The sequence below is a fragment of the Habropoda laboriosa genome, unplaced genomic scaffold (genome assembly GCF_001263275.1).
Source record: "Habropoda laboriosa isolate 0110345459 unplaced genomic scaffold, ASM126327v1 scaffold243, whole genome shotgun sequence".
Classification (NCBI taxonomy): Eukaryota; Metazoa; Arthropoda; class Insecta; order Hymenoptera; family Apidae; genus Habropoda; species Habropoda laboriosa.
The window spans coordinates 656,730-720,589 of NW_017100433.1; the positions used below are offsets into that span (position 1 = coordinate 656,730).

The 63,860-nt window shown below is 42.3% G+C and overlaps 1 protein-coding gene across 1 annotated transcript; it reads left to right on the forward strand.

Moving 5' to 3' along the window:
* The first annotated feature begins 8,665 nt into the window (after nucleotides 1-8,665).
* LOC108575893 (disco-interacting protein 2 homolog A) lies at nucleotides 8,666-31,324 on the forward strand. The gene is made up of 17 exons (XM_017938825.1): nucleotides 8,666-9,492; nucleotides 9,823-10,694; nucleotides 13,353-13,424; nucleotides 16,932-17,144; nucleotides 21,527-21,664; nucleotides 24,245-24,439; nucleotides 24,976-25,468; nucleotides 25,552-25,888; nucleotides 25,963-26,776; nucleotides 26,863-27,293; nucleotides 27,376-27,607; nucleotides 28,666-28,796; nucleotides 28,891-29,277; nucleotides 29,510-29,845; nucleotides 29,914-30,210; nucleotides 30,328-30,878; nucleotides 30,980-31,324. Exons 1-17 carry the CDS (start codon nucleotides 8,666-8,668, stop codon nucleotides 31,230-31,232), a joined length of 6,579 nt encoding a protein of 2,192 aa, XP_017794314.1. The 3' UTR covers nucleotides 31,233-31,324.
* Nucleotides 31,325-63,860: the final 32,536 nt, after the last annotated feature.

The window sequence follows — 63,860 nt, forward strand, 5'->3', positions numbered from 1 at the left end:
TCATTCTCCACTCGACTCGGCTTCGAAAGCCTAATGGGATTTATCACTGGAATACCAGAGAAATTCGGAGGGTTCTAGATCGATGACTAAGTTACGAAAGTATTCGAGTGTCCTTTTACCAACAGACGAGTTCACTGACCTATAATCCTAGTCCTACAACTCCACGTTGCTCGAGCCGAGAGTTGGACTATTGGTTCTACGCATTGGCGTAACTTTCGTGTAATTATCTTCAGATGAAATATATCGTGCGAACTTATCTCTACGCGACCCCTTAGTTTCGTTTGCGTATCGTACGTGTGTTTGTACAATCTAATCGAAATGGTTTTCCCACGTTATTATCAGCTGTTCGCTGTTTCACACTCGGTAGATAATGCATTTTAGGTAACGTCCGATCAAACACGCGTAAAACAGACTCTCCCTGTTTTTTTTCTACCCTATATTTACGCTTAACCCCTTCAGAGACACACTGACACAATGTGTGTACGTTTAGTTTTCCGGAAAATTTCAATATTTCCGATAGAGAAAATACGAAGAACCCAATTTCCCAACAGGTAAAGCAGTTTAATTGTTATCGCTTTGACACTAGAATTACCAGCCGAGTCAAAATGGCCCATTAGCGATTTTCCAAAAATGAATTTTTCTGTAAGTAAACCGTGATTGGAAAATTCGATTCGTATCGATACAAATAGAAGCGTACACGTAGAAAATAAATTTGGAAAGTTACAAACGATAATGGCAGTATTGAACGTTCACGTTTTTTCGAAAGGTGCTAATGGGTCATTTTGACCCGGTCGGTAAGTGTTAATGTGAATATAAATGTAACTACATGAAAAATTAGATAATTTGAAAAGAATCGTCCCTGAAGGGAGGCAAAGTTAGTTAATTGACGGCGAAAAATGATTCAGAGGCGTTGTTCGATTTCTTCGAACTTTGACCTTGGATGACCTTGAACGAAAGGGTATTGAACCTGCGCGGCGCCGCGAAGGGCCGCGGTCATAGGTGCTTGAAAAGCTGTAGTTCCACTTACGAAAGCGAAGGTGAGGCCTAAAATCTCGAACGGTCTTTCTCTCTACTACCTGTGGAGAAAAGTTGTTTGAAATGCGTATCACACAGGCGCGTTATTCCCTGTTCAGAAACAAGAGCAAACCTGCTGGGTAAAAGGAATTCTCTGTGTGTTTGGCGGAAGTGAAACAGAGAGCGGATCATCTCTACACGGTCCGGGGTTGAACTTTGACGATTATCTTACCCGTTCTACTGCATAACATCGATATTGGCAAATTAATTGCTCGTAGAGGAAGTGGTTTTTCTCGAGGTCGTTGGAACGTGTCCGCCGTAATTGAACACCATATGAGATCGATAGACGGTTTGCGGGGAACGCGTACAAGAATCGAGGTATCGGTCGAGGCCAATTTCTCGTCAGATTCGTCTCTAAGAGTCCGGGGACTGGTTCTCGATTACAACTAGTCGACACATTATCGGGATGGAATTCATCGAAGCGACAAGGTGCGCGGAAATCAGCTCACCCTACACGTACAGATCGTTCTGCTGACGTCAGTTCTCGATTACGCTGTTGTTACGACGATTTCACGTCCAACCTGACTTCGCGTTTCACCGCCATTTCTGCGACCTCTGTTCGCGATTCTTCGAGGTCACCGCATTTCCGGTTAACCTTTCACACCTGGACTTCCTTTTAAACACTTGTCGCGTAGTTTTTAATTTAAATTTCAATTTTCGATTTCATTTGTAAAACTGAAGATTGGGAAATTTCGGACCCGCTTTAAGGTGTAACATGTGAACTAGCGGATTAAGCTCCTGGCCCGCCTAAATGCGTTTTTACATGTTTGTGCAGAAAAAAATATGATATCCCTCGAACACGATATTTATATCGTTAGAAATCGTCGCTGTGCCTGTAATAAGCACTATGTCAAATTTTTCAAGAGTTATTTTATTTTATTTTCTAAAAGTGCATGTTTCTACAAAACTCGTAAATACTGCGGTGCTTTAAGTGTTAACCCTCTATGGGCCGAATATTTTTCTTGACTGTAAAAGAATTTATGTAACGTAAAATTAGTAAATGTCGACCTATAAATGCAGAATAACAGTGAATTCAGCAATTTCGACAATTTTATCACAACGAATACATATTGTAACTTTGAAGTAACAACGGTTATCAAGAAAGTTACTGGTTAATAAGGAGACATTGCACAACAAGACGTTTATGCCATTTTGTGGAAGAAAGTTCAATTATTTAATAAAATATCGATATATTAGTATGTGACTTGAAAGTTACACGGGCCCATAGAGGGTTAAGATGTGATAAAAACAGTTGTATCGGTAAGAAGAATGAATTTTACTTTTAAGAAGATTGATAAATTTAATTAATCTACGATACGTCAGATTTTGTTACTTAATATAGTCAGTAAATGGCTGACGCTTAGATGTATAGTCGGGAAAAGAAATTATTCGTCAAAGGGTTAATCCTAGTATTTTGCTAATATTTCGTTCGCACATTTGCATCCAAAGATGTGAGAAATATGTAAAAAGAGGTATTGTTGCGCGTAATAAGAACGTTACGACCGTCGGATGGTAATGAGAATTTTTTTAGCGCACTGTTCGGTAAAGTGTGTGCGCGCGGATGAAAAGTGAATGCGATCAAAGGTTAAGTATGATACAATAAGAAACGTCTTTCTATCAAGGCTGTTAGGATTATGTTGCAGTTGTACGAAGAAGAATATAGCGAACGAGATTAGCCCGACGCGTATTTACATTAATAGTATTCCAGATTGTCGTATAGTCAAAATAAATCGGATGACTGCGCGTCTTTTAATCAACTTCACGTCTGTACTTTTTTATCAATCAACTACGTAATAGTGTGTTACATATTGTAACGGTTATGCAACAAGCTGGAACGTATCGGTACAAGTTGAAGAAATCTCAGAACGAAGCTGCGAGGAAAATTGAAAAGATTTTCTCCGCGAGATGGATAGAATCTTTTTGCGGAGATAAGAAGATTCTTTCCGTCGGGAGTACGTGAAGAATTTGCATAGGGAAGATACGAGTGAAGAGAAGGATGATCGACGATAACTTAATCTCGAGGCTAATTAAGCTGTAAAACGCGATTGGTGGGTGTATCGATAGGGGTCCTAAAAAGAGGCGAAGAAATCAGGGAAATTGGTCTCTCTAAAGTGCAGAATCTTTACAAAGACAAGAAGTTTCGTTCTGTCGAGAGCACGTGAAGAATTGACATAGGTGTATGAACGATTGGCGATAACTTAATCCCGAGACTAATGAAATCCTAAAACAGGATTGGTGGGTGTATCGATTGGGGTCGAGAAAAGAGGCGGAGAGATCAGCGAAATCTCTCTAAAGGGCAGAATCTTTTTGTCCAGAGGACGTGAAGAATTTACTGGCGATAATTGGCGATTTCTTAATCCCGAGACTAATCAAGTCATGAATTTGGTGGGTATATTGTCGAAAAAAGAGGCGAAGAGGTCAGCGAAATCGGTTTCTCCAAAGAACAGAATCTTTGGAAAGACAAGAAGAGAGCACGTGAAGAATTTACATAAGAAAAGTATGGATGGAGAGACACATTGAAACGAGCAAGTGTACGTCGTGAACCAAGATCGGTCGTTGAATCGTCCTAAAAAGAGGCGGATAGGTGAGCGAAATCGGTCTCTCGAAGGAATTATCCGGCACCGAGATGATGGTTAGGTGGCGCAGGTGCAGTTGCACTCCGGCGGAATGCATCCATCGGTGTTGGTGCAGCTGCTGTCGCAGCTCGTTCGTGGACCGTTTGTAAGATCAAGGTCGTCGGTTTCGTGGGTAAACGTCCTCGAGTCGCCTTGAGTGGCTTGCTTGCACGTTGCATACGCGCCACGGCGAGATCGCGCTGCTTATCGGCTATTATATCCCTCCTCCGCACCTTTCCACGATACCGATGCACGATAGAACGCTTCGTGTCCGACGTGTCGTTCTTATCGATCGCCCGAACCTCTCCTAGGATCATCGGTTATCGATTCTGCTCGACTTTCCGTTTCTTTCCTCCTCGTACACGCCAAACGTCTCTGGCCGCTCTTCTCCAAAGCATCTCCACTCGGTTAAAGACGACTTCTGAGAGTCTTTTCAATTTTATGACCTCACTTCGAAAGGTTAAACGATAATTCCACCCTCTGTCCTTCGTCCACTGTTAATAAATAAATCGTGACGCGTAGAGTTTCAATCAATTACCGCGCGATAACCGGAAAGGCTTGTTGTAATATCCCGAAAAATTGGTTTCTAACGGCGATATTACGTTATCTGTCGCGATAAGCGTGCGGTAGCTCGTCGAGATAAAAATATCGGTGTAATTTCGTGGTCTGTTTGGCCACAGCCTTATGTCACGTCGATTTATCATTGTTCCTCGAGGTCTCGATCGAGAATCCGTGGTTCGAACGTCGCAGACGGTCCGTGAATTCCAGAAATTCAAATCGCCGGAGGACTCGACAAAGTTTTATTTAAGGATTTCTATGCTTTCTACGAGAGGAGGCTCCGTTGTCGATTTCGTGCTACTTGCACGGGACGATCGAGCGTGGGCGTTCTCGAGTTGTATTCGTGGAAAGTACGAACGCACGGCGATGCTCTTGGATCTCTGGTAGTTAAGGGCCGCTGCTAGGCGGCGGGGAGCGAGAGGTCGGAGAGCACGGAGCAATCAACCCGTCAATTTGAAGCTTTTTTCGTCGTAAAACGAACATCGATGTTACGCCCGTTGCTTGCGTTCTCTCCGTAAGGACCGCGCTTCGATTCCGATCGAATGCTTTTACGGTTATCGCCTCTTTTTCCCCTCGAAATCTTACTTCTTCTTTCACGATTTTCGCATTCAGTCTCGTTTCTTCCAAGTGGAAATTCTGGTAGAAATAATTGGATCCTTCGTTTGCCTACAATTATTCCCTCGTGAAGGTTAAGGTACTCGTAAAGAAGTCTGTTAAAGAACGTACAGGGTTTACGACGTCAGATGTACTTGAAATATAGCGGCGAGCAACGGCTTCTTACTCCTCGACGATCTTCACGACGACGTAAGAACGTAATGATCGTGTCTAAACGTTGGGCCTCAACTTCACCGTACTTTCTCACCTGCCGTGCAGACGCGTTAGATGCTGTATTGAATATCGTGCATCAGCTTGTACAATGTTCCAACTCTAGTTACCGCGGAAAATTTCACTTGTGAACGAACGGATTTTCGAGTAATCGAGTATAATTGCAGGAAGATTTTTCCACTAGAGAAACGTATCCGATGTGTCGGCCACGAATCGAACGCATTCGATCCGGACACGTTCCTACGCTCGACAACGAACGTGTACGTACATACTCCTCGTATAGGTGGTATCGAGAAAAATCCGTGATACCGCTTGCGAGGGCATCATTCGCATCGCTAGAGGATTCTCTATCCGATTCACGATCTTTGCGAGTCCGCCTTAAGAAAAGGCGCGCGCATGGGTGGAGGTAGAAAAGAGAGAGACAGCCGGATCAGCGTGTAACATGAAAATGAGAAAGAAAAGCATCGAGTCTCGGAACACGCGAGCCGAGCGTACGCGAGAGAAGGGAAAGGGCTGAGAAAACGAGAAAGATTGTCTTGAGGAGAGTGCGGCGGTGCAGGGCGAGGAGGGATATAAAGAGAAAGAAAGAGGGAGAGGCGAAGGGAGAAATGCGAGAAAAGGCTGGAGCATGAGAGTGGGATGCTGCGAGAGAAGCAAAAGCAAGAGAGCAGGCGAGAGTGGACGGACGGCATACCACCACTACCGCTCTCTGCCCCTCTCTCGGTTCTTTCCCTCGATCACTCCGTCTCGCTCTACCGGCGTGACTTTTATTCACGGGGGCCCGCTTCCCAGTCCTCTCGTCTCTCTTTCTCTTTCTTCCTCCCTCTCCCGCACTCGCCTCCCTTCGCCGCTCTCTCGATCCCTCTCTCTTTCTCTTTCTCCGGGTCCGTGTGGCGGTTCTCGTCGTGAGTCAGGGAGAGGTGCAGCGTCGAGAGCTCGCGAAATGCCAGTGATTCGACGCGACTTCGACTACGCGCACTACGAGAGTTTTTCTCCTCGCGAGACGAGGGGACCACCGGTGCTTCTCTCCGATGCTCGTTCCTCTGCCCTCCGCGATAAGGGTGGACCCGCGTCGCGACGCCCCGCGCCTCGAGTACGTCCCGACACCCTACACACACACACACACAGACCCACACGGCTGCTATCGTCGCTGCTACTTGTGCCATGCTGATACTACCCTTGCTTGTACTACTGCTCTGCCGCTATTACTATTCTTGCTCCACTTTTTTTCTTCTTCTATTCACTTCTACTTTTCCCACTCTCCTTTCACCGATGTTACCGGTGCTGTTTCATTCTTAGCTATCATTTTTTTCTTTTTTTCTCATTGTTGTTAGTTAGTACTTTTGGTAGCATTGCGATATCGTTTGTTATTATCGTAACAAGGTTTCGTAACGGATTTCTTCGTCGCCTTCCATATTTCATTCGAGCCTCGCGGTGTTTACGTCCGTCTTAGACACGTAGTAAATTAGTAGAATCGGTGGCGTGTGTTTCGAGGACGTTCGAAAAGCACGTACATACTCGTAAACGCTGGTTACGTTACCTCGAGGACCGATTCTTTATTGCTTTCCCAATGCTCGAGTCTCGGACTCGCACGATCCAGGCAATCGGTGTATAGAACGAATTCCGCAACTATCTCGTTTCTTATCGCTGTCGGCGAAGTGTCGTAAAAAAAAGCCGGTCGAGGGAAGGAAAACTTGTGAAATAGCCTGTGTGGTGGGCGAGAGAGAGAGAGAGAGAGAGAGTGGAGGGGAGAGAGAAAGAGGCGACTTGGTTTTCCGTGGTTCCGTAGGGCTGACCTTACTCCCTTAACCGGCGAGCTGTCCTGCCGAAGAAAAAGCCAGCGAGCTCTAAACCGAGAGAGAAACTGGTACTGTCGCGGAGCGTAAATTTCTTATACGGTCGAGGTCTCCCTTTTATTCAAAACTCGTCCAACACACGAGACTGTTGTACGGCTCCGCGACTCTGGTAGGTCTCTATCGGGATCTAACGCGTTGGCGTATCCAAGTTTCAATTCGAAATCGTCTTTCACCTCTGTTGCGCGATATTCTTTCGAATTTTTCGCGTCACGTTGAAAAAAGAATGGAATCGCGACGTCTCCAGTAGCTAGTAGTCCTTGGCGTCTTTGCTGGAAAAAAGAGACTAGGAGGAACACCGTGGTCTTGGTTCTCTTTTTATCAGAAACGATAGCAGCCTGTTCGTCCGAGTGACGTGTCTCGAAACCGATGTGTGAACGTGATCGAACGTTTCAGCGGAAATCGCGTACCGCGAAATTCGTGATATAATCGTTGACACGGCCTGCTAACTAATCGAAATTGAAGAACCACATGTGCTAACGTAGACGTGATACTTTTGTGCTGGAATTGTCGTTACCATCCTGGTGAATGTTGAAAAGAGAAGAGTGAGAGAAGTTTGAATTTCCATGAAATTCGAATCCAGTGGATAAAGGATCGGTGATGATTATCGGAGCCAAGTTTCTCTTGTACGAGAAATAATAAATATATACGTTGCCGTGTGTAGAGGAGAAAAGGGTGAAATCAGTGGTGTCGTAATCGTTGGAGGGCGGAGAAAGTATCGTCGAGCATCTTTTCAACGATTCTAGATGCTTTCGGATGAGGCGCGTATATGGAGAACGGTATCAGTGTTGTCGACGGTGAAAAGAAGGCGAAGGACGTCGAAATAGAGGAATCTTTTTCTTCTTCTTTCTTCCGAGCGAGTTCCTGTTTGATTCGCGATATTAATCGCAGCTGTGCCGCGGTTACCGCTATCGGAGCATAATTTCCTCGAGGCAGAACGCGGCAGGAAAATGGTTGGGCTGTAAACCGGCGCGTTGCCAACGAATTAATCCGTGGTTCGAGTATTATTTTCCATGCCGGCCGCGAGTGCCGAATCGGTTTTTGCCGAGGGATCCTGGCCGCGCGGAGGGTAAACTGCGAAAAGGGAGACAGCGGGGAAGGGTGATGAAGAGGAAGGAGGAACGAGGAGGCACATCGAAAAAGGAAAGCCACGCTGATTCGCGACTGGAAGACCTCGGAGTTGCACCTTAAGATCAGCAGAAACGCGCAAGCGTGCACGTTCGCCGGAGCAAGCAACGGAGAGACGAACGAGGAGAGCCGATACAGATGCGAGAGAGAGAGAGAGAGAGAAAGAGAGACGCTTGTGGAACCAGTGAAGCCCTCTTACTCTCTCTCTGTCTACCTGTCTCTCTCTGGTTGGTTGTGGCTGGAAGGACTCGAGGAGGACGCGTGGTTGTTGGCTGAGAAGGACCAAAACGAGCCCTTCGTTTCGCGCGAGGAATATTCGCCTACGAGAGAGAGAGAGAGAGAGAGAGAGAGAGAGAGAGAGAACTTGAGGAGATACTTTTTTGCTTAGATTTTCTTTTCTACGCTGGAACGGTGAAATTGTTCGGCGAGAGAGTGTATACTCTAGCGGGGAGGGAAGGTGTAAAATAAAATCCTGGAGGCTAGTAGGTACACATGAGATCGCGGTACTCGAAGAAAAAGTCTCGAAGACGGCGAAAGGCGAAAGGAGAAGTCTGACAATGAAACGCAGGATGATCGTTTGAGCGTCGAGTCGTCCGTCGAAGGGCCGAACTGATGAGGCCGCTGTCCTTCGAGAACCTGAGGAGGCTCGTCGGTCGCAAGAAGGACCGTAACGAGCCGTCCTTCAAGCGCAGCGAGTCCTTCAAAAGGATATCGATAAGAAAAAGTTACCTGGACCGGGGCAAACGACGTAACAAGCTTCAGAAGAACTTGGAGCCTGGCAACGCGACGCCTACCATCGACTCCAACTTGAACGAAAAGCCTCTCGAAAAGCAGAGTATATCGAAAGAACAGCAACAGCAAAAATGGAAAAAACTTGAGGACGATACGTTGAGTCGGGAATCGATCAGCTACGACGAATGGTTGCAAGGTGTTAGCTCCTCGTCTCGCGAGAAACTGGACGAGGTGCATCGAGAACAGCAACAAAATAAACAGAACAAACAGCAGACTCCTGGAAAGAACAAGATTTGCAAGTTTCCGAAGCAAAACGAGCCTGACCACGTGGCTGAAGACTTGAAGGTGCTCGAGTTGGATGCCTCGCCTGTTTTACCGTCGAAACCATTTAGAGCTTCGAGCGAGACGATTCAAGAGAAGAACAATCAGCAGGATATTCTTCAGGTTCAGGAACCTTTCGTAGAGGGACCTCCCAGCGTTAGCATCAGCCTTGGTAGAATATGGAGGGACGCGGTACCCATGCCTTTTCCTTCGTCCTCAGGACCATCCGTTCATCATTCTTTGGACAGTGCTCTAAAGGAGAGGAAACCTCAACCAACGGTGGCGAGGACGGTATCGGCGCCGGAGAAGAGCATCGCAGGGAAGGACGGATCGTCCGCGTTCGGATTCTCTCTGCGAATCGGCAAGCTTGCCGATTTTCGTGCAGGGTTACTATCACTCGTTTAGTTAATTGGCTCTCGTCGACGATGAAATTGCGGGACGTGAAAGTAGTAAATTTCCATGAAAATCCTATGTTAGAAAGTTTGGAAAAAAATGCTCGAGTAAGTTTCACGAATAGTAGAAGACAGCTTTCGAATAAAGTATGGTAATTCTTTTATTGAAATTATCTCCGGCTTTCGCGTATTTATTCAGATATTAAAATGTACGCACGCACACGATATACCGCTGTAATGTTTTTCATTAAACAAGTTTCGTCAATTTCATCGATCGAAGGAAGTTTGAAAAGAGCATAGACGTGAATTAGATAATGACTTCAGGGGTACCAGGAACGGTTTCTTTAACCGGCGATCGAACAAACCGTCGCCCAGCGTGAGCGCCGAGGGCTACTTCAAGCGAACGAACGCCTCGAGGCGGTCCAGTTCGAGACGTCGTGGACGGCGAACATCTCAAAGGACGAAGAAACCTCAGCCGGTGCGATCGAACAGTCCCGTGTGGTTCGTACCGCCGGAGAGACGCCGTTCGAGACGTCAGAGGCGAGTGTGGCGCGAGATTAGATACTTTCCCGAGAGCGAGATCCCGATGATAGAGAGGATCGACGATTGGTCGTCGAATCTGTCCGACGACCAATTCGACGACTTGAAGCTGTTGCTCTCCGGCGATTTCAACGACAGACGAGAAGGTGGATTGAACTCGTTGGTCTCTTCGTCGCTGGGCTCGTTCTCAGCCACGTCCTCTTCGTCGTCAGCTTGCAGGGCTCCGAAGATCAGCGACTTCAACGAAGACAAGTTGTTCTCGGAGGAGCTACGGAGCAGCGGCGTTCTAGCACGGAGAACCACATGGAGACCGATCACTTCCAACTACTTCGCTAGCAACCAGTTCCTCAGCTTTCTGTCCAAGGGATCGAGCAACTTAATCGGCAAAGAGAAGAGCACGAGGACCACCACGGACACGTCCATGTATTACAGGTGTCTGTCGTCCACAGATAGCAGCGATACCGAGGGAGAGCCTAGCGATCTCGGTCTCGAGCGTAGGAAGAGCTCTCACGCGATACACAGGCAACAGCAACATTTGAAGAGGCAAAGGTCGGGCCTGAGAAGGAGGCCTCTCAGGCGAAAATCTCAGCTTCGAAAGGCTTCCGGCCAGCCGGTATTTCTCGTGCGAAAGTGCTCGTCCTTGAGGAAAAGACCGAGTAAGAATCGAACCAGTCAAATACCTCGGTTATTATCTGTCGATCTTTAGATTCGCACGATCCGTTCACAGCCTACGTTACTACGTGCCTTCGATCCGTGCAATTACGTTTTTACACGCCTAGGAATTCCTCCTGAGAAATATCGCGATCTTTTTATTCCTTCCTCGTGTGTGATTTCGTTGACATACCAGCGACGCTCGTGGGATTTCGTGTGAAAAACAACGTTTTACGTACACTAGGAATTGGCACAAGCTCGTTTCCTCCTCGGCTGTGTAACGAGGATCGAAATCAGCTAGGCTAAGTGCAACCGGAGTCAGGTGTTCGATCGTTGGGCTAGAACCGCCGTGTCAGTCTCGTTACGATTAACAGTCGTGAATCTACCGTCTGTCTCCTTTTCGTCTGCTACTCCACGTGATCGACGTTAATTACGTAACAGATTCGCCGAGTTTGGTTTCATTGCGGTTTTTGCCAGAGCTGAACTCGATTCGAAGCCGTGCACGTACGTCCGACTAATCGCCGCCTCCCTTCGATTTCTTTCTTTATGCCTCTCGGACGCAACAGCCTATCGACTCCTGATTGCTCTCTGCCCATATACGCCACTGTTCTTGTTCCAGTGAAAAAAGGAGAAAAAAAAAAAATGGCGCTATTGTTACCGCGAACGTTGAAATCGCATTGTTTCGCGTGCTTCTAGTTCGTTCCGCGATTAATTGACTGTGCCCAAGGGAGTAGGTGAAAGATTCAGGGATAAATACATTTTTGGAAACGCACTTTTGCCTTGGGTTCGAAACGGTACGTACAATTATCCGTCAGATGGAGTATCGAAAAATTAGGTAGACGTTTAATAGGAACAGGATCATCCCCAGCAGAGAAATTCTTGGTCCGCGTGCAATAATTCCCTTGGACGTGTTCGCGTTCGTAGGTCTGCCGCGCGCAATATGCACTTTGCCCGAAGGATCGGTCGATCCGCGTACCGATAATTTTAACTAGCTCGAACGTCCAACGTCCTCTGGCTCGCGTGAAACGCTCCTCCGCTACCAGATCGCTCTCCTTCGTCGTGCCAGAGACTTCAATCGTTCTCTGGACCAATTACCTTCCCGATAAACTTCCAAACTTTGGGGCAATCGTCGCGTGGATTGGGGATCGAAGGATGCTGAAAAGTCCATCTATTTTGGATTTCACGATGAGAATTTATCCGACGATTTGGAGAAAGAGCAGGTTCAGTCGGGAAACTAGGAAATTGATCCATCTGTCGATATAATTGGTTACGATTCGCGGGTTAGGTAGAATAGACAAAAGCGAAATCCACGACTCGGATTGTTTTACATATTTCGGCGCCAGTGTGCTTGGAGAACAATTGAGCCATTTCCCTTGTTTAGGTGCGATCGTAGGTTATTGTTCGAACAGTTTTCATTTCGTGTGTAAGAATGTCGTTGAGTAGCGGAGACTTGTTATGTAATTCGTGGAAAAGTTGGTGCAATTAGAATTGGGAGAAAGTGATTCTCTCACAGATGGACAATAATCGGTGTAGGTAGGGTTTCTTCTCCTTCCAGTTGTCAACGAATGTGACAAGTATGCAGGGAAATACGTTGGACGGCGGAGACGCGGGAATCGTTGAAATAAATTCAGCGATAATGTTGTATGACCTAGTTTCGTTGTGTGTGCCGATGCTCGCACCTGGAAAAATCGTGTCTCGGCCGTTAGCCGATCGATTCTAGGCATTTTCCCGAGTTACGAGGCGTGACGCCAGCATGCCAACTCGTTTCGCATCGCGAGACGCGCGAGACACGTGGGCAAGCTTGTTGCGACGTAGAAATTTACAATGCATACCCTTTCTAGAATTTCGCGAACGAAAAACCCGTTTGGCTGGCTTCTTTATTGCGAAATCGATCATCGCGTCGCTGGAACACGTTGCTTGGTGAACCACACTTTACTGGCGCCATACCGCTGCCGTTCCTACGTACATTCGTATTTCGATAGATTTGAACCCGAACACACTCCTCGAGTTAAACGTTTTTATTAGCGCCAATGACAATTGGTCCGAGCAACTGTGAAACGGTCGATTAGATTGTAAAATTGAAGCGACCATTTAAGCACTCTCCTGACTCGAGTGATTAACCTAGAATATCGTTAAGGTTGCATCGTTAAAGGGGCACCCCGCGAACTAAAGAACGTGGTTCTAGAACAGGTCTGTGAAATTTGCGTATTCGAAGCGCCTTGGGAATTCCTTTTCTCGGTAAATTTCATCGGTCCCCCAGATTTGGCGAGGTCACTTTCAGGAGGCCAGGTGTTTCAGAAGAGCTAGGCGCGTATGCGCTCTCCTTCACCGATCGTCCTCGAAATTCCACGGGTTTCGTGTCACGAAGAAATTACCCCGAAGGAACGAGATCGATCGCGAGAGGAGCTATCGAAAGACCACGCGTCCTTTTTCGGTGTCGATGGAACGAGCATTGAGAAATTGATCTCTCTTATTTAGCCACTCGTCCGAGGGCATGCCTCGCAATCTTCCATCCCCTTATTTACCTATTTTCGAGAACAGGCGCGATCGGTAATTGCCGAGGAATGCCAGACGCGTGCCCGTTCACCACCGAACAAAACATAAGTTTGTCGCAAGGTTGCGACGGTATTTTCTAATCGTTGCCGATTTCTTCTGATTTCCAGGGGACATTACGCAAAAGGGCTACGAGAAGAAACGGACACGTCTACTACAGCAGTATGCCTCGAAGCAGCTGGGTGAGTCGGACATTTGTTTTGCTCGCAAGGAAAAAAGTTAGCGAATAACGAGTTGTGCTCATCGTCATTTCATTCTTAGCGAAACAGCAGACAGCGCGCGGACGAGAAGCTCGCGACGGAATCGCAACACCCGGGCGTCGTTCTTTTCTCCACTCTGTACACACGGCCACTTCCGCGCTCTTTCCTTACAGTTCTCGCGTTCCCCCTGCTATTTTATTTTTACCCGGAGCAACTACCAGTGATTTATCGTCCGACGCGTTTATCGACTCGTTTAACCGACCATTCGATTCTCTCTCGCCTGAGGACGTTTCTTGCTACGTGGCTCATCAATGAACCGTGGATCTACGATTTTACACTTGGAAGATGCGTTTTATGTCGATAAAATATTGATGACCTACGGAGAGGAGGAATGATGGACGTTTGGAAAGAAAAAGTCAAAGTGCGTCGTATCGATCGTTTTCTCTCTTCTGAGAGAGACATTTTTCTTGAACACCTCACGTCGACGTTGTTGCTTTCGAATAAAGCAAATTTTTTCGTCTTCCCGTTGTAACGCGGTTGGTCTCTGTTGCGTTTTGCGTTACAGTAGTCGAAAGCTTCTCGTCCTCGTGGTCCGTGTTATAGCACGCGCGATAATCTCGCGCGCGCCTATTGCGCCACATCCAGACGCAACCAGTCTCTGTCTCTCATTCTGCTCGTTGGTAATATTAATCGCGTTCCGATTCTCAAGAGACACACGCTGCTTTCCGTGCACAATACCGCCAGATGCAATCGTAATGGGAATAAGAGGAATAAAAGGAGGAACGCAGCGTTTTCCATCCGTCACCTTCCACCGGTTTTTCTCTCTCCGTCCCTTCGTGCTCGTTCACCGGCCGTGCCAAACATTCTTCCGTCGATTTAACCACCGTATCGCTTTCGCAACTCACCTCGTCCGAGATACCACCCAGTTGCTTCGTCTTCTGCAATGTTCTTCGGACTGTCGTCACCTTGGCCTATGACGAAGAAGTTTGCGTTTATCGGAGCAGGTCGAAACTCTTGGAGATTCCTTCTGTCGGAGTGAGTTAGGAGGATATTAGAAGTAAAAGAGAAGAGTTTGGAAAGTGTGTACAAGCTCGTATCAACAGTTTTCGCATTTTCTCAGGAAGGTTGAAAAGGCTGTGTGCGAAAGACGCGGAATCGGTCGAACAGCTGCAATCGGTTGCAGTGTACATAGTGTTTAACTGTACCTGCATGCGGAAGAGTCACTTCCGCGTTATCCGCTCGTTATACGCGACACACATCTGCCATTGTCGCGTACGCGACTCGGGACTAAAGAGAGTTTTCTCGTTGGTCCACAGTCACGTTCGATTCGCCACTTTTCCTAAGCGGTTTTTCTACACGCGGAAACTCGTTAGACGTCTGCTACCGGTACGTTTCTTTCTTTTTTTCCTCTCTTTTTTTTTTTAACCCGATTAGAATCTCGACGATGCACGCCGCTGCCTTTGCTCCATTCCATTTATCCGCGAACCTTCGAACCGTGCCTGTTCCATTGTGCCAATGGTAAAACACGTTCGAGGCAAGTTTCTCGCGCGTTCGAGCTCGTTACATAGTCTTATTCGGATGGTACAAATTGTTGGTAATGAGAGAAAGCAATTTGACGATGGTTTCTTGGTAAAATGGTGGATATCTCGTGGTAGAATTTCAATTTTGCTAAGATGGAATAGGTGTAAGGTACAGGTAACTTGACGTCATATAGAATAAGTCCAGCATCGATGTAGATGTAGAGAATCGCTTCGAGAAGCATGATATATTCCCCCTAACGGTGTAAAGTTTGTATAGATATAGATATATACAATGTATTGCTGATACATTCGAGTGGCGCGAGTTGCGTTGTTAGCTCGCTAATGATCGTCACGCGTATTTCTCGCGCTGCGTTATGCCGAATGAAAAAATAGTCGAGCTGTACGAATATGGAACAATCGAAAACTGAACCGTTAGGGGATTCACCTGTCCGGAAATTAGTTTATTCTGTGAAATTTGAAACTTTGGGGATTGAAAAACTTTGAAGATTTACGAAACTTGGGGATTTGAGACTTTGAGGATTTAGAAACTTGGGGATTTGAGACTTTGAGGATTTAGAAACTTGGGAATTTGAGACTTTGAGGATTTAAAAATTTGGGAATTTGAGACTTTGAGGGTTTAAAAATTAGGGAATTTGAGACTTTGAGGGTTTAAAAATTAGGGAATTTGAGACCTTGAGGATTTAAAAATTTGGGAATTTGAAACTTTGAATATTTGAAAATTTGCGAATGCGATTTGGAAGTCCAGGACAGTTAGAAATTCTCAATTATCGCCGGAAGATTTACGGTACCATCTACACGTGTTATTCAATTGACAAAGACAAATGATCGAAAATGAACTCGTATATACCGTACGTGAGTTGATTGAGAACAGCAAGAACACATCCCGAGGTTCAGGTGTCTGAAAACAGGTATTTTCGATTTCCAGTTCGTTCTTCCCCCTACGAACGATTTATCGTCGCTTTTGATTCACGACTATCCCAGGAACACGTAACCGTGAACAAAAGGTAGCTTCTGCCTGAGGACATATTACGTATAACCAATGATTATCCTGTCACGCTATTGTGTTCGCTGCTTCATCGGTTACAACAACGTTTCATTGTCGTTTTTCAATACCTTTTAACAATACGACCAGGTCAAAGGTTCACGGATTCGAGCAGCGCTATTCCACCTAGAATAGAAACTTCTTCTCCTAACTATATCAATCTCTTCCACACGCAAAAAAAAGAATGTCTCCAATAATCTCAAGCTCCGTGAACGATTAGAAGAAAGTGATCGATAGAGAAGAAGAAAAAAATCCTTTCTAATAATATCTACTATCTCGTATCGATAGACTTGTACATATCTGATATCATTCCGCCAGAAAAATACTATACGCAGCAGTGAACTATTCAAACTCGATTTACACCGTTGGTCACGATACTGTCACGGTTCGCTCGAACGTTATTAAATTCCATGGAGCGTGACTTACGCGCGAGCATTACCTCCATTCTGATACCGTGGAATCGTAATCGAAAACAAGCCGTGACCGTAAACTTCGAAAACCACATTCTCAAAAAAAAAAAGAAAGAAAAAACCGGCTAAATTTCTAGCCGTCTGGATATCAACACACCCTCTGACCACACTTTATTTTTTAATCATTAAAACTGCTCGAACCAGATATACATACGCACACTGCAAAAAAACACGTCTGTGTACATGGTCGTATAGTTAGGCGTATAACCAGGGTAGAAGATGTGAAGAGGGAAAATAGAGGGTGGAAAACGAGGCTGGTGACGAGGCGTTTCCCCTCGTTTGAGAATCGGAACTCGCGCGGAGAGGAGTGTAGAGGAGAGGAGAGGAGAGAATGGAAGAGAAGAGAAGAGAAGAGAAGAGGAGGGAGAGAGGAGAGAGAGAGAGAAGAGTCTGGAGAAGGGTGGCTTTTTTGCATATGCACGTGTGTGGCACACAGGGGCTGGAAAGGATGGAGGAGGTGTCGGCGTCCTCGGTATCGGAGGGTTGGAGAGAACGGTGTATGGAAGCGGTGGTGGTGGTGTCGGTGTCGGAGGTGGTGGTGGCGTCGGCGTTGGCGTCGGGGTCGGCGTCGGTGTCGGTGGCCGACCACAGCCACGTGCACGACGCACGCAACGCCGTGTCACGCACAACGAGAAGCGCTATCATTCAGGTAGCGCGACGTATTGCACGATTCAACGTTTATAATTACTTTACCATACATGTATATTTGTTTCTATTGTTTTTTTTTTTGCTCTTTTTTTCGTTCTCTTTCCTGGCACCACGCCTAGACAATTACATTAGAAGTTTAGCTCTAAGGGATCTACCTACTACGCCCGGCCACAGCATATATATATATATATATATATACACATACATATTTTGTTTTAGCCATTTAGAGACATACATGCGACATTGTTCTATATAGTTGACATTGTGTGGATTGTGGTTTTTTCGGTAGGAAAAAATATATCATTTTTCATTAGACGATCTTGCTGTACGTTCTCATCGGACCAGTGTGCATTTTTGACTGTTTCTCTCTCTACGTAGCTTTTTCTTTCCTTTTCATAATATACTTCTTCTTCTCTCATTCTTTCTTAGCGTTCATTTCGATGATCATGATATATAGTTTTGTTTGTTCCTTGTACTCTCGTTTATAATAATCCGATTTGTTTTTGTCCCTGTCACTAATTTACTTGTCGCGTGTGTCTTAATTAAATCGTATGTAAGAAACGTGTAAAAGAAAAATGAGAAAATTAAATCTGACTTCCAGTTGAAGAATCATCCACCTTCTCTCTCTCTCTCTCTCTCTCTCTCTCTCCTTTCTCTTTGCGAAGTTAATTTAACGTGTAACGATTCTTGTTTACCACCGTCTCGCATGTGTGCGCTTCTTTTTTTTCTAATATATATACACATATAACGCGACGGGTCGTTCACTGGTTAGCTCGGAGGAAGAAACCCTTTGACATAAATTTGCAGAGGGCTCGGTAAAGCGGCATTGTCGCCCCGGTTAAAGGAGACGGGGAGAAAAGGGGTTCGTCGACGTACAAGAATCGCGCGATATCCTCCAAAGAGTTGTCTTTATACGCAGCAGAGAAGGAAAGAAAGAAAAAAAAAGAAAAAGAAATTTACGAGGAACGTAAGCATCGGACGGGGACCCCGTGAATAGCTGACAGGCTGTCGAGCACTCGTTGGATAATTGCAATGCCGTTGGTCCTCGTCTTAATTAAGCGGCGGGCCCCTCGGGCTTCGCACTTCACGGCACTGGCTGCGCTTCGACGACTCGTTGGCGAATTTTTCCGCGAATCCGATCCCTCTACTAACGTGTTGGTCCGTCGTGATCACAGAAAAATCCTCCCGTTAAGAACATCGTTAAATTAACCGTAATCCCCTTGCATTTCTCTCTCTCTCTCTCTCTCTCTTTCTCTTTTTTTTACCTAATTCGCAGCACTTGAATACGAGGCGAAAGAGAAAAAAATGTATACTGGAAGTCAGATTTTTTTCAAAATAAACTCAATTGTACATAAAGAAGTATTAGTATCGTGCAACGACACGTGTAGATAGTATATGGAGGTGAATTCGATCACTGATCGTCTGATTTGTAAGTGTGCACGGTTTAGATCATTATCCATGCACGTAGATAGGTACATGATGTACAGTAATAAACGAATTAATAATGCATCCGTCGTTGATCGAACAGAAGAGTTTCGTTCGACTATCCTCACACACACACACACGAATCGATCACGTTCCCTCTTTATTTTTTTTCTTCTTATTCTTCTTCTTCTTCATTTTCACCAAACGGAGATTTTTTCATTCACGGTCCCTCTGCGATTGTTAAAACGAAATCGTGGAGGGATCGAGATCGTAGCTCGAGCCATCATCATTTCACGTTTCACGATTCATCCGTATATTAATCTGAGTAATACGTAAACCATCATTCTCATCAGTAGTGATCACAGAGATGTACGTGTGACTCGACAACCTCTTCATATCCTACGCGGATTACAGTAATTCCCCGACTTTGCGTGTCAAAACGTTTGTTCCGTTTCGATTCCCTTCATACCGTAACGTGCAGAGAAAAGCTTCGCTTGGAATGGACGAATTTCTAATTCGTCGAATACCGATCACAATTATACACGTATCTCTGGTAACAAGCTGTCGTGATTAATCGCGTTCGGTTAATTAAATCGGTGTAAATTAGCGGGAAAGAGGTTTCCTCGAATCGCTAGTGCAAATCCGTGGATACGTTATCTCTGGCAACTGTTCTCGTCGTTGTTGAAGTAAAACGAATTTCCGAAAAATTTTGAAAGTTAAACCTGTTCCACGATCGTTTCCAATTAGTATCTGTGTACAGTACGGGCCAAATGTTTGGAATCACTGTTCGTTGTAAGTTACAGAAAAATTTCTGAAAAAAAGTTAGCAATTTTTTAACGAACTTTTCGTCGTTCGAATGAATCGAAACGAGGTCAAGTGCAACATCAATTTCAGGTTTACAAAGAATTAGTAGCAGATTCGGTATTGATGTAAATTGTCAGGTGCTTCGAAACTTTTGGCCGATAGTGTATATATATATATACCGAAAATTCTATAGGGACGACGTAATGATCTTACAAAAAAAAAAAAAAAAAAAAAAAAAAAAAAAAAAAAAAAAAAAAAAAAAAAAAAAAAAAAAAAAAAAAAAAAAAAAAAAAAAAAAAAAAAAAAAAAAAAAAAAAAAAAAAAAAAAAAAAAAAAAAAAAAAAAAAAAAAAAAAAAAAAAAAAAGTTGTGGAATGAGAAGACACTTTGGTTTTTTTCTTTTCAATTTTAAGGGTTCCTTGAAAATATTGATCTAAATTATAAAATTCGACACGAACTTATGGGATGTACGATTTAAAGTACGATAACAGAAAGACAGAGAACAGTTGAACAATTACGAAAGTGCATAGGGCTTGAAGAGGTTATGGTTATCATGTTTTTCTTTGATGTAGCTCGCTTGCTTGTAATCCCTCGTGCGTACCGATTCGAGCAGAGATGCTTTTACACCTTAGATACCTTTGTAATTCGACTTAGCCGGGACCGGTTGTTCCACCTTCGGGTGACTCGAGATCGCAGGCCGGCCATCCGTCGGCATTCTTGCGTCCCGATCTCGACACACTGCGCGCGGATCTGCCCGCAAACACGGTGGCTGACAATTCGACCTATTTCCGCATACTTGCTTGTATCGAAACGGATGACAATGTTGGTGAAATAATTCGTGATAACGTTACAAAGATGGCTTACGCGAGGAATATTTTCTATATTTATGTACATATTTCTGTTTCCTTTTTTTTTCTCTGTTTCTCTTGTGTTTTTTTCTCTTTTTTTCTCTCTCTCTCTCTCAGATGAAACTTGACGATTTGCAAACGACGACAGTTAGTTTGGAAAAAAAGAAAAACGAACGCACCACGACTGGTGGTCGACGAGGAGTGTCTAGACGAGACGGAATATCAATTATAATAGAGAAAAGTTTCCGATCGTTAAATCCCTCTTTTGCTACTACCGCGTTGCTGTGATCGTTGGGAATAACGAACCCTGTGAAAAAGAGGAAACCGAGTGTTATTTATTCGAAGGGCGGTAAAACGATAATAAAATATTCGTCTGTCGAGTCTCGTTAAATGAACGGTGCAGGATATGGAGGTCCTTAGAAGTTGCCTGTGTAATTTCTCGTAACAGTAACTCGGAGCTTGAAGTCTCTCTCTAGAAGTGAATATGATTCGATCAAATATCTGTTACACGTATTCGTCGAGAAGAAGAGAGAAAAAAGCAAGATTTTAACGTTCCTACGATCGTTTTATCAATCCACAGGGAATTAGCTATTAACGTTTCAAGTTGGACAGAGAGTTTACGATCGGTACGGGGTTATTGGAAACGTTGAAGCGTTGAAAGATTGATAGGAGCGAGAAGGGTAGGGTAATGGAACCAGCCAGCAATCCTGTTGATAATAAAAGCGTCGAAGGACCGTTGGGTTGGTTACGACGAGTCGCGCGTTGCATTCCACCGAGCGTCTTTAAAAGAAATTGTCTGGATAGAGTTGAGGTTACGTGGAAGTTGTCCCGTCGCCGTGATTCAATCGCGTCACAGCCCACCTCCTCTTCTGACCTCCCTGCGCCACTGCAGAGCTGCGAACAATCGATAAAAGTGAAATCGTCGTCGCAGCTTCCGAAGGTGGAACGACCGTTTTTAGACCCTGGCCAAAGAAACGATTCTCTTCCACTCACGCTTAACCCTTTTCTCGCGATCCACCCGGTTGCAATCACGTCCAATTTGTAGATGAAATCTCGAGTACCTTTAGAGTAACGTTAGAGACGAATGGAGTTGTGTATTTCGTACTGGAAATATGAATTGCTTGTGCATAGTAGAGGCTTGGATAGAGAATTGTGAAAGATTTCTTTGGGCTGGGTGGTAGAGAAGAGGCGAGAGCAGTGAAACTAGAGCAGAGATAGAAGGAACGAGAAACGTAGCCACCCTTGTCGATCCTGGTAGATCTCCTTTCTTTGTCTATGTGGCGTTGTTGTTGTTGTGTTGCATGCAGGAGGCCGGCTAGTACCTGGCGGGATCGCCAGTCCCCCGGGATCTGGCGGCTCCACCGGAAACACCGGGAACTCGAACTCGGCGGCTGCGAGACGCGGCAATCGCAGACTCACGCGCAATGAGAGCCGCTATCATTCCGGTGAGTACATCACAGCTGGACGATCAAACGGTCCAATGCGACGAAAAGAAACGTTAACGGGTTCTTAACCCTCGGACGACGGCGGTTCTACATGCATTACCGTTTATTTATTCAAACTATAGGCCGCAGACGGTCCGCGCGAGCCGATCCTACGCTCTGTGCCCGCAAACCGGCTTCTTCTTCGTCCTCCTCCTACTTCGTCGCTATTTTCCTTCGTCCGTTCGATTTTCTTCCCTTTTTATTTTTCTTTTTCCTTATCACGTCTCGCTGTCAATTTCGTTCTTTTTTTTCTTTTATTTGTCCCTTTTGTACATTTCGTGCGCAAACTTTCGTTTTTCTCTTCTAACGTAGCTCTGAGATGGAGTTGGACATTGACACGTTCAATGCCCTTTTCGTAACATCCTGCCTTTTATAATTCACACGACATTTTCTAACTCGATTATATGTGTAACAATTTGAAGAAAAAAGCTTAACGTGTGTGAACGTGTTAATAACATCTCTTACTTTTAGAAGAGAAACCTACTTTCCGTTTGTCTGTTTTTTTTTTTCTTGTTTCAACGGAGGATGTTTTTTTTACGTAATCTACGTAGAGCGGAGCTCCGCGGAGCCGCTCGAGAGTATTGAAATTTCATGGAAGAATTAGCAAGGAGGCCGTCGTCGCTAGGGTTAATCCAGCAACCGTAGAAACTAGATGCGACAGATTCTCAATCAATAAAATCCTGCGCTGCCATTTTCCGGAATTACGCGAGCCCCTCTCTCTGGTATTACAGGCTGCGCGTGTAGCAATAGCCTTTCATCCTTTCTTTGCCACTTGTACAACGTTTAAATGCAAATCGGTCGTGTAGCTTGGTGAAAAACGAATTTCCTCAATTTAACGAACTGATCGAGAATACGTCGCGTGGTAATTAGACATTATTGAACGGTACCGCGACCGGTACACGTATTATCGGGAGTTCGAAAGGCATAATAGAATCCTCCACACACTGGACACGCTTCAAATTCGTAATCTGCGTGTGAATAATTGTGCTGCATTAAGCTCGATTAGCTCGGTACACGGAAACATGCTTCACGAGTGCAAGGAATGCGCTTTCGGTGCGAGTGGTCTCGGCTCTGATAAAGCATTTCCTGCGTCTGAAACGCGTATGCGTGCAATTACTTTTAAGCAAATCGTAAAACCAGTAGCAGCTAGATACGAGGATGGAAACCTTTCTACCACGGGAACCGTTCGGTAAACGAGAAAGAAAAGGGAAAGAAAGACGTTTACAACAGATTTCCAAGTTTCCTCGTTTCTTCTTCTTTCTCGATGGTTTTCCAGAAAATATTGGCATGGAAGGAGAGCTTTGTCGACGAGCACGGGTCAAAGCTGGTATGTCGGCGCGGTGCTCGTCGGAACGGAACGAAAACCGAACGGTTCTCCGTGCGTAAAAGTCCGCATAGAAACTTCATTTATCTAGAGGCAGAGAGCGAAGCTCGGCAATCTCGCAGCTGGTGCACCGTTACCGGTCCAAGAGGACGAACATGCCGTGCCGAAGATAAGTCGCTGCCCATCCGAGGAACGTCCGCGCGCGGTTGCACGCAAATACTTATTGTTACACTCGAACTAGAGGAAATCCGCCAGTCGAATGCTCTCGATTTGTATCCTCTTACAGCATGGAGCGTACTTCTCGTCACCTTAGAAAATTTTAAAAATATTGATATTCATATATTTCATTGCGCGCGATTACGCTCGAACTGGAGGAAATCCGCCAATCGAATGCTCTCTATATCCTTTTTCCTCGATGAGTATCCTCTTCTAGCATGGAACACTCTTCTGATCACCTTGACGACTTCGAAATTGGAAAAATTAAAAAAAAAAAACTGATATTCAAGATGTTTCAATTTTATTTTTTCACGTACGTGCTTGCGGACGATCGTAAGGTCGATCGAAATATAGAGCGAGGCGTAATAGAGACGAGCGGATTCGGTCAGCGAGTTGTTGCATTTCCGGTCTAGGTATATTTGTATCGTTATTACGACATTGTGCAACGTCGGGACGCGGTTTGTTACGTGGAGCACGTTGCGCGATTGCACGTGAGAGTGCACACGCGTGTAGCGATGGAAATAAGATAATTCGATACGCTGCTTTCCGGAAAAATTCCGGGATAAATTACTGTACGAAGAAGCAAGAGAGAAAGAGAGAAGCCTACCGTGCGGGTGAAGAGCTACCTCGACTTCACAATCCCTAAAAGTTCATCTAAAAATTCCTTCACCGTGGAACAAACCGAAAAATGGAAAAAAATAAAAACTCCAGATAAATGAAGTATTTATGCTGAACGAGAAATTGCCAAGAATTTAACCAACACACACACACACACACAAACAAACACACACATTGCATAGTATTAGAAATTATGCATAGAGAGGCTTTGCCGCATTACCACACTTGTGATTTTAAGCTAAGATGTAAGCGTTTCAGGATCCTTTTAATACGCGTGTCTCCTCTAAAATCTGTAAAAGAAAAAAGCAGTCGATGTTAATATCGCGCCAGAAGTTTTGAGAGGTTTATATTCAGTTGATCATTCCGACTCTGAATGCACGCAGAGGTCCGCCAGGAGGCGGTGCAGCAAGCTTTGGCGGCGATGCAGGGCCGTCCTAAGCCGTCGTTGCCCATGCCGTCGAAAAGAACGTCCGTGATGGCCAGAAGTCCCGACCGGGAGCGTCGCGACAGCGGGGAATCGAGTAGCGACGAGGACAGCGTGGTCACCGAGGAAAGTCCCGGTGCTGGTGGTCCCACGGGTATATACACCATTCGAATCTCATTGTTTCTTCCTTTAGCTATCTCTTTCCTTACTTCGCCTTCTTGTGTTCTTCGCGCCGATAAATTTCACCACACGCGTCTCTTCCTTCGGTTCGCCGTGGCTCGATCGGTTATCTATTTGCACTCGGCAAATGATGGAACTGGTTATGCGACTTTTCCATTCAACAGCCGCTTGGATTCCGTACGGTTAATGCGAATCCGTTGTCGAGATACTCGGACCCAGCTCGCTGTACACGCTTAACCCGCCGTTTACACGATTAACTCTCTCAATCGAGACTCTTTCTCGAGACTCTGCGTTTCTAGGAGGAACGAGAAAATTCACGTGTAACGTAAAGTAGAAACTTGGTCCTTTCTTTTCTTCCAACTTGCTCGATTTTCCGAATTTTTTTAAATAGCGAAATAAAATTCCGTCGAGGAGTCGTGTAACTGCAGGGTTAAGCGTAGCTTGTTGAATATTTGAAAGCATTGAGAAAGGACGCGCTAGAGAGGAGGCTATTTGACGGTGGAATTTTAGGCACAGGACTGTCGGATACTAGCAGCACCGGTTCGGCGCGAGACACGCCTCCACCCCCAAGACCACCAGCCAGGAGACCTCCTGGTGCGGACATCACCGACATCGCGGAATACACGCCCCATGCCTACTGCAACATCCAGCCTCCGGACGTGACGCACACAAGCAACACACCGGCTGCACAGCAGTCGACCAGGCGACCGGGCGCCGATCGAGTGAATCGTTATCACGTCGTCGAGGATCAGAACAACACCGGGACCACCGGACGTTGGAAGGTCTCCGCGAAGATTCAACAGTTGCTGAACACGTTGAAACGGCCGAAACGTCGACCTCTGCCCGAGTTCTACGAGGACGACGACATCGAGCTCGAGATCGCGGCTAATCCCAAGGATCCGAATGCACCGAAACCTGAGGGCGGTTCTATGACCTCCGCGGTCGGCGAACAATCATCCGTGGCCGCTGGTTTACCTAGGTCTCTCGAGGCCGCTATACAGAGGTGACTAAAATCCAAACGAAGGTTCAACCTCGTTAAAGTTCCTATCTAAATGACAAGATCTCGGTATGAAATGTTTCGTATAGGTATGGTTCCGCATCGTACAAGGCGCCAGTGGCGACCGTGCTCGATCCAAACGGCAAGCTATGCGTAACGCTCACGTATGGAAAACTCCTAAGTCGTTCCCATAAAATAGCCTACACGTTGTTGAACAAGGCTCTAAGTCGTGGCGGCGATTGCTGTCTGAAACCGGGCGATCGAATCGCCCTGGTCTATCCGAACAACGACCCGATAAGCTTCATGTGCGCCTTCTACGGTTGCCTCCAGGCTGGTATTGTACCTGTACCCATCGAGGTCCCTCTAACGCGTCGAGATGCCGGCTCCCAGCAGATTGGTTTCCTTTTGGGTAGCTGTGGAATTCAGGTAATTCAACTGAACCTTTTGTCGAGAGTATAGAAAGCAGCAAAGTAGGAAACAAACCTCGAAATTCTTTCCAGGTGGCGTTGACCAGCGAAGCTTGCCTGAAAGGCCTGCCAAAGACCGCAGCTGGCGAAGTTGTAGCGTTCAAAGGGTGGCCGAAGCTACATTGGTTCGTGACAGAACACTTGGGTAAAACACCGAAAGATTGGCTGCCACCGCCTCGATTGACAGACGACACACCGGCGTACATCGAGTACACGACGGACAAAGATGGCTCGGTGATGGGTGTAACGGTGACGAGATCAGCTATGTTGGCGCATTGTCGAGCTCTGACGCAAGCCTGCGGCTACACGGAAGGGGAGAACGCGGTGTGCGTTTTGGACTTCAAACGTGAGGTCGGTCTGTGGCACAGCACCCTCACCAGCGTTCTAAATGGGATGCACGTGATCTTCATACCGTACGCTCTGATGAAAGTGAACCCCGCGAGTTGGATGCAAATGATCACGAAACACCGCGCGAGCGTAGCCGTGGTGAAGTCGCGAGACCTCCACTGGGGTCTCCTTGCCACGAAGGATCACAAGGATATCTCGCTGTCGTCGTTGAGGCTGTTGCTGGTGGCTGACGGTGCAAATCCATGGTCGCTCTCCTCCTGCGACCAGTTTCTCTCGGTATTTCAGTCGAAGGGCTTGAGACCGGACGCTGTCTGTCCTTGTGCATCGTCCAGCGAGGCGCTCACTGTATCTGTGAGACGACCGGGTCGTGCTGGAGTAAACGCTACCGGGCGTGGCGTCTTGTCTATGTCCGGACTGAGTTACGGAGTTGTCAGAGTGGATCAAGAGAATTCTCTCACTTCCCTCACGCTTCAGGACTGCGGCCAAGTGATGCCTGGAAGTAAGTCTTCTTATTTAGACGTTTCTCCGTTAGGGCGCTCAATGTGAAACGGTGTTGATAAGATTGGGAATGCTCGTTCTCGACAGGTATCGTGGTGGTGATCAAAATGGAAGGACAGCCCTTCATATGCAAAACTGACGAAGTGGGCGAGATCTGTGTGCACAGTTCAGCCACTGGAAATCAATACTGGGGATTACAGGGACTGACGAACAATACGTTCAAAGTATCCCCACTCCAGGCTGATGGAAGTCCGCTTGGCGATGTGGAATACACGCGTTCTGGTTTATTGGGTTTTCTGGGTCCCGGAGGCCTCGTGTTTGTCTGTGGATCGCGCGACGGCCTCATGACTGTCACGGGAAGAAAGCACAACGCTGACGATATTATAGCTACAGTTTTGGCCGTCGAACCGATGAAGTTCATTTACCGCGGTCGAATAGCCGTTTTCAGCGTGCGCGTTCTCAGGGACGAGAGAATATGCGTGGTCGCGGAGCAACGACCCGATTGCAGCGAGGAAGAAGTACGCGTGTTTTTCTTATTCCGTTTAACAACCCTGCTATTTATTTATAGAAACTCTCGACGATCGTGTACGGATTTTTCAGAGTTTCCAATGGATGTCCCGAGTGCTTCAAGCTGTTGATTCTATCCACGCTGTCGGGATATATTGTCTCGCTTTGGTCCCGCCGAATTATCTGCCGAAAACACCGTTGGGCGGTATTCATCTGTCGGAAACGAAACGACGTTTCCTAGAGGGTACCCTACACCCGGCTAATGTTCTTCTTTGTCCGCACACTTGCGTTACCAATCTACCGAAACCACGCGAAGTCCATTCAGGTAAGCGATTGCACATTCACGTGTGAGTACTATCCCCGAACCAGGTGCCTCGATTAATAGAAAATACGGACTTTCAATGAATTACATGAATGTCAGCAAGTACAAAGACGTATATACGCTCTTTTTCTTTCGTTGTAACATTACTACGTTTCTTTATTTTCTCTCTCTTTTCTTTACGTATTGTTGATTTAAGCGAAGACCCATGAAATTGGTAGAAGAATTGCCAAGTTGGACGTTGTCGAAGAAAGAGAGCGAAGATTGTATCGCGTCGATGGATATATTACCAATTTTTTTGGATCGTTTCGCTTAAGATGTACATGAGAATGATTATTGGGAGAATGAATGAGCAGTTCTTTACGATTAATTCCGCGATCACAGACGTTTTATTCGCTCTGTTCGACGAAGAAAGAAATTCGGATTAACGCGATGGGACGTTAACACTTACGCTTTTCTTACAAAGTCATCAGTAGGCTTATTTATTAGTAACTTAGCACAAATGTACAAAGTATATAACTGTCTCTTGCTACATATCATGTATTGTTAACCCGCCCAACACTAAAATATTATATTTAATGCTTAGCATGATTTTCTATTATTTTTGCCCTTCTTTCTTTTGGCTGAGTTCCGAACACCCTGTAGTTGGTCCAAGCCTATAGACAAAGTTACTTTTTAGCGATGTGAGATTCTTCTCGATCTTTTCTATCACTATTCCAAAAAGAAAAAAAAAAGGGGGGGAAGATTACAATCTTCTCATCAATGTTGCATTCTATTTTCCACGCGAGTATGCTTTCGATTAAATTTCACATCGCTATTGTGTCGTGTACGTTTTGGAGAAGCACCGAATTATTTTGTTCATTAAGTATGTACAGTTCAATGGAATGCTCGGAGCACGTCTTGTATATAGGACGTGCGTATTAATCACCTTTCGACAATAACGAACCAGTTCACGAACCTAGCTTTGATTTTCCGGCCTCAGTCAGGGGAGAGTGTGTGAGCTACTCATTATTGGGTTGAGTGTTTGTGTTGGTTTACTAACGGAATGGTGCGGGGGCGTGTAGCGGGGGATTCTGTTGCAGACGTTGGTCCGGCCAGTGTGATGGTGGGCAACATTGTTCAGGGTAATAGACTGGCCTCGGCTCAAGGACGAGACATGGGTGTCTTGGACGAGGATAGTGATAATGCTAAAAAGGTAAAATTTCTATCACGTACCAATATCTCATCTTATACACCACCCTTCTGTTTCTCCGCTTACTCACCACATTTTCCATGTTTTCAATTTCCAGTATCAGTTCATCTCAGAGATCCTACGATGGCGTGCAGTCAGTACCTCCGATCACGTGATTTTCACGTCTCTGAACGCGAAGGGAGCGGTAGCAACCTCTTTGTCTTGCTCGCAATTGCACAAGAAGGCCGAACGAATCGGGAATTTGCTGTTAGACCGTGGAAGGATCAATACAGGGGACCACGTGGCGTTAATATTTCCTCCTGGTACAGACTTGATATGCGCGTTTTATGGTTGCTTGTATGTTGGAGCCGTGCCAGTTACAATTAGGCCACCTCATCCGCAAAACCTCCAAACCACTTTACCAACTGTTCGCATGATCGTGGACGTGAGTAAGTCTGTGCTCGTGCTCACGAATCAGAATCTCCTGAAACTGCTGAAGACAAAGGTACATGAACGTGTCATGTGTTTTTATATACCTATATGTATATATATAAATGTATATCTATTCGGTCGATGTCGTGTCTTTAACCCTTTAACTGCTCAACCTGAACAATGTCTTGTTAATTAAACTGAATTTCTGATGTCTTGCTCGGGAGAGGAGTGTGCGGTTAAAGCGTTAAATTATTTTTCTTCTTTTCTTAACGAGTGATTATAATTATTACGTATTGATACTATAGGAAGCGAACAATGTCGTGGACATTAAGAGTTGGCCGACGATTCTCGATATGGACGACATGCCAAAGAAGAAGCTACCTGTTATGTATCGAGCGCCCACTGCGGAGATGCTGGCATATTTGGATTTCAGCGTCTCGACTACGGGCATGCTTGCCGGAATTAAAATGTCCCATGCAGCTGTGACGTCTCTGTGTCGTGCCATGAAACTTGCCTGTGAATTGTATCCATCTAGACACATCGCTCTGTGCCTGGATCCTTACTCTGGATTGGGATTCGCTCTCTGGTGTTTGAGCAGTATATACAGCGGTCATCATTCCATACTTATACCGCCGTCGGAGGTTCGTTTCCTCTCCCTATAGGCGGTTCGTGAATAAAAGGGGACATATTTTAATATCTCTCTTTGTAGGTGGAGGCTAATCCAGCGTTATGGTTGTCAGCGGTTAGTCAGTCCAGAGTGAGAGACACGTTTTGTTCTTACGGTGTGATGGAGCTGTGCACAAAGGGTCTTGGCTCTTCTGTTCACGCTCTGAAAGCGAGAGGAGTTAGTTTGGCCTGTGTCAGAACGTGCGTGGTTGTAGCTGAAGAGAGACCGCGAATCGCTCTAACAACGAGCTTCAGTAAACTCTTCTCAGCTTTGGGACTCAGTCCACGTGCTGTCTCGACGTCCTTTGGATGTAGAGTAAACACAGCTATTTGCTTACAGGTTTGCACCTCACTGTGTTTAATGAAAATACAACTTTTCTCTTTCGTTTAAAATGTCATTTAATAAAAGGTCTTAGAGTTTTCTTCAGCTACACGCTAAATGATATTCTCGAAACAGGGAGCATCGAGTCCAGAACCTTCCACAGTATACGTTGATCTTCGTGCATTGCGCAACGACCGAGTGTCTCTGGTCGAACGAGGTAGTCCACACTCCTTGTGCCTGATGGAATCAGGCAAATTACTCCCTGGAGTGAAAGTGATCATCGCTAATCCAGAAACGAAAGGACAGTGTGGAGATTCTCATTTAGGCGAAATTTGGGTGCAATCTGCTCACAATGCCAGCGGCTATTTCACAATATACGGTGACGAGAGCGATTACGCGGATCACTTCAACGCTCGCCTCGTCACAGGAAACACGAACGAGGTTTACGCAAGAACCGGCTATCTTGGTTTCTTAAGACGTACCGAGAGCGTTCAACAGTCGGTTATCAGTGACATTCCCGGTGACACTTCCGCTGAAGCGGACCTCGTTCCTGGTGACGCTGAATTACACGATGCTGTGTTTGTAGTAGGCGCCCTCGACGAAGCTATTCTGCTCAGGGGAATGCGATACCACCCGATTGACATTGAGAATAGCGTAATGAGGTGTCACAAAAAGATAGCAGAATGGTGAGTAAATGATATCTCCTGGAACGATAATAATAGTAGGAATATCAATAACACTGTATTCCCCTTTTGATTGTAAACAATAACGTTTGTACGATTCACAGTGCCGTATTTACATGGACCAACCTCCTAGTAGTAGTGGTGGAACTGGACGGGAGCGAAAGCGAAGCTTTAGATCTCGTAGCACTGGTTACCAGCGCGGTTCTCGAAGAACACCATCTGGTAGTTGGTGTGGTGGTCGTTGTGGATCCAGGAGTGGTACCGATAAATTCGCGTGGCGAGAAGCAACGAATGCACTTGCGTGATGGTTTCCTAGCGGACCAACTCGACCCCATCTACGTCGCGTATAATATGTGAGCGATATCGGAGGACGCGGCAAATGCATTACATAGTGAACGACGCGAGACTGGTATCGTACTTTCCAGTCACGTTGTTGCCTCTACTCCCATGTCGACGCATAGCTGCTCTCGACTCGAAGTCGCAAGCTGCATTTCAAATTTTTATCCTTCCTTAAGGAAGACGATTTCTCGGTGGAGAAGAAACTGGAATATATTACGAGGACTCTACGTATTTTTAAAGCGAACGTCGTCCCTAAACAATTTATATTTTTCCTCGGAGAGAGGAACACGCGTGTACTCAAATCTTTTCGTCGCGTTGATGCATTGAAAGGAGTGAGAAAGTTTGTTGCACTTTGAAACTTGAAATTTTTCACTTTCCACGTTAGAAGTGGTAAGTGTGAACAACTTTTAGATGCACAAGCGGGGACGATACAAAATGAACCGTTTTCTACGTGAAACTTTGACAAGGAAAACAAAAATACAACAGTCCGAAAAGTCACCAATGACGATTAAATTCTACACGAAACAGTGAAAAAAATATTGAAACGATACGCACAGCGCATTATTGATGCTTAGAGGGTTAACAAGACTTACGTAACTCTACGTATTGTACCAACGAACTATCCGCAGCGAAGGAGTAACTAAAAATGCGCAAAAATATAATCTCGAATACCTTCGAACTACAGACTGCCACGACAAGTATGTACAGCTCAGACACGACTCAGCTGTTTTCGCTAAAATCGTGCTTTTATACATTGTATTACCTGAATGTTAAAGTGACGAATAGTACCATTCATTATTTATCAACGACATCAGAACGGTAGTGAGCTTTTTTACAAGTGGAAAAATGGGAGAAGTTTTTTTTAACGGAGACGTAAACTCTAACGAGGGCGAGTTCTATCACGCTCTCGTGAATGAAAAGTGGACGATTATTCCGCGAACTACAGGTATACACACACAAGTATCTGATGTCTATTAGAGAAAAGTAAAAGGAAAACAATTTGATACAATTTATCGTAGACTCGTGTAGCTTAACGATTTTTTACTACGTAAAGTAACGATTAGCTTACGTAATCATACGTAATCATATTGTAAACGTAAAAAATTTTAACTGTCGACATTTTTTCTAACGTATTGACGCTGAGAAAGCACATACAGTTCGCTATCGCTCTGACTATCTAATTTTTATGGAATTTCGTTCGGAATAATTTGTATACGTTGTTGGTATCGTACAACGATTTCGATGTGAATCGATTTGGAAGCGTGACCGAGAACGGTTCCAAGTCGTTAAGGAGTTTGATCGTATTTAGCTGCGTCGCGCACAACACCGCCCTTTTATACGTTAGAGTATTTATATTATATTCAGCAGCACGCAATAAACTTAACACTTGGTCTCATATTTGTTCCGAAAACGTACACTTTTTTTTTTTTTAAACAAAAGCGTCCATTAAATGTTTACCTCTTTTTCGTCTTATGAAATAATAGACACAATGTTGTAACGCGTATATTTTTGACTTTGTAAAGTTTAGAGAACGATTTATTGCGTGCTGAGAGGGTACACTTTGAAAAACCATTCGGAAACCAGATTAACTTGGCCAATTTTTCCATAGGAAAGATTAATCGCAGTAAGGCGAATTCGCATCTCAGGGTTTTAGGTCGTTTATAACAAACGGTGATATATTTGAAAGAGAAACAAAGAAAGAAACTATTTAGAACGCCTCTTTTTTGGACGATATTTAAGAAAGAAAGAAATCTGATATACAGTGGGACAAAGAATTCAAGCGAAAGTGCTGTCGAAGTAGCTAGTATTGATGCGTCTCATTCCGCGGTTTCTGACTTTAGTCAATATGGAAAAGTTACCCTCGAATTACGAACAATTGGTGAACAGTACGCGCCAAAAATTTACGCGCTAACTTTCTTCTCCCTCCTTTTTTACTTTTTTAATGCACAAACGCGTTCTCGTCGTGAAACTGGTCTCGGCTAAAGCTCAAACCACGTAGATCGACAACGCTATCGCAATAATCGACTTTCGGGTTAGAATTGCTCGAATCAAAGATTTCCAATTTTTACTTTTTCATTCGTTATCTTTATGTTTTTACTCTTTGACTGAATTGTTCAATTATTACTATAGATGAAACTATAACTAAAAAGAAATGATACGAACAAGTAAGTGAAATATTGGTAACGTGTAAATTATCATGGCCTATTTACGGCTGTTCACAAACACAGATACGAAATGAAAGTTTTAAAGCTTTCGAGTGTAAGCTGTGCCCATTAGGATAAGTTTCCTAATGTTTCGCGTGATGAAACTAGCTGCAACGCTGGCGAAACGTTGAGAAACTTATCCTGTTGAATGTGGCTTACACCCGAAAGCCTCAAGCAGTATAAACTGTAACAGATATGAAATTGACGAGCAAAAACTTTCGAAACAATTTCGATGCAGACCCCGAAAGTCGATAGCGTTCTTCCCCATTTCCTTGGAATTTTATTATTTTCAAGACTTTTCTACTATTGTGTACATTTGTTGATAGTTTTATAATTTTATATTCTTATTTTAATATAATGGCATACAGATACGAGGTGTGCACTTGCTCCAAGGGCATCGTGCATTGACCGTTGTATGAAGTGCGTTGCTATTCAAACGAAGCAAGTTTGTCAATTTTTTGCATCGTTAGAAGGCTCGTATTGAACTTCGTATGAAAATAGACGCGCACATATTAAAACTACATATCATAGACTCGTCTTTTGTTGCACAAAAATGCAACTTATTTGAACTTCCTAGGGAATTTAGTTCTTTTGAACGTTACATGAAAACTGAACTGCATTGCTGACGGTTTTTGGTCGTTTCTTTGAAAGAATGAAATTTCAAACAAGACCAAGGCCTACTTTCAATAAAATAGTATTTTCTATGACGTTTCTTCCGATAACAATGACGTTTCTTTACTTTCAAACGATTCAAAGTGCAATACATGAAATCTAGTTTTATACATCATCTTTGAAAGTCAAGCCAATGAACGTAAATAATTTGCGCCAACTTCAGAGCAAAGAATTGATCGCACAAGGCGTGTCTATAATAAATACGAAGTTGTCGATTGATTGAAGTACGAGCTTGAGAATTGGTAGCTATTTTATCGACGAACAACACCGCATCGTTAGTGCGATACGCGTAATCCGCGAATTATATTAATTAGTTATCCCAGTCTCTGGGCGTCCGTTTACAGGCGTCATGTAAATACGTATGTGAAACAAGCGAATTAGGATCCCTTTCTTCGACACGTCTTTATTTTAATCTTGACGAGTGGGAAAGTCATCATGACGACTTAAGGAAAAAAAATGTAAAACGTTTCAAGTGTAAAGGGCTTTAAAACACGGTTCTATCGATCCGTTCCCTCTTCTTTTTTGTTTTAATGATTAAGGTATCGTGCCATGTCACCTTGCGTCCTTTTGCGTTTTTACGCGCGAAGAAACGTTCGCGATAAGAATAACGAAGAACGTCGCTCCGCGTAATTGTATATCGGCACACTGGTGTTTTATTTAGATAGTAGCTGACTGGTGGAGATTCTCGGAACGTAAAACTATGTAGACGCGTATAAGACGTCCGACGAGAAACCGAGAATCGTTCGCGGCGGGAAGCGTTTCTTCGCGCGCGAAAGATTCGGAATCACACACAGCGGTGCAACCCCGATCACGGTAGGAATGTGCAGCGTCAGGGTATTTTTATCGAGTCCGACTAAAAACAAGAAAGAAAGAAAGAACCTCGTTCTCTTATTTATTATTACATAGCGGTTAAGCAGAAGCATCGAGATAAAATTGTTCTTTTTTACTGAAACGCGTTCGTATAATTTCCAAGTACAAATCTGAAAATTCTATCCTTTACACGCTGTTATTTAAACAAGTTGTATGTCTTCGTAGTGTTTTTATCTGACCTATAACTGACTGAGAGAAACTGAGAGTGATTGAGAGGTTATTCCATAAGAGTGTCACTGTCGAGAAAGTATTTTCATTGAAAACTATACTAATGTAGTAGATTCGCGCGGTGATTTGTTTCATACACACATACACATATACACACGTATTATATAGATGAATGATTCGGATCGAGTTATCGAAGAGGATCGAACGAGAAAAGAGGTAAAACGTTACGCAATCCTACGAGTGGGGCTGAGAGTGCGTGCGTGCGTGCGAGGAACTTGGTTGTATTATGTATAAATGTTGATAACTAGTTGATAGGAATGTGAAAATACTTGTCACACCGTTAACGATCGCGTATTGTCACGTTCGACCCAAAACAAAGAGGTTAACTGATCGTCAGTGATCCATAACCTCTTTGAAACGATATCGTGTAATCCTGGACCATTATTATATGGTCATAGGCTGTGTAAATACTACCCCTGTACCCCATTGCGTTAGAAGTTATTAAGGTACGATATAGTTTGTACGTTGAGAAGTATATATGTATATGTGTGTGTGCGCGTGTCGTGCGTATACACACGCGCGCCTACACACATATAGCTATGAATATATTACCACAGAGTAATAATATAAACGGTCACTGTCCTTACCAAGCCTGTAGCATTTTGCCTGTATTCAGTCGGACGAGAATATTAATATTTCGTGTATCCATCCCCCCTTCTCCGGTACCAGAAAGCCCGTTAATTCATCCCTCCTTGTCTCTTCGATCGAGACGGGGGAGAGATGATCGAAGAAAGGACAAAACGTGAGAGATCGAAAGCACAGACGAACAATAGGAACATCTTCGTAGCAATTTCTATAGTCCGTACACGGACATTTTCCTTGTTTCCAAGTAAAAATGAAAGAAAGAAATGAAATGAAACGAAAGGAAGCAACAAACACGAAAACCGCACGATCGGAGTCCTTGTGGGTGGACGGTCGTGTATTATCGTATCACGTGTTGCGACGTAAATTTACTCGACCCTTTAAATCAAGCGCCTCTTTGTAATCCACTCGATATTCACGAGGAGCTTCGCGAGCTACCATCAATAAACGTAATGTACATTTTTTGCAACGAGCCTGACTGTTTAACGTTTCCCCTCCACTCCTTTCTTTACGTTCGTACAGAGAATCTTATTCTATGATCGTTACCTTTGCTTTGGTAGAAAATGCACATGCACATCGATTACCTATATATTTGACTCGTGATATTGTTTTTACCCTTGATAGATTAAACGTGAATCATTTTTCGTAACTGTCCCGCGCAATTTGCATTGCTGTCATTTGCATTTAAACGCATGCATAACCACCTGTCACGATACGTAATCCCGTAGTCTCATATGCATCTATGTAAATTCCTGGGTAACAACGATCTTGATCTCTATACGGTAGTTCCGCCAGGCCGAAAGAAAATCTTGCAAATATCTTTCCTCGTAAATTAAATCAACGTTCAAAGCGTTTTATGACTGAAAGTAACTTCCGTTATTTCACGTGTAAACGCTAGCACGTGGAAGATAAAATACCGATACGACTGTAGTAGTTGCACGCTGAACGTAAACGCATATTTCAATGTGCATAAATGAAGCCACACTGCGCATACCTCTGTGTAAAGCCGTGGACGTCGACCGCATACTAAAACAGTATCTGCGATAGTAAACATACCGGGAGAAAATCTCGTAAAAAGTATGAGCTATTATTAGAATATGCGTTTATTTTATGAATTTTTTTACTAGAATATAGACTTCACTTGGAATGTAAAAATACAGTAATAATCTTCGGTACATAAATTTGGAGGTTCGAAGTTTTTCTGTCCAAGCATTCACTGTTTACTGTTTACAGTTGCATTATGACATTCGCCATATTTAGCATATTGAGCCATCTATAGAACGACAGGTAAACCACATTTTTGGAAACAGTTGATGGAATCTAGTGTAAGGATAAAGTTACAAATACTTGTCCTCTCTTAATCGTAGAATTATCTTCCCCTATTAATTCGAGGCAGATTCTAGGAAAGATAAATATAACCGGTTTTAGATGGAAGAATCACCCCAGTATAGTAAGCACAGGTTCGGAGGGATTGCAGTGCGTAACAGGCTTTAAACCACGCCAGTTCGGAGGTTTTCGCGCGATAGACGATGGAGCGCTACGATTGGCTGGCGTAGAAATTTGATTCCGTTCATTCTTTCCTTTTCTTTCTCTCTGTCCCTCTTGGTTCTTGTTTCGCCGCGTCCACCGGTCGTCGCGTTAAAGAAAGACCGAGTAACGTTTCCCCAGGGAAGTAGTGAACGACGTCCAGAGTGGCTCGAACCGAGCAGTTCCGAACTGTCTGTCAGAGACGGTGCTTTCGCGAACCCGATTCTTCGTCGTTCGCCTCGTGAACGTGTGCGTGTGCCGGTCGAAAAAAAGTTGTTACACAGAGGCTCTATTGGCTCTCCTGGCAACGCGGTGTCGCCTGAAAACAATGATTGTACGTTCCAGTGGTTAGAAACACCGAAACCAATTACCCGGCAAACCGTTCGAACCGTGTATCTTTTGTTGTTCGAGGCCAGACGGCCACGTTACCTCTAGGAACGGCTCGACGCGAATCGATCTCCAACAAGGGTATGTAAACATTTCGATTTTTCTCTCCCCCGATCGATGATCGTTAGTTATGTTCAGTGGGTAAGAGGTTTCTTCGAATCTAGAAGATTCTACGATATTCCGATCGCATCGCGTTTCACTGCAACATTATTGTTCATTTTAATTTCTCGTTGAAATGTGCGGTTTTATCGTGTTTGATTATGTGTATCGGTGACTAATCTCGTGGCCATTTTACTTTTTATCACTAACGCCCGGTCCGTTAGCGGTCTTCGTTGTAATCGTGTGGTGACACCAGTGTTCGTGAAACGTTTACCTCCTGGGCCTGTTAATCAATACCCTGCGTTTCAAACCGAGCTACAATTGTTTAAAACTATCGGTTGAAAATACGATTCGCAGCGAGGTTTGCATGTACAGACGTGTTTGTTCGCGTTCAGCTTTAATTCGTTGTTCGATTCTGACGGTTACAGGCTTGTTACGAAAATGTTATATACACTGTACGCGTTGGGATGTTGTTTTTTGCGAGAAAGAGAGAGCGATTGTTGCCAGGTTCCATGACATCCGCGTTACGAAACGTGTATTCTGCGAAAGGCTGCGTCAAAAAAACATCAGACCTACGGTCTTTTGCTTATTTTTCAAACTTTGAAGCGTGACATGCGCTGACGTTCAGCCGACGCCGCAATATATATATGTACGTGTGCACGTGTGCATAACTATAGATAGGATCCGTATTACACTTTTCTCGTGTCTGTACATGAAACTGAACACGAAGCAAAATCTGATGTACGAAAATTGAAATGCAAAATTTATCTCGACGAAGCAGAAAATTGTGTACATTTAATTCAACGTTGTTGAGAAAATATAGCAGGGAAAAAGGAACGTACAAGAATGAAGTATAGCAAAATCGTTGGGTTTACTATTCTCGATGGTGCCGGTAGGTAGACTGAAATCTATTTTAGTACAGTTCGTTGAAAGGACAGGCGTTTCCCGTTCTTCGAGTTTTACAATTCCGTTGAATTGAGAATGTATATACGTCGTTTTATCGCCTCACGCATCTACACAGTTATGAATGATGATTCTGTGTGGCCAGCGCCATGATAGGGTTAACCTGTACGCAGTGGTGATTACATCGAAAGTGATGCACAGATACACACGGAATAATGAAACGATAACACGTTTTCGTGCTTGAGGCCTGCTGATTCCATTCGAAATTCGTCGTTAGCAATTATTTGAAAATGAATCCGCATGTTGCTTGCAAGGAGAACATTTTTCCGATATTAAAAAATTCCACACATGATTTTTATGGTATGTATAGGGATTTGAAATCGGCCATTAAGCATTCCACGTTCGAATAAATATTTTCTGGAAGGTTTTCATTTCTTGCGATAATTTCTTCCAGAATGTTCGAGTAAATGTCGATTCCACGTAATACAGTGTATTGCGATAAACCGAAAAAATAACACGAAAATATTTTTGTAATCTAACCTTGAGATTATTTGCACCCGTATTTCTTCGAGTAAATGTCGATTCCACGTAATACAGTGTATTGCGATAAACCGAAAAAATAACACGAAAATATTTTTGTAATCTAACCTTGAGATTATTTGCACCCAGGCTATGTTTATTCTAGATGTGAACCCTTTCGGTTCTGTAGGTTTCTTGTAAACCGTGAACGCTACACTGGCTGTCTACCGTGAACGTGGAAGTTCTAGAAATTTATTCGCCAGAATGTACGGGATATTTTTAACGTTTCATGCTGTATTCTCTGTCAGAGTGTTTAGATAACCATTGATTATCGTAAAAATTCCTTAATAACGGTTAATAATAGATGGTTCTGTACGAAATTTGAACATTTAGGTATATTTCAAACATAACAGATTTCCAATTTAACAACGAACGTTCGAATACGTCGTTAGCTACTGGCTAGGTACGCATATCCGCCGTCGCAGCCAGAAAGTACCCTTTCCATTTCGCGCGGCGAGCTATGGGAAATAATAAATGGCATACTTATTCGCGGCGTACATTCGATACGTGTAACGAAACGATTGCGACAAATCATTCGGTATTCCCGGAACGTGCGTTAAGGCAGATTTAGATTGATTCTTCGCCGGTGAAATTGGCCACGTGGCCAACCGATAGCCTTGGGGGGTCGAGTCAAATTCGTTCATGTAAACTTGCCTTCTTCTCGACGAAATTAATATCGAAAAAATTTCCACTCGGTGAAATGAAAAAGGAAGAGAAAAGAAAGTGTACGTCAAAGGTGGTGGTGGGCTACGGATCGTATATCAGCCCGCTTAAAAACCGGAGACACGTCTCTGGTGGCTTGTTTACATGAAAACTATGAAGCCACTTGTAAACAAGTACATCCGTCGCGTGAATGTAAACAAGACTTTATACATGGCCCGAGGAAGCCATTATGAATGTTTTCGTGGGTAATTTAGCCCACGAGACCTTTTCCTTCGTCTTTTATTACATCCTGCTTACCTGTCCCCGACGATCAGTCGAGATTCCGACGAGGTGGAAGGGTTAACGACGTGTAATTACGAAAGAATGCGCTTAGAGAAAAGAAAAAGTATCCATGGTAAAAAGGATAGAAAAGGTTTCATACGTGGAAGCAATAAATAAACTCGAGGTTGTTGAGAAGTGTCGAGAGAAAAGTATTATCTGGAATAGAGGATACTTCTTTTCACCGACGAAAATAACTGTTCGAACTTGTAACGTACATACCACCTTGTACGTACACACCTTGCGCATGACACTCTATTATGATTTCGTTCGGTCCAAGGTCTCGACTTTTTGACACACATGCGTTGTATTTATTCGTTGGTGTTACAAACGCCGAATTCGTGGCCATAATACAAACGTCTTCGTGAACGTGAAATTGTTGAATGATTTACGTTCAGTTAAATATTCTTGTTCTTCTGGAAACATTCGAAATATAGATTAACGTTGAATTAGCCTCGAGTATTTTTCCGATTCGAAATCCCCGTTGGGCAAAAGGGAAAATTAGGCTCGTTACCGTTGCGCTGTGCCAATTAGCCCGGCTAATGGCTCGTTTCCATTGGTCTGTCGTTTAACAAGAGTTACCCTTTCTTTCATCGGAGAAACGACGCGTTGGTGAAACGGTTGATCGTGTGTGATTAACGTTGATTAAACGTTAACGGGGATTAAGTTATATATTTCGTGAGGATAAAAACGTATCGTTTGTCTAATAGATAATTAACAGCTGCGACGATGCGTAAGCCGAATTGTAACGACATTGAAATCCACGTAATCTTCTTTCGCGCGTAATCTACCGTAATGTTTGTCAATGAATTCCACGCGTCACAAAATGGCCGATTAGCTACTTTCGTCCTCGGAATACGTCCTTCGTAACGATGCGTATTTTTACTCTACGTCATAATTTAATCAAAGCGGCTTCAGAATGCGATAAAACAAATTCGCAAGACCGATTTGACTCTAACGTTGTGAAATATGAAACATTCGAAGAAATCTGAAGGAGGAATAAAGAGTGAAAAATTGCAAACATCGTTTCCACGATCAGATATTTCAACGTGAATTTTCGACGTCTGTTTGTAGATCTACCGAAGCGATGATACAGATTTACTAGATTCGGTAAAGTCAGCGATCGGCCCGTTTTTCGGCAGCTAATAAAATTTAGACACGTCGAAAGTTTGGGTAAGGTAAGCTATACTCGGGCTCGAGGATTTCGAGTGTGTACCGTTAAGCTATCCCGCAATGTTTGCCGTTGCTTAAGTATAGTTTGAATGCTCGGTGGGAACCGTAGCAACGACACGACTGTTCTCGGTGAAGTTTGTTAGACGCGAGAGTCCTCGTTGGCGCGAAGGGAACGATTATCGGGTATAATTTGTTTGATTCGGACTTTATATGTTTGCGTGGCCGGCTGCAGTTACCAGTTATATATACGGTCTCGTTTTCAATGAGTTTAATCGACTCGGTCAGCACGCGACATCTCGTCTCGATGAATCACCGCTCCATGTCCATTTGGAATTCGCTCCACGATACTGTTTTATTTTTGCTCGGTAATTATATGGTATAGAGAACTCTCTAGATCTTTCTACAGGTTCTTTCGAAGTGTAGACGTTAGCGATGATGTCGCGTATTCAATTTTCTCACAGACAGTAGCGAGGAAAGAGAAATTTGCTATGGTGCACGTGTATCGAATGGTACAAAAATTTATAATACAATTATTTCGATATTAGTGTAATGTTTTTTATTATCATTACAATTCAATACACTTCTCCCCGACATACTACCATTTCTTCGAACACCCGAACAATTTTTTAACAAATAAATTATTCGGAAATGAAGACGCTGTGCTGCAAGCAGCGTTGAAAGAATTTTTCAAGAAATTTATTAGGAATTATTTAAGAATATGGAATTTTGGAAGAAACACGACCTGTCTAAAGTTCTATTCGAAAAAAAGAACCGGCGTTTCACAATGCACCAGCTTAACACAGTCGTGAACGCTTTATCTTTTTTCTTTGTATTCAAGATTGCCAGCGATTGTCATAAGAAATGAACGATCGCGTATATTACGAAATGACGAGAATAATATGGTAATGCCAACATAAAAATATCTCGTATATTACATCATTGAAAACTGAATACACGTCCGATCGATTGTGAAATTTGCATCGTTGATTGATTTGTCAGAAGATCAAGGTCTCCTCTACGCGGAACCTGATTTATCGCGTTATTGAACGACTTTCCAGCCGTTTAATGACAGCGCGTATCAGTTGGATAACGATGGATTTATTGCACCGCGGTTATTATGTGTCTATTATTACAGTAACTCACACGATATGTATACAAATTTCACCGTAATCGTTTAAACGTTTTCACGCTCGTATGAACGCGATAAGCTCGTGAGTTCCGTTGGGGTACCGACCGATCGACATTGTCTCCGGCTATTTGTATTCCTCCAATTATCATTTTTCCGGTAGACCGGCTTTTCCGCTATTTAATCGCTCTTCTTCGTCCTGTATAGGTACTTACGTGTATATACAGCGGATCCTCGATAATGTTGTATTCCGCGGCTCGCGATTCCTTGCGTTGGTTTATTATGTTCAATAGGTACGCGGTAGGAGAGCCTGACGGAAACTGGGGCGAAATAAGGGAGCTATTCTGCGCGTAGTACTATTCGACTTTGTTAGACAGTTCGGTGACGTTCGGTGCGTGAAGACCACTAGACAAAAATCTGCTGTTCCGACGGAAAAGGTTTCTAGATATAGGTTCGGTAAGTACGAGAGTAGGGAGAGGCGGTGAGGTCTAGGTTCAGCGATGAGTAAAAGTAAAGGATGATGTGGAGGTCTAGGTTTCGGGGTGACTAACGTTAGGATGATGCGGATTTGTTTACAGTTAAGGAAAGGAGGCAGGGTGACTAAAAACTAATGAAAGATAGGAGAGAGGTATACGACAATAACTCGAGAACCTAACCTAACCTCTGTAAGACAATTGGAAGTTTACTTCCATGTATCAGTAGGATCAACGATTATTTATTCCTTCGAAGGAACAAGTTCTATCGTTTCTCGTTCCTTTCTCCGGATTCTATATGTATGTAACTAAATGAATTCTAAATGAACGAAATTGAAGAGGAAGAAAAAGGATACAGCTAGTGACCTCTGTTACGATTTTTCAAGATGTTTTCCCTTCCCTGGAGGTTGGAGTTATCGAGGTTCCACTGTGCTATATAAATTCGTATGAAACGTGTCGAAATTTGTCGTCATTTTAGAATGCGTCGGACGCGTATGGATTTCTTCGAATTTTCATTTACAAACACGATGCGTGACAAAGTGTATATAAACAGGTGCGGACGACTGTCACGTAGATGTCTTAATGAAGCGTAACAACGTGTCTTTCTGGCATGCGTGCGCATAAATTTCCAATGCAAATCCGCGTGAATTTTGTCTTGGTATTATTTCATTCCGCGAAACGTGTAAATATTACAGATTTCAAGTTCTAACATTTTACTCTGTACCGAATCTTCTCACGAACAAATTCCAAATTATCTCCAAAAGAATTTTCTAAAAAAAACCTACCAACATTTTTCTTCTCTTCGTTTTATCGTTTCTGTGATCCAACAGAATCCGCTAGATCCTACGCAGAAGTAACTAGCTATAGTAGGTCACGAGTTGAACGAACATTTCACCTTTGAATCCGAACTTCTCTCCGACGTCGAAACTTTCGTCCCAAGGATTTGCCAAACGTCGCCGGTATTCGAAACATAAATTAACAAGATCAGCTACACGAATGTTACCTGTGCTAATCCTTTTGTACAGCGCCTTAATAAAATTGGAGGTGAGAATGCCTGGAAACTTGAGAATACACAGAGTGCAGCCATAAAAACGTATTAAATCCACGGAATCCCGAAGATTTACCGTTCATCTTTCTCTCCACGTTCTGACAAGTCCTCGTATATTTCCATTCTACCGAATAGAGAGAGAATCAGCCACCGCGGGGTTTTCAAGGGCGAGGACCTCGGAAAGTAAAAGGCGAAGCGGAGAGGCTATTTAGAAACGATTCTTGGAACAATTCTGTTGAAAACTGGAACACCGGTTGATTGTTACATCTTGTTTTTCAAGGCCTAAGAAAGGTAAACGGTAATCAGCGTCTTAGCACGAGCGTGTTCCACGGCGTCTTTGACATCGTTACGCCTCGACCTTCTTTTTAACGAACTAATATTAGCGTGGACGGAAAAAGAGGAATCCACTCTGGTTCGAGTTTGTGGAAAAATTCGCGTGATTTTGTTTTTCCTTCTCCCCGTTTCGAAGCTGTAAATTATGCAACGAGAGCTTTTTCCCCGGTTCGACGTGTAGTATTGTGTTGAAACGACGAGAAAGGAAGGAATCTATTAAGCTACGTTCACGTTAAAGTACGCTTACAGTCTGTTAAAATTGCATGCTTCTTTCAACGACCTTTCGCAAGTTCGCGAGGTAGGCATATTCGACGAGAAACTTTATTTCGAGCAGATTATTGGATTAATGGTTTACATAAAAATAGCGTTCACTGTGAATTTGCTTAAACGTGTTTTATTTCTATGGCGCGGAAGGACGTCTTTACGCTTAGAAAATCGTAGTCGAAGTGAAAGTAAAAAACTCGTAAGGGTACGACAGAAAGTCTGTTGTACACTTGAGAAAAAGAGACCAGTTAGGTATACAGTTACAGGCCTATGGGTCCGATGACATCTGGTCTATTATGTTATTTTCACTAGCAGTGTTCTCTGCAGCTTACTGGCTGACGCATTATTATTAGTAATAATCCAACACATTATTACGAAGTGAGGAACTTTGCGTACACAGATAGACCCCGTAATTATGTTTTTCCTGTTATCTATTGTTTCGTTTAAATGGTATATATGCGTACACCCCCGACGGAACTGAAACCTAAATAAAACTAATACCCCAAGATCAACCCTATTACGTATTCTATCTCGTAAGCTTTCTCCCACTGGAAACATCGATCCCTCGCCAACGATTGCTATAAGCAAGTTGAAAAATCGTAGAAATAAAAAGTACGATGTTAACAGGTTTGCCGCGAGCTTCTGGTATTGTTAAACTTGTGCACACGTAAATTTTATCAGGTATGCAACCTTTGTTTGACATGTAGATAACGACGATTTGTCGTGAGAATTGTTGCGTTATACGCAATTTTTCAATTTTTTCTTACGCTTCGTTCCCGATTAATTCAAGAAACGAATATAAATCGCTTTAATATAACAAAGACGCAATTTCTCGAGCCGCTAATTTAGCCCTTTCGTGACTAGTGGGACGCATATATCCCACTTGAGTACTCGAACAGAAATTGATCTGAATCTAATACTGCAGTTAGTCTGTACTCATTCGGTGTAGTTTGCCTTTATTTCAATATTTCAACGTAATGTTCCTTATAAAATATTGAATCTCGGTATAATATTGACTCAAAAAAATGATCTATTATCATCGGTAATTTATACTTTATGATATATCATTGTACAATATCTAAAGGCAAAAATTTCTGTGGCGAATCGGCCTCAACGTAAAACCGCAAAGGGTTAATGTCCATTCCGTACGCAACGATCTATACATACTAAGTCATCCCATAAGTTCCTGCAGAAAGCAAAAAGTATTCGAATAAAAATCCAAGGAAACTCTATAGCGATGACATAACGGTCTCACCAAAAAGAATAAGGAAAAGGTTGTGGAACGAGAAGAGAGGCTTACGATTTTCTCTCAAATTTAAAGATTCCTTGGAAATATCGATCTAAGTGATAAGATTCATAAATAATAAGATACGTAGAAAAATTGTTGAAAGGAACGACAAGCAGGTAGCACGGAAGGTTCGTGAAAGTGGGAAGAAGCACTGGTGAGAGGTGAGCGTCACTGGTTGCACGAGCCGTGAGCAGTCTGAGAGGCACGCAGCGATGCTCGATCGTTGCACGGTAATCGGCAGACTGGTCACAGGTAGTCGATTCACCGGTGAAGTAGAATGGGCTGTGTGTCTGCTGGCCGGAGTATACTATCGGGGCGAGGGGAACAACGGTGCTCTCTGCTCGCGATTGAACCGCCACGCCGCGCCGTGTCATTTGTGCCAGTCGAGCGTGTAGTCGAGAAGGTGGCCCGCGAGGAAGTCGCGCAACGCACCCGGATGGATCGCCTTCTTTCCACCGGTTCTCTTACTTTTGCACAGGGCTACTGAAACCATCACGCAACCGCGAGGAAGAAAGGAGAGAAACGCGTCGGGAGATCCGCGTCTCCCCAGGTACGTTAGCCGAGGGATCGGCTGAGAACGATCGCGGCTCCGTTCTATTTCGCCGGGGAATAAAGATCCGTCTTGGGTGTGCTTAGGCACGGCTACGTTCTGTCAGCTTATCTCGTAAGTTCGTGTCGAATTTTAGAGTTTTGATCGGTGGACCTTTAAATTTGATAGGAACAAACTAAAGTGTCTTCTATTTTTTTTTTTGTTGGTTATACCATTATTTCATCGCTGTAGAATTCTCTGGGATTTTTATTGAAATATTTCTTGGTTTCGACACGAACTTGTGGGATAACCTAATATTTAGTTGGGGAATAGAGATACGTCTTGGGTGTGCTTAGGCACGGCTACGTTCTGTCGGGTTATCTCGCAAGTTCGTGTCGAATTTTAGAATTTTTATGGATATTTCCTAACGAACCTTTAAATTTGATACGAACAAACGTAAGTGCCTTCTATTCTTTCATTTTTTTTTAGTTTGTTTTGTTTTTTGTGTACCATTGTGTCATTGCTATAGAATTTTCTGGGATTTTTATTGAAATATTTCTTGGTTTCGGCACGAACTTGTGGGATCACCTAATATTTAGTTGGGGAATAAAGGTACGCCTTAGGTGCGTAGGTATTCTCATCTTTCTCTCGCTGTTTTGGTAACCCCTTGCCTTACGATTTTTTTAACGCTGCTTATGTTAGTTTGCCTTAGTGTTGAGTAAAAAGAAGTGAAAATATTATGTGCAATTTGTGCTTGGTATTAAGTTGAAGCTAAAATTTGAGCGAAAATGCAAATTTAACACTAGGACAACCGAAGTTGAATTGATATATTTAGGTGTACTATATAAAGAACTTATTGGCAGGAATAATTATTTCTTTATTTCGACAAAAGGCATCGTACACTTGGAGAAAAGCAAATTAAAAACCCTAGCGACAGACTGTAGCTGTTCAACCGTAGTTGCAAAATTTTTGGTTTTAAGATTTAGGCGCTATTAGGCAGCCTATAGGCGCCAACAGCTCTGAAAGGGTTAATAATTTCTGTACTTTAAAGTAAGAAATCTGAGATCTACATTTGGTTGCTCTAGTGTCAATAAAAACAATTTTTCTTTCGTCTCATCTTTACCATTTTCCACACCACGACTCACTTATCATAACGCAAGGAGTTAACCTGTCTAATAATAATAATAATAGTAAACATTGCATCAATTCCAGGTATATTATTCTTCCGAGAACTCTGCAATTGATCGAGCTTGAAATTTTTAGTACCTGCGATACGAATGGGTATTTTTGGCCCAGGACAAATAATCTACGAACTCATGAATTCGATTACGATTTATACAAGGATTAGATACTTTGACTTGTTACAAAAGAAATATTTCACCAAATTATCGTTGAATATATTTGCACGAAATTACAAGGAGGAACCGTTTACGACGTTGTCGACTTCGACGAAATTAAGAGGGAACGCATGACATTGGGACATTAGCAACAGTTGTAAGCTTTCACGGGCGATGATCGAAGCAAATGGGGAAGGGTTGGAGCGTTCGAATGTTGTTTTAAATCTCTGCAAAGTCGCGTGATGTAAGAGGAAAGCTGGCTGAAATTAGATTGTTGCGATTTCGAATTGGCCTTCTTTCTACGTAAACTTTTACGACGCGCTCCGTTATTATGTATTCCATTGTAGAACTTCGCAATCTCTGCCTCGGTTAATTAACAACCGGGTAGAATCGGATATTAAACGTTACGAAAACGGTTAAACGGTTTCTTCTCGGGGGAAAATTAATTCGAGATCCTTCGATTAAAACGCAATTTCTAGCGTAGAGGTTTCTTTCCCCGAATTAAAGAAAAAGTCTAGAAAATCTTGGAAACGAATATCTTTTTTTTTTTTCGGGAATGAAAACGGCAAAGGGAAGCAACAAGGGAAAAGTGGAAATGCGAAAGCGTGTGAGAAAATTAATTCGAGATCCTTCGATTAAAACGCAATTTCTAGCGCAAAGGTTTCTTTCCCCGAATTAGAAAGAGAAATCTAGAAAATCTTGGAAACGAATATCTGTTTTTCTTTTTTTCGGGAATGAAAACGGTAAAAGGAAGCAATAAGAGAAAAGTGGAAATGCGAAAGCGTGTGGCAGGAACGTTAACGAGATTTACGTGACAGTTATTCGAGCGTTACCGATGCGAGGTATTTGCAATTGGAATCTTGCGCGTTTCGATCGATAACAGGTATTATTACGCGTATGGAAGACGGACCGTGTATCGCTTTTCGTAATGTCGGCTTCGTGTAGCCTGCCGTTAAATCGTTCGTTCTGTTTTATTTGCCGCGGCAGCGTCGATGATGGAGCATAAGCGATTTTAATAATCTGTAATTATGTCATTGGTTATGTTCACGATCGAAATTACAGAGAAAACCTGTTCCTCTTCGACCAGTGATACAAGTTCTTCCTGACGTTGCACACCGGGTGTCTTGCAATTAAGGGCTTCTTTGTCCAGCTAAATCTCTGATTATCGTTAGCTCTCTTGCGGGAGAATGGTAATTCATAGCGTTTGTCAAATCACCTGGATCGGTTCATCGTCCAGAAGGATGCCAAATTCTGAGACGATGTAATCGTGAATTTTTCCCAAACAATGGCGAAAGATAGTGGAAGAAAGTGGAATTATTTGGTTGAATAAGTTTTCGTATTTTATTTAAAAAACGTTTGTTCCAACCTAGTACTCTACCCAACGATTTTCAAAATTTTATTTAAGGATCTCTTAAACCTTGCAAAATCGTTATTTAAAGATGTCTCAAACCTTCCAAATTCGTTACTTAAAGATTTCTCAAACCTCCCAAAATTTTATTCAAAGATCTCTCAAACCTCCCAAAATTTTCTTCAGAGATATCTCAAATCTTCCAAAATTTTATTCAAAGATTTCTCAAACCTCCCAAAATTTTATTCAAAGATCTCTCAAACCTCCCAAAATTTTCTTCAGAGATCTCTCAAACCTCCCAAAATTTTATTCAAAAATGTCTCAAATTTTCCAAAAGTGTTATTTTCTCGTAATAAGTTTCGTCAAGTGAATCAGAACCCAGACGAAGATAAGGAAAGGAAGCACTTGGGGTATTCCTGCAATTACCAGCGAGTGAATTTTGAAGAAAATTGCCGCTGTGGGTTCGCGCAAATTTACCTTCGTCACGATAGGTATACAGAGGTGTACAGAGGAATGGAAAGAGAGAGCGAAAGGTTGATATCAGTCCCGTGCAACGTTCTAAGACCGGTAAGAGGCTCGTTTGAAATGTATGAAAACGCCGGCGCTTCTCGTAGCATGCGAGAGTTACGGCGTTCGTTTATTGTCACGGTAACTTCTCGAACGAGTGATTTATTAGGCCCGAGGCCGCCGGACTTTTCAGCTGGCGTTCACGCATGCTGGACACGTGAAAAATGCAAATAACTCAGGCTTATGCGATCGTTTTGTAAGCGACATCCAATAAACCGTTATTAACAATGGAGATTTATTGCTCGACTAGCGTTCCTATTCGATCAACAATCTCGACGGAGAGAGTGGAATGGAAATAGGCGTAGAAATAGCAACTATTTCACGGTTCGACTTCATTTTTTCGATATAAAATTTTTGAAAAAACTATTTTCTCTGAATTTGCAATTTTAAATTAGCGACGAATGTTTTACGTTTATAGATTACGTCAGTATAATCTTATTCTACATATTCTTCTTGATATACCTCTTCTATCATTTATATAACATCAAGAGGAAAAAAATTTTTTTTGCACAACTAATCCTCGAAAAAGTGCAAATTTTTTAAATTATTTTCTTTCACTTTCCATATTGCGCTGTCTTTTCTATTCTACGGCAAAAAATGTAAGTTACAGCATCGTAAATAAATGAGAAACTTATTTCTACACTAGGAAATTAAAAAAAAAAAAGTGGTCGTTTTTGAAGTATCAAGTTGAGAAAAACGTAAACTTAAGGTGTCATAGTAAAACTGTGTGTTACATCCCTTTGAGAGTAAGAACGTCCCGATATTTCACGACTGCAACAGCCAGAGCTCGATCAGTGCTATGACGCACTTGTTCTAGAGCGCACTCGATCAGCTGGCCGACTAAAAATCTATGCTCGACGATCAGTGATCCATGACACGAGTGGAAGGGTATACAGTAAATTCTCTACAAGAGTCAGTAAGTTTGGATTCTACAAGTGACAGTATAGATGGTCCTACGCCTAGGTCTGCGTCATTGCTGTGCCCATGTTATCTCGCTCGCAGTCAGTAAAGCGTGTAACGCTACACCAGTTGGTTTCCTTTACGAGATTCACGGCTCGACAAATCATAATAGAAAAATATAATTTCTTTAATTTTACGTTCTTTTATCCCGAAATTTTTCTTAACATATTGATGAGATTTTTCTTATGAAAATGACATAAAACACGACATAATTTGAACAACATTTACTTATTAACCCTTTGCACTCGGAGGTAATTTTGCTGTAGAAAAGGTTACAAAACGGATCTTTGAAATTTTTTCAAACTAACGTAGAAATAAAGTATACTATTTTATTTAAATATTCAATGTACTCTCTATTTCACTGTGGTGAAGAAATTTATGAAGGCCTGTAGATCTGTTCTCTGTCTTTGTTAATTATTTAATGTCGCTTCTCAGTCGCCACTCGATTGCAAAGGGTTAAATACATTTGCTTCAAAAAATTGGGCTTTCTAGGGCTTATGCTAGAAAGTAGTTGGATAGTTTGTGTGCTAAAGAGGAGACTTTAGTTTTGAAAATAAGATTTTATTTTGATAAAAAGAAATTACTTAGTAAACTTAAAATTTTCTCGAGAAACGTAAAAAAATAAGTTTGTATGACTGATAGTTTTGAGAAAAGATTCATTCAAAATTTACTGATAATATTGCTTTAACAAAAATTGTATTTTTTGTTCGAAATCATGCTTTGCTAAATACATTAAGAAATCACCTTTTATACGAAATATTATATGATTTATCATTGAATTACTACAAATATTAAAAAGTAAAATTGTTGCATCGCAAGAAATCGCGACGAACCCTCGGTCTGGCGGATTATCGTCATAAACTTGTTCGGTCACATTTGGCCGCCAGACCAAGGTACCGTTCCTCTCGCGCGTACTTTACCCCCCGTAAAGAGGCTACGTGCGCGGTGGAAATGTCACTTGGCAAACCCTGGGAAAAAACCCCCAAAAATGGGAATTCCAATATTAACAAGAATCCCTTTCCCTTGGAAGGAGCTACATCCCACCTAAGCAACCTCGACCAATCAAGACCCAGTAATTACACCCCACAGAGGAAACCGGCCACCAATCAGCAACTGGCCGAGTTGATAAAACCAAGGACACGAAGCAGGAGCGCGTCTTTGGTGGTTGGTCTTAGAAAAAATAGTTTTGCTACTCACTTCGTAACATCACATTAAAGTATCACTCTTAGTGTAAAATAAAATCGTTATTACAAAAAGCAAATTCGTCTCAGTTCTTAACATTCACACTGGATGAAACGAAGTGTGAGTAAACTCGCGCACCGGTTCGGCAATTAAGCATCGAACATTACGCGACTCGAACAAAAATTGTTATGGGGCATCGCAAACAAATGTAGTACAAGTTCCCTGTGCGTAAAACCATTGAACAACTACCTTCTTTAACATATTGTCCGTGGATCATGGACTTGTTCGTATTGTTAGGTTTAACAGCCATTTATAGATTTTTAATTTTTTTCCTTAGAGTAATTTAGTAATTTATCTTGTTTAATTGGATAAAATAAAATATTTGAAAAATATGATTTTTTACGTATGTAAGTCACGATTCTTCGCGAATTTTACAATTATAAAAATCAAAGAAGCTCAATTCATCTCACCTTATCAACTTTGAATTCTCCTTTTCTTCAGATTCATCAACGAGTTGATCAGTGATTTGAAGCTTTGAAAAAATGCAAAAAGAAAATCAGAATTCTAAATTCTCAAAGTATCATAAAAATTCACCAGACTAACGTACCCGTTAGTTGACAAACATTTTCTGAATATTCATTTAGAAAACACAATATTTCAATATTTCTATTTCCAACGTTACACAAATCGAACTTCTAACGAGCATATCCTATATAGGAACACTCGAAATGTCCGTGGAAACAGAGAATCACACTCTGCGTTTCCCATTTATTTTTTCGCTCGGGAGTATCACCCCTTTATGAAACATACGGTAGAACGAGTATTATAACGGCCATTTCCCCCGAGCTTGGAATATTCGTCCAATCGAGGGGTAACACGGGAAAAACACTGTTATAATATAGATAACCCGAAGAAAATGGTCGGTTCCCAGCTATAAGTTTTTCTCTCGCTCGAATAATTTTTTATCTTTTCTTCACGTGGATGAGGGAGAAAAACAAAAAGGGGGGGGGGTAGAGAAAGGGGAAGAAAAAAAAGAGGAAAAAACCATATAATCGCTATATAATCGGATCAAAACCGGGAATTCCAAAAGCCGATTACCGACTAATAGCATAATGAACTTTCATACGCGCCGAAAGAATTGGTGTAAAGTAAATTACTGCTCGACCAGAGATTCGAACGCTCGAAATAACTGGAATCCTTTTGATCTCGCTGAAGTATCGGTGCTCTTTACGATGTATGGAATCTGTTAGATAATCGTTTTGATCAATTCGGAAAAATGACAAATTGTCTTCAGTATTCTTACTAGCTTTATTGTATTAAGTTCTTTCTGAAAGTTGTGTACATTATTTGTAAAAATTGTGATATTTGTGCAGTTTTAGTAAAACATTTTAATTTCTAATTATTTATTAATTCGATATATAAATCTGTTAGTAAAAATATCAGATGTAAGAATGTTGAATAGTGTTCAATAATCTGCTAATATCAAGTGAAAAAATTAGTTTATTTGTTAGTGAAGTTAATTATTAGAAAATTTGTAAAGATTATATAATATGTGATAAGTGTAAAAATTTATTCGAAATAAAACATTTGGAGATTTAGTTTATGGAATAATTCAAGAGCCGCGAATTTATATTACTTTAGACTCTACTATCGAACAAAATTTTCATAGAACGCGAGTGAAGAAGTATGAAATAAACGCGAGTAAATTGAATAAAAAGCAAAAACGCGAATTGGGAGGAAATATCAGATAAACGCGGAAAAATATGCAATAATAAGTCGAACTAGGGATGAAGCTATTATTTCAATACGCGATTCACTGACTCTAATATTTATCAAAATTGAAAACTTCTCGTAAAAATCGATTATTAATTGCGAAACACTAGTGAGACGGTTTAATTAGGGGCAGCACAATATATAACACAACTAACTACCCATATCACCAGAAAAAAAAACCCATTTTTGTCACTCACAATTCGAAGAATAGGCAGCTGGGCTCTGCAACGTGGATTTTGGCTGCATTGCCTCCTTCCTTCCTTCCTTCCATCCTCCCAGATCGTCATCCTTCCGCAAATCATTCCACTTCCTCGTCGTTGATTTCCCAAGACTCACAGACTCACACTTTGTGAGTCACTGTGGAATGGGCGACGCGAAAAGTGCTTCGAAACGCGATTCATTTAGAGGGGGAGAAATCGCGAATTTATATTACTTTAGACTCTACTATCGAACAAAACTTTCATAGAACGCGAGTGAAAAATTGAAAGAAAGTATCAAATAAACGCGAGTAAATTGAAAGAAAAGCAAAAACGCGAATTGGGAGGAAATAGTTAAACGCGGAAAAATATTCAATAATAAGCGAACTAAGGATGAAGCTATTATTTCAATACGCGTTGCACTGACTCTAATATTTATCAAAATTGAAAATTGATTTATCACGGTAAACTACTTGGACGGTTTAATTAGGGGCATAGTGCAACGAGTACAGTGCACTCGTTGCAAATCAGCTCACAATATACAATTCAATAATGTAACTAACTACTTAACATGCAAAATTCATGCAACTCCTGCGAAGAATTAGATTAGTAAATCACAATTCATGAAACAAATTCAAAATTCATTTTTCAATAGCATAGAAAATATCATAAATACTGAAAGAAAATGAAATTATAGATTGCTGGAAGAAAAGTACATATTAAATTTAGAAATAACCTGTAACGAAAATTTATTTCATTAATGGACAGCTGAAACGCCGAAATATTTTCATTAGGCAACCTCTCAAATTCATTTCGATATCCTATTCGACAAGTACGAAGAACAACAATAACAAACTGAAATCTCGATTTCCCTAAACCCTCAAAACAATCTCGAAATACGTTCGATAATAATTTTCTCGCGTGTATTAACGACCCGAAGGATTATTTAAATTTATTTCAAGCAAAAAGTAGCAGTAGTTCAGTAGTAAATAGTGGACTATTAGACTTTGAATAGTCCAAGTTTAAGTTTTAATAATTAGAAAAATTAGAAAAATTCAAAGCAGAGTATTCAAAGTCTAATAGTAAATTTCAGAAAGAAATTTTGAGAGAAGGTAGTTGAGTGTGTATAGGGTGGACATAGGCTGCTAGCCAGAAGCCCTCGACCACCCTACCCACGTCTCAGTACCCTCAGATCAAAATTACGCGAAGTGTCTAGGGCCCAGTATAAAGGGTAAATGATTTCGCGGGAGCTCGCGGGTCTATTTATACCTGCGGTACCCCTTCCCCAAAATCATTAGCAAAGTCGTTAATAATTCGGGCGGGAATCGACTATTTTTCGCGGGAATCGACTACTTTGCGCGGGAAACGGACTACTTTGCGCGGGAGATCGATCACTTTTCGCGGGAAATCGATAATTTCTCGCGGGAATCGGTCACTTTTCGCGGGAAATCCTTCGTTTTTCGCGGGAATCAATTATTTTTCGCAGAAAATCGCCGATTCTTTCGTAATTCTATTTTGCATTCTATTGTAATGTTATAATAACGTATAATTTATTAATTCTCACAATTTTTTGGTATAAATTTATACTTCTAACAATTTGTTATAACATTGCATATAACAATTTATACGTTTTTACAATATTCTTCAATGGAAACGTACGTTTTAACGTTCTCGTTACTTACTCGTGCTTAAATTAATTTCGTAAGGATTAAAAATCAGGTTGACCTGTGGTCGTAGATTAAAAATAACCATAGTACAGCTAAATTTATCGTGTTAAATAATCCTTTTTACACAAATCAAAAATGTATTCAACGTTTGTTTCTTATAATATCGTGAAATGAATTATTTGTGCAGTTCTGTGCATTTTCTGTGCAGTTCAACCTAATTTACTTAAATTTACGTTGCGAGACAGTAAACTTACTGACTCTTGTAGAGAATTTACTGTACTTTGTCCAGTTTGGTGGAGAATATCGTTTAAATGCAATGGAAGTTTACCTGTGTTTTTCTGAATTTCAAAAATTCAGGCAGAATTGTAATTTATCAATTTTCACAATTTTGTTATAAATTTATACTTCCGACAATTTGTTATAACATTGCATATAACAATTTATACGTTCTCACTATACAAACTCGATTTCTTCGAGAGAGATAAATCATTTCGATAAGTACTAGTTGTACTTTGTCCAGTTTGGTGGAGAAAACGTATAATATAATTTATTTCACGATATTATAACAAACAAACGTTGAATACATTTTTCATTCGTGTAAGAAGAATTATTTAACACGATAAATTTAGCTGTACTATGGTTATTTTTAATCTACAACCACAGGACAACCTGATTTTTAGTCCCTACGAAATTAATTTAACCACGAGTAAGTAACGAGAACGCTAAAACCTATGTTTCCATTGAAGAATATTGTAAAAACGTATAAATTGTTATATGTAATGTTGTAACAAATTGTTGCAAGTATAAATTTATACCAAAAAATTGTGAGAATTAATAAATTATACGTTATTATAACATTACAATAGAAATCAAAATAGAATTACGAAAGAATCGGCGATTTTCTGCGAAAAATAATTGATTCCCGCGAAAAACGAAGGATTTCCCGCGAAAAGTGACCGATTCCCGCGAGAAATTATCGATTTCCCGCGCAAAGTAGTCCGTTTCCCGCGAAAAGTGATCGATCTCCCGCGAAAAGTAGTCGATTCCCGCGAAAAATAGTCGATTCCCGCCCGAATTATTAACGACTTTGCTAATGATTTTGGGGAAGGGGTACCACAGGTATAAATAGACCCGCGAGCTCCCGCGAAATCATTTACCCTTTATACTGGGCCCTAGACACTTCGCGTAATTTTGATCTGAGGGTACTGAGACGTGGGTAGGGTGGTCGAGGGCTTCTGGCTAGCAGCCTATGTCCACCCTATACACACTCAACTACCTTCTCTCAAAATTTCTTTCTCAAACTTACTATTAGACTTTGAATACTCTGCTTTGAATTTTTCTAATTTTTCTAATTATTAAAACTTAAACTTGGACTATTCAAAGTCTAATAGTCCACTATTTACTACTGAACTACTGCTACTTTTTGCTTGAAATAAATTTAAATAATCCTTCGGGTCGTTAATACACGCGAGAAAATTATTATCGAACGTATTTCGAGATTGTTTTGAGGGTTTAGGGAAATCGAGATTTCAGTTTGTTATTGTTGTTCTTCGTACTTGTCGAATAGGATATCGAAATGAATTTGAGAGGTTGCCTAATGAAAATATTTCGGCGTTTCAGCTGTCCATTAATGAAATAAATTTTCGTTACAGGTTATTTCTAAATTTAATATGTACTTTTCTTCCAGCAATCTATAATTTAATTTTCTTTCAGTATTTATGATATTTTCTATGCTATTGAAAAATGAATTTTGAATTTGTTTCATGAATTGTGATTTACTAATCTAATTCTTCGCAGGAGTTGCATGAATTTTGCATGTTAAGTAGTTAGTTACATTATTGAATTGTATATTGTGAGCTGATTTGCAACGAGTGCACTGTACTCGTTGCACTATGCCCCTAATTAAACCGTCCAAGTAGTTTACCGTGATAAATCAATTTTCAATTTTGATAAATATTAGAGTCAGTGCAACGCGTATTGAAATAATAGCTTCATCCTTAGTTCGCTTATTATTGAATATTTTTCCGCGTTTAACTATTTCCTCCCAATTCGCGTTTTTGCTTTTCTTTCAATTTACTCGCGTTTATTTGATACTTTCTTTCAATTTTTCACTCGCGTTCTATGAAAGTTTTGTTCGATAGTAGAGTCTAAAGTAATATAAATTCGCGATTTCTCCCCCTCTAAATGAATCGCGTTTCGAAGCACTTTTCGCGTCGCCCATTCCACAGTGACTCACAAAGTGTGAGTCTGTGAGTCTTGGGAAATCAACGCTTGGAGGAAGGATGACCATCTGAGAGGAAGGAAGGAAGGAAGGATGCAACGAAATCGACATTGCAGAGCCCAGCTGCCTAATCTTCGAATTGTGAGTGACAAAAATGGGTTTTTTTTCTGGTGATATGGGTAGTTAGTTGTGTTATATATTGTGCTGCCCCTAATTAAACCGTCTCACTAGTGTTTCGCAATTAATAATCGATTTTTACGAGAAGTTTTCAATTTTTCAAAATATTAGAGTCAGTGAATCGCGTATTGAAATAATAGCTTCATCCCTAGTTCGACTTATTATTGCATATTTTTCCGCGTTTATCTGATATTTCCTCCCAATTCGCGTTTTTGCTTTTTATTCAATTTACTCGCGTTTATTTCATACTTCTTCACTCGCGTTCTATCAAAGTTTTGTTCGATAGTAGAGTCTAAAGTAATATAAATTCGCGGTTTCTCCCTCTCTAAATAAATCGCGTTTCGAAGCACTTTTCGCGTCGCCCATTCCACAGTGACTCACAATTCGTTTAGATTGTTTCCTCGATGTGGCCATGGTGGTCATCAGTGACTGGAGTGCCTCAAATGTTTAGAATAATTAAAATAAAATAAATGTTGTCAACTAAAAATTTTGAACGTCATAGCTAGCTAGACATTATTTTCAACTGAAAGAAAAAATTATAAAGCATAATACTATAATCCTATGCTTAAAATGTATTTTCTTGTGGCCGCCTGACAGCAACCTGTAAATCTGGCGTGACAGTGAACGTGTTAATAAGTAAATGTTGTTCAAATTATGTCGTGTTTTATGTCATTTTCATAAGAAAAATCTCACGAACATGTTGAAAGCAATTCCAGATGAAAAAAAGTAAAATTAAAAAAATTATATTTTCCTATTATGATTTGTCGAGCCGTGAATCTCGTAAAGGAAACTGACTCTACGAGTGTCAGGGTTTGCTTTCTTTGGGTCTGACACTAGTGGAGAATATACTGTGTACCTTAAATAGATAGGAACATGTGGCGAGGATCAGTATCGGTGCGTCATCGTGCTTCCCGACACTAGAATGTCGGAATCTTTCCACAGAAATATCCTTCACACTTTGATCATTTTTATCGTCGTCGAGCTATACCTAATGGAATGGAAAAAGAAAAAAACAGAAAATACGGAATCTGCAAAAAGGGAGAGACGCGAGAGGAGTATGCGAGCGATTGAAGTACGAAGCGACAGGTGGGAATAAAGGTGTTTGCCCAATGGTGGATCGATGCTAGCCTTAGCATTGCTGACGCCCTTAGCATTGTTTGGTTGGCGGTTGAGGCAGCGTGCACGATCAACCGATTAGCCCTGACCTAGGCTGCTGTGTTATATTTGTGTCACCGTCGGTATGCGATCCCTTTGACATTCTCTCGCCTATCTCGCATCCCCGGTTTCACCGAGAAAGACACGTATCTACTGGAAAATTGCTCGCAGTTTTACGTTCGCTTTTTTTCTCCCTTTTCTTTTCTGAATGAAAATTGCACAGATGGCCCGCTGGGAGGGACGAAACGACGCGTGAGAGTTGTTATCACGAACAACGGGTGCAAACGTTTCACGTTACCTCGCTCGTGTAACGAATGCTCCAGGGGAGCGTTGTGACACACGAAATGCGTGGCTTTCGACGGTTACCAGCGACGAGGTGGTAGCAGTAGTGCACAGGGACACGCTATATCGGGAAAGAATTGTGGCGAAAAGGAGGTACAAGGTTAGAGAGGATCGCGATGGAACGAGGATGATACCGACGAATGTCAAGTTCTAGGAATGAAATTTTTATCGTTGAATTTCCACTCGATTCTCCGAATGACTACCGGCGGGTTTACATCGCCGTCTCGTGACCTGAAAACATAGGAAATTGAAGGAAACTACCGGCGTAAATGCAACTCTGGCAGATCCCTTCGGAGCACCGTGACACACCTGCACACACGTATACGCCAACTCGGTTGCAACCGGTGTACGTGTTTCACGAAGGACGTTATCGACGAGACACAAAAGCGGTTAAACGTGAAAACGCACGTCTACGTGTGCGAGCGATCTAGTTTTCAGTAACACGTTAAATTGTTTACGACGTCGCGATTCGAAAAAGAGAACGATGTTTGTTCCCGTTGGTAAACGTTTACCTCTTTCACGGCACCGATGATTTATCGCTCGCGTGCAAACGGAGAACGTCTTGAAATTTTCTTCGGGCCGCTGTTAACTTGGAAAAATTCGTCAATATTTGACGAGAAACTTCGTCGAGAGTCGCCGTACGAACGTTTATTTTCGCTTCCAGATATTTGCGTATCTTCGATCCCTTTCCGCTTTCTTCGTTCCGCGATAAAAAAAGCTCGATCGAGAATTTATCAGATAAAAAGGTTTCCTTGTTCCGTGAAAGAGAAGGAGAGGGGATATCTGAGGAAAAAGAGAAGAAAAAAACTGGTATTATACTAGAGTGCTCGTTAATTCTCCTTCGTTCGTTCTGCATGTTTTTTCTTCTCTTCCTTTTCTCGGCGTAAGAGAAGAAAACCGGGCATACCCCGTTCCAGTTTCTATAATCGTTGAACGGTGAGACTAACCGTCGTCGCAGACTGACCAGAGCATTTTTAGACGAATACGAGTTGCGCTGTTCCGTTTACGATCATGCCACGTGCTCTCACGTTTAAACGGCCGAACTGTTGAGCCGAGAGAGGTGGGTGCAACGCGTGTGCGTGCTCTTTAACGCGGGAGCGTGACACAATTAAGCGGGATCGGTGTCGGAGGAGAGGAGTTGTTACGAGAGTCGCGGCTAGATAATTAAGGGTGAAAAGCGCGATAGAGTGTCCACGTGACGAGCATTTCTCGCCGCGACTAATATGCGCGTTCATTCCGCTTAATAACGATGTTGATCACACCCATGTGCCGCTCGGCTAATTGGACCAATTAAGCGGTGGCTGTTGTTGCTTCGGCCGATCATGCGGCCGCGTACCGCTGCGACGAAAATTTCTGCTCGATTAATTCCTCCGTTCGCATCATTCGCGTAGGAAGTTCCAAACACTTTACTTCGGTATCTGCAGCGCGTTCGTTAAAGATTGGACCACTTTTTGAAATTTATTACTAACTTCGCGATCTATCGCCAACGTAGAGATCTCTTCGAGCTTTCGTGAAAGAAAAACGATAACAGACATAATTGTTGCCTTTTGCTGCTTACTCTGCTCTATTTTGCTCTATTTTGAAACTTTCTCAGTTGAGCTCCATTCTTTTATGAACACTCTGTATCGAGGAAAGTCGAAAATTCGGGTTAGCCATGCCTAGACAAGCTTACCTCCTAAGAATAACAGAAGTCGATTGAAGAGTAGCTGAGCGCAAATAAATGGTGGAAACAAAACGATCCCAGTTGGTCAGAGAGAAAGGAGCACGTCAGTTTCAGGCACAAGGTTATGCAAGCAGGGAGACCCGAGGTTTTCGACCTGATTTTATAAATCTTCGATATCTGTGCCTCGCATCGTGCAAACTCCTTTGTATGTATGTATGTCCTTTCTTCTGGCTACACGTGTTGCGGCGCTCCGGGCGACATTTTCATTCTCTCTCTCGCTCTCTTTCTTCCTCCTTTGTCCCTCTTCTTCGCGAGAGAAGAACTGGTTTGTCTCTGTTCGTGCCTGAGCATGGAAAAATTTTCCATAGACTCTACTTCCACCATGCTCTCTGAACCCACCTTTCGAAACGGTGGCCGATCTTTTTCGAAGCTTGTAGAAATCGTTTCGATTCTATCCTTCGTGAGAAGGAGTGGAAGAGAACGACTACCAGGGTTTGTCGATTTTCGAATAAACTTGGCAATTGGATCGAATCAATAGCGCATCGGAGGATCGTGGAATTTGGATTTGCTACAATGGGACGTGAATTAAGGGACGTTTGTCAACATTCTCTTCGTTCTCTCGATAACGAGACGATTGTGTACAGCATCTCCCGCGGCCAAAAATTGCTCTCGTGCTTCCAAAACGGAGCAAGCAGATTATAGAAAATTATACCGTGTCCGAAAGTTAATTACGTCGGCGGGAAAATGGTCCAAGTAGTAATTTCACGGTAGTCGAACGGTGAGAAGGTAGAATTTCCAGAAATGCAGTATTCCTGGCTGTGTACAGTCGGTGTAAGAAATACAGCGATATCGTAAATTCGAAGTACACTTTATTTTAACTCTTTGCGCTCGAACCCCGGGATATTTTACCTTTTAAACTCTCTGTGGACCCTTTGCCTGCAGAAAAATAATACGCATACAGTTTAACCCTTATGTCTATAACCAGAATTCTCGTCTACTTTCTGATAACAAAATTCTAAACTTGAGGCAAACACGGATAAGAAATGTGCAAAGTAACAGCGATCTGGCTTGGAAGACCAAATATTTGAAGTGAGAATTATGCAAAAGGGTACCCGGTTATTGACATAAAATGTATACGTTGTCTAAGCAATAATTGGCCAGAAAATAATTTCGAAAAGAAAATACGACCGTAAAGAGTTAATACAGATCGCGATAAAAGCGTCTCAGATTAAGATCAATGATTAAGCGACGAGAATTTTTTGTTATCCCTAACTAAGGACCACCCTGGACATTCTTATCGGTTGCACCGTCGATACAGAGACGATTAAATACACGTTAAGATTTGTGTAACGACACAGACCGATTGAGATAGGGCCCTTTAATTCGAGCGGCGGAACAGTTGACCGAGGGAGAGATACTTACCGTGGAACTCATTTCGCCGGCGTTTGAATATTTAAAAGGAAGATAGGCCATAAAAGTTGACAGCTTGCATGAAACATGCCTACGCTTGTCACTACGTAATACGGGTTTACTTATTCATCAGCCCCTACCGAGTGATATTCATCTGCGGGCTGTATTATGCATACGGTGAAAAATTCACGAATGTCATGTTCCCATTCCACGCGTGTGTCGATGATTGATCTTTCCTTCTTCTAATGAAAATCTAGTTTCTTCTCGTGTCAAAAAATTTCATTTTCTTTCTTTCTTTTAACACGTTGAATACCGTGTGTTGGTAATCGGTGGCCAAAATTAGCGAAAGCGTTTAGAAAGCGTTTAATTTGAATAAATGGCGATATTTGTAAAAATTTTATCTAACGCATCACACAGCGTACTTAACCCTTTGACTGCTGGCAGTTTAAGCATATGTTACGTTAGTTCAATCACTGTTTTGTAACATAAATAATATACGAATATAAAATTATGAAATTTGTAAAATAAATAATACTGTAGCAGCGTAACTTTCCACCGTCGCAATCACGGAAAAGCAAGACGCGGACGATTTGAAATTACTGGAAAGGGGGTGACGTCGCGATAAACCTCCTGCCCAAATTCTCACCAAGTCCCTCCTCACTAAAGGTACAACTTCCGACCTCTGAGTTTAAAAGTCCCCGCGCGTCTAAGGCACGGGTCTCCTAGGTAGCCTTACTGACGAGTCAACCGCGAACCTCCAGAGCAAAGACTTGTATCGATAAAGACTTCACCGGACTACCGTGTGGGTGCATTGCGTAACCCAATAACACGCATCTTCATTATCCTTCCATAGTATCCAACGTTCGATTATCACCGAGCGTCTATAGCAGTCAAAGGGTTAAATAGCTCCATTTCTAACTGTTCACGTATTATTTACGCATATTGGGATGCGTTGTATTTAAATAAAAAATTCTTCCGGCATTCAACGCGTTAATATCTTCCATCGTAGTCTTCCTTTCCTTAGAAACTCAGGTAACCCAAAAAAGTCTGCAAAAATTTCGTTCTACTCTTATTTCCCTCTACGAATCACGTGTCAGAGTACACGTGGTGTTTATCGCCTTCGATAAACTTGGAACAATTAAGTAACGAAGGTCAAAATACGAAGGCATTCGATCTTCTTGCGTAACACGAACAGAGTAGGAAACGTTTCGTAATTTTGTTTCTCTTTTGTTCTTCTTCTGTTTCTCGCCTCGTCCAAAAAAGTTGGACGAAGAAGATAAAGAGAGAGATAGTTGGTGTAACTTGTTAAGGTGAGAGTGAACGTTTCCCACACGAGCTTCGTAATTTATCATCGACACGGCTCGCGCGTCATTTGCATTAT

What these genes read in the sequence shown, in the direction of transcription:
- LOC108575893 (XM_017938825.1), top strand. Translation starts at nt 8,666, where the DNA reads ATGAGGCCGCTGTCCTTCGAGAACCTGAGGAGGCTCGTCGGTCGCAAG. An exon ending in CGGTGCTGGTGGTCCCACGG is followed by an intron (nt 24,440 to 24,975) that starts GTATATACACCA and finishes GTGGAATTTTAG; the next exon opens with GCACAGGACTGTCGGATACT. An exon ending in CCGATTGCAGCGAGGAAGAA is followed by an intron (nt 27,294 to 27,375) that starts GTACGCGTGTTT and finishes CGGATTTTTCAG; the next exon opens with AGTTTCCAATGGATGTCCCG.